The sequence below is a fragment of the Sinohyriopsis cumingii genome, chromosome 9 (assembly GCF_028554795.1).
Source record: "Sinohyriopsis cumingii isolate HCF-2022 chromosome 9, ASM2855479v2, whole genome shotgun sequence".
NCBI lineage: Eukaryota > Metazoa > Mollusca > Bivalvia > Unionida > Unionidae > Sinohyriopsis > Sinohyriopsis cumingii.
Window position 1 is genome coordinate 6,538,034 of NC_142969.1, and position 72,089 is coordinate 6,610,122.

Sequence of the window (72,089 nt, forward strand, 5' to 3'; positions counted from 1 at the left end):
TACGACCAAAAAGGAAATGCAGAACGATATACAAAGTAAATACAGAAACAGCTAAATTCGTTGTAGGTATTGCAAGATAAGGATTGTGTTAATCTAGAATATTACTGTATAGTTAGTTCCATCAGCTCCAAATAGCTCCATTAACATTCATTGCACAGACGTCATAGCAGCTGTGCGAAACACTTTGAACGAAAAGAGTGATTGCACCAAAGGCTTTAAACATGATGCAATAGTAACATCCGTCAAGGTTAAATGAGTAAATGAAAAATGTAATAGACGGCATGCCTGCAAATGGTAATACTATAATTAGTATCGATGCTGAATATTTGAAATTACAATTTAAATGTTAGGTTCATCGAAGTAAAATTTCCCAAACGCAAATTAATTTGCCCTAGATTCAATAGCTATAGAATCATACAGCAAGCAACTGAATTAATATTACTTTGCTGAGTTTTATATTCCAAAAATATATACATTTTCCTGGAGCAAATAGTCCCAAAAACTTTGTAATGGTTATCATTCGAGTATTTACCATTTAACAATGTTTTTCATAGAGACCTTATTTCATATAATCTATTTTTCATTAAAAGAAATGTAGAAACCTCAAGAAACTAACAGATATACAATTAAAAAGTATCAACGTAATAAATAAAAATGGTAATGTCATAGTTGTTTGTGTTGTAAATAAAAGATATGTTTTCCACTAAAATTAAACAAAATAAATTCAGAATTTTCAGAATTGCATCTCTTCCAGGTCAAAATGAACCTTTTAACTATGGGGAAAACAAAGTCTGAAATATGCATTATTAGATCAAACGATCAACAGTGAGCTTGTCCTCAACACTAACCATATCGTCAATCTGCTGCACTAAACATACTATTTTTATTGAAAAGTATTGATACTGAGAATAATTTGAAAACATTGAGGCCTATATGGAATAAATTGACAATATTTTATCTGTTATTGAATGGGGCTGAAAATAATAGCCAAATATCAAAGCTACAAACAAAAGTCGAACAAAACAAAGGCATACATGTTGTTGAAAAAGATATTCATCGTAATATTTGTTGCTTTTCAAAGCTACAAGCAGTAAGACAAAACACAATTGATTTGTGTAACGCCGGGCAACTTCTACAAGAAGCTTAAAAGGGATAAACCGGAGGTAGATATATTGAAGAATGAAATTGAGAAAATTTGATAAAATCTAGATACATAATACACTCTAAAATCTAAGTTTGAGATAATACACTCTACATCCTTAGTTTGAGATAATACACTCTACATCCTCAGTGTGAAAAAATACACTCTACACCCTCAGTGTGAGATAATAGACTCTACAATCTCAGTTTGAGATAATACACTCTACATTCTCAGTTTGAGATAACACACTGCATTCTCAGTGTGAGATAATGGACTACAATCTCAGTTTGAGATCACTCTACAATCTCAGTGTGAGATAATACACTCTAAAATCTCAGTTTGAGAAGTTAAAGAGATCATTAAGATAACACATCAAACAGAGCGGTCAAGAGATAACAATTACAAAAATGATTTCAACACACATATTACTGACCTGTATGAAAAGAGCATAGCTTTGATTTTAACCCTCGCATTACTGACTTAAATGACAAGACCATAGCTACGAGTTTAACACGCATTACTGATCTAAATGACCACACCATAGCTACGAGTTGAACACGCATTACTGACCTAAAGACAAGACCATAGCTATGAGTTTAACACACATTACTGACTTTGAATGACCAGACCATAGCTATGATTGTTAACACACATTACTGACCTAAATGACAGATCATAGCTATGAGTTTAACACACATTACTGACTTTGAATGACCAGACCATAGCTATGATTGTTAACACACATTACTGACCTAAATGACAAGACCATAGCTATAAGTTTAGCACACATTACTGACTTGAATGACAAGACCATAGCTATTAGTGTAACACGCATAACTGACCTAAATGACAAGACCATAGCTATGAGTTTAACACACATTACTGACCTAAATGACAAGACCATAGCTATGAGTTTAAAATGCATTACTGACCTAAATAACAAGACCATATCTATGAGTTTAACACACATTACTGATCGAAATGACAAGATCATAGCTATGAGTTTAACACACATAACTGACCTAAATGACAAGACCATAGCTATGAGTTTAACACACATTACTGACCGAAATGACAAGATCATAGCTATGAACTTAACACACATTACTGACTTGAATGACCAGATATTAGCTATGATTGCTAACACACATTACTGACCTGAATGACAAGGCCATAGCTAAGTTTTTAACACAGACACACACACAATACTGACCTAAATGAAAAGCCCATAGCTAAGTTTTTAACATGCACATACAATATTGACCTGAATGGCAAGGCCATTGCTAATACATGTATGCTGTTCAAATTATAGAAACAGTTAAAACAAATATACGTACAAAATGATACATAGAATATGCAAACAAAAACCACCAATTTAGTGTAAGTGAAACCGCGATTATATCAGTCAAGTCAGCGTATGATCTGGCAATAACGGTAGAATCAAGAAGATAAAATGAATTACACACTGATGTTGAAGAATCTTAAAAAACGCAACAGAGAATGTTGATCGAGAGGACGTCAGTCACGTATGTCAGGTACAAAAAGCAAAATAACGACACCGTCATGGAAACAATTGTTTTGGAGAAAATATTTACTATATCTACACATTACTTTAAAACAGAATCAGATCAAAGCAGTAGCATTGATAGAGCTAAAACTGAACCAGGGGCTAATAACTCTAAAATAAAAAGATACAGGCGCCTGTCAACACTGAAATAAAGGCAAATATACAATCGTGGAAAACCAAATGAATTTTGAAATGAGTGCAACATGACTTACTATTACATTATGATTTTACAATGGATTATTTAAAACTCAAAGTGTTGGATTATTTTTTATTTTGGACAATGAGACAAAACTTTAATGGGATTAATGAGCCTTTTTGAAATCTTAAATTGCTTTTCAAATTGTTTAAGTCTAAACCTACACTTCAGGCATTGCGTGGATCTAACTATTTTCCATTATGTTTTGCGAATAACATATTGCATACAATAGGCAATCGACCCCATTATGTCATTACAATACAAATGTTAGGTTTACACTACCATTTTCGACTTCAATGTTAAAGATCTGTTTAATCTTTCCAACGAAAGTGTTCTGTTTTAAACTGTGTCTGAGGTAAACAACCATCATGTTGGATACGTAAAAGAGTTGAACAAATGGAATGTAGCTCGACTTTACTGTCCACAAGAAATACTACATGATATATAGGATAGAACAATATATTAATCATTATGTATAAACATGAACATGGTAATAAGATAAACACCTGGATTAGTATTACATTATTTACTCTTCAATACAGCATAACAAACATCAGCTGTTAGAATAAATTCAATATGCTTTACAGGTAGGAATGAGCAGTAATCTTAAATAATCATTGAATTTCGAACACAAGTCCTAATTAGTAAAGTTTAGAAAAACTTTGGTGGTATTCTAAAATAAATCCAACGCTTGAAGTGTCAATGTGCGTGTGACGATATGTGTCTTAGTGATGTAATAGCAGTTTTGTTGTTGAATCGTATTATTACAATCCAAGAATATATCCTTTTTCTGAATTTCACCATAAGTTCAAGTCTATGTTTCAAAGAATGTTATATTTAGCACTTTATACATCCAGAGAAGTATAACGTTTCTTAAATAATTTGCACAAATAAGTTACAGCTCAAATGAAATACTGGACACAAAACTAAAACAACTGATTCTGCTCAGATCTTACAGCAGCAATGAATAATTTCTAGAAAGACAAGAACGTATATTCATAGCCCTGAGCTCAGGTCATAAATAACATTTTCTGAAAGAAACTAGTACGTAATGTAAAATTTAATTCAGGAATGTTCAAAATGTTCACAAGGTAAAATCTTAGTTATAATTAGAAGCTCTGTTACTTAAATTATAGACCACTCCGGTGGCCTAGTGGTTAGAGACTCCGCCTCGGATGCAGGAGGATGCGGGTTCGATCCCCGGCCGGTATAAAAAGACTTATAAAAACGGTACTAACAGCTGCCTTTCTTGGTCCTCAGCAATAAGAGGTTAGTGCTAGGACTGGTAGGCCTGGTGTCAGGATAAAGCGACTGGGTGGAACATCGTGCTAAATGTCAGAGGCATGATGCCCCAGTACTAGACATCACTATAAACTGTCACACTGCAAACATCGTAGCGATATGACTGAAATTGCTTTTCAAGCTACGTTAAAAATCCAAATTTCACAAGAATCATTGCAATCAATACATTCTGATGGATCCAAACTAGAAGCAAAAATAACCTTAACAAAAGCCTGATCAATACATGTGTCAGCTGAAATAATAATTTCCTGATCAACATCAGTCGCAAGAGCTTTCTTTGCCATAACTCTAGTAGCTGCACTCGTTTTCAATTCCATCGACTTTCTGATGCAAACAAATCTTGTCATTTACAAATGGATTAACCACAACCTTATGTCCAGCTAGGTCATTTTCTAGTAATAAATGCATACCCTCGATGGGTAACGACGAGACTGTTCCGACTTTTACAGATCCAAAGGCTAAGTCTTATTACAAATTTTCACAATGGAAGGAAACATTAACATATCATCACTCTACTCCGTGAATGAGAACACTCGCATTAGAAGGAGACTTCAGAGAAAAAGACAAGATGCTTCATAACAAAAGACTCTGTGAAGCTCATTCGTCCCTTAAACGTTTAATAGGGATAGGAGTGGCTGGATCACACATGAATGATATAGAACAGTTTTACATGAATGGTTCATAATTTTCCATATTAAAATCAGACTGGAGCTTGTTTGACCCAACACAATACATTGCTTCCAATATATGACCGTGATCTTGAAATACAAGCATTTGGAATAGGTCTGTCTTGATTATGTTGCTTATTTTTAATTTGTAGCAATCAAAAATAACGTGCCCTTTTCTCTTGCAATATGTACACGTTCGATGAGATAAGGATTTCCGATCAATCGTATGGGAAACTTTATTTATAAAAGTTATGTCAGACTGAGTTGTGGAGGTGCTTGTATTAGACTGGAATAGCTTTTTATCAAAAGACTCCTGAGTGAACGAATTTCTGACGAAAGAAGCTAAGGAATACTTGTCAGCTGTACGAGAAGCAGTTGCTAAGGTTTTGACCTTGCGTTCATCAATGGAAGTCTAAACGTAGATGTCAGGAACTTTGCAATCCAATGCATTTTATTATAACAGAGTACATACTCTATTGGCCATTTCCAATTTTCAGCGATTTTTACTAAAAAGAAGAAATTATTTATCTACTCCTTTTCACTAAAAGTCGGTACAAACTGATATTTTTAGTAACATCAAAACCTGAATTTGTGTGTTAAGTGGGTATGTGCATTTCACTGTCCAGTTCTAATTGTTTTCATATAAATTGAGAATCCCTTTCGTCCTTTCCTCTTTCTCTCTGCACTCTTTTTCTTTGTATATTCTTTCCCTCCGCATTTCTCTTTCTGTATCTTTCTTCTCTTTCTGCAACTGCATTTTCCTCTCTCTCTCTCTCTCTCTCTCTCTCTCTCTCTCTCCTTCCTATCTAAGTGCATTTGTCTTTCTTGACGCTCAAGCGTTCTTAACTCTATTTCATTTTTGTAATTCCATATTTTTTAAGTTAGAGCCAGATGGAAATTCACTAATGAAATCAAACCAAATTTATCTAAGAATTTCTTTTCCACCAAACATTTGACCACAATATTTATTACTGATTGCTTCGTTAAAGGGTTTACCCCTTAGAATAATCATTTTCTTGCAGGCTGGAGCAATTCATCATTTTCAAGGAATCTAACCTTTCCTGGGTTGGGTTTGAAACAAGCATCTCCACTTTAGATGACATTGTAGAAGATTTGTGGTTTCACTAAAGATTTCTCAAATGTGAAATTATACCTTGAACCTAGAATATGAAGTTCAATTTTAAAACCAAGTTTTCTGAAATATTTTAAGAAATTCGTATCCCAAGGACGAGCCTCCATTTTGCTTTTACGAACCTTTTGCCTTAAATTAAGTACCAGAAAGGAATAAAGGACCAGACAATTAGTCGAAATTCAACAAATAATTGACGTACCTACAATATAAAGTGACAAATGTAAAAAGAACGTACGGAAGTGCGAAACAAATCCCAAATAATCATCGAATTTCGAACACAATAAAGTTCTGAACAAGCTTAAGTGGTACAAACTAAATCCAACGCTGGAAGAGTTCATGCGCATGTGATGCCTGTGTCGTAGTGATGTGCCAGCAGCCTTTTCTCCAATCACAAATAATACAATCCAAGAATATATCCTTATTTATATTTCCAGAGAAGAAAAACCTAAATTGAATAATTTGAATAAATAAATTCCCGCCCTAACGAAATACCGGACAAACAATAATTCAACCGATGCTGCTCAGATCTTACAGCAGCAATGAGCTATTTCTTGAAAAACAAGATTATATAGTTCTCTACTTCACTTCAGGTCACAATTAACATTTTTGTTAAAGAAACTATTACTTAAATGGAACCTTTAATTCTGAAAGGTTCCAAATGTTTACAAGACGAAATCTAAATTATAATTAGACGGTCAATTACAAACATTATATTAAGGAATATGGTAATCATACTTTCCTTGTCTCTAACCAAGATAAATATGTTTACTTCTATTAATAATGATCTTAATATTGAACCCATATTCAAAGAGAAGATATTGGATATGTATTAGTTTTATACAGAATTAAAAACAAACATATATTTTGGTCAGGTACACAAAGAACGTGATTTTGGACAAGGTCAGCTACAAAATTATAATTTTACATAAGCCAGGGCAAATAATGAGAAAAAAGTAAACAAGAAACAGAATGCTAACTGACAAAAAAATGCAAATTAAATGCACAATACGTAAAAATTTCTTTTCAGCTTTCGTTATTTTTTCCCAAACTCAGACTGTTCCCGAGCTTCTCTTTCAAATTCATTAGAAGCATTTAGTATCAAAGTTGCATTTGGACCCAGTGTGACACAAAGTGGCACAATGTGACACAAATTCGGCATAATGTAACACCAATTCGCCAACAAAATAACTCTTTCTTTTACTTTCAATTTAAAACTGAATCGCAGTTAAAAAGTTAGGTTTCTACGATGTATCACAAATTTACCTTTTGTTTTATATATGTACATTCTATTTTGGCTTAGTTCATCTTGTACACTTGAAGTTATTTATAATCTTTTTTCTTTCTTTTATCAGTTCTTTTTCTTTTCCTTTTTTTTTGTACAGGAGACATACACTTTTGCAGGGTGTGGTGGTATCTTTAGATGGGTACCTGGAAATTAGCCGTATGTCATCAACACCTGGAAATTAACCCTATGCCATCAACACCTGGAAATTAACCCTATGCCATCAACACCTGGAAATTAACCCTATGTCATCAACACATGGACATCAACCCTTCGACATCTACACTTGGAATGTTTAACAAGTCGTCTCTAACCATTTAATTTATTCAACAAGAGTTTATTTGAATTTTCAGCTGCCTGTATCCTCTCACTGCCCACGAATATAAATTAGTTACATAAAGACATATGACATATACTCTTAACAGTGACCTTTCAAGGTCACTATCAGTTTTGATATTTTAATCCTCTTCAACATACAATTCGTTATTTTCTTTCGCTTATGTTTGTAATATCATGCTAATACCACCTCTAAGACCACTCTCAGTAATCAAAATTTGGCACAATCTGTCAAACGTTTAAGGCCTATGGCTGATATATGTAAAGTAACATATGCTACAACAGATCCATTATATAAGTGCGCTAGATCAAGTTTGTATTGTGCAATTCACAAAGTCTTGAGCAATAGTTTGTCCTTCTTGACGTAAGAGGTTATATGTCATGTTTTGTCATATGAGCATGCTGTGTGTATGTCTTGAAAATTTCTGTGTTTCTCAAAACTGCGATATTTTATGCTCGTTTTCTTATCAGGTTAAATACTGACTTGGGCTCAAATATATAAGTGCAATATTTTGATAAAATAAAGCTCCATCCATCAATCTTTGGCTTAGAAATCCATCCCAAATATGCACAGAGCAGGCAGTTATTAGCAATGTGATTTCGACTTTCTGCCTGTGCATTGTGCTGAATTAATATCATCCGCTTTAATTTATTGTGTGTCTGTCTGTCTGTTTGTGTTTGGCATCTCACAGCATCTGAATTAATGTATCAGCTATTTTTTGTTTGTTCATCTACCACTAGTGGCATTACCCGCTTTAATATGCAGGTAAATAGGTAGGTATAATTTATCAAATCTTATTGTTTGTCATGAGACTTTCAAGAAATGTATATGACCACGTGCCCTAATTACACTATAGTGTAAGGTTATATTACTGAGCAACAACGTTACGTATTTAGGGCAAGATATGTGTGTATATAGAGTTGGTACAATAATGAGGATAGCTCGAACTTTAATTATTATGTCAGTAAGTCAACCAGATCATAAAACATCCCCTTGTTCACAGTACACGGATCACCCCATTGTTTGGTTGAGAAAAGCGTTGTATGTGTCTCTTTGTTTGGATATTATTATTATTTGTATGCTCTAATAAAATGTATATTTCATTTTTCAGTTTGCCTGTTTAAATTTTGTATTTTATGTCGTTTTATTACGCCTGTGAAAAGCGTACACATGTTGTGAATGTACAACATGCAAGTATGTAATAATACGCTCTTTGATCTAGCCTAATCAAGCTGCTTACTAAATTATAGTATTTACATCGTTTGTACTAGTATCATTCCGTTCCTTCTCGACTGGTGAATCAAACATACCACAATCATAGCATTTTATCGACCCACATATAAGGTTGTATGTAATGTTTCAAACATCATATTAGTATAGAATATCTACGTTTTAATGTATAAGAAACGACAAGATGATGTAATAATATCGAGTACTTTGGCGGTAATTGCCAGTAATCAACAATTATGTTTCATTTTTCTTTTTGCTTTTCTGTGCATCGAATTTAGTACACAACGTCAAGATCAAGCTATTTGTTTACTTAAGTATTGTCCTACTATTGTCCCCGTATATAACCTACTTTGTGACTGATTAAATACCATAATATCACACGTGACTTTATTAATTATGTATGTTCAATGTCTTAAACCAAAAGTCGAAAACTCATACCATTTCCGTTTGCATTGTTAACATGACTCAAACTAATTGATATACTGATTACCATAAAGCTAGATCATGCCTAATATCAGATTAGAAAATAACGTCAATATTCATTGAGATATACCATAAATTGTATGACCTAAAGGTCGACACTTTTTCGCATCAAATTAAGTAATTTATTTCATTTCTTTTTTATGCTTGGCACTGCCATTGCGGGAAGTACATATAATGTCCGTAAACATCGGCATCTATTGCGCATCTGAAAGTTAAAATGTATATTTACTTCGATCAGGTGTAATAGGTATGCAATAAATCTGCGTATTAAATTGTGATAAATGATGCACTACCTGATAAATCGACCCGATTCATAACGAAACATGTGCATTCAGGCAACATTTTGTTTGCGTGTTCTAAGATGTCCCCATTCATAAAAATTTGTATTACGGGAAACAAAGTTGCTTTGTCCTCTGAATTTACCGTATATATGCCAATGTATCGGTACTTTATCTTCTGAATTTACCGTATATGTGTCAATGCTTCGGCACAACCCGGCGATGGAGTTAAAGTGTTCTAATTTTCTTTGTCATGTGTTTAATCTTCTACCTCAGATTATCCAAATATTTGAGAGGGAACCCATTTCCATTCATTCGTGACGTTCTGAGATTGACTTTGATTACTAGAAAACAAATTCAGGAATTGTACAATGGTCACTAGACTTGCACATTTACTTTGCTGGCAACTTATAAGGGATGGGAATATGTTAGAGTAAATATGGTTTCTACAATCTCTTTATCCTCTGATCGCGGAACCATTAAAAAACAATTTATCAAATTATGGCAAACTCATTGACGGAGATGTCCAATTTCGTTATGTATGTTTTCATTCATAAAACTGTAATTGTGAATGAAGCGGCACACATACTTTGCCCATGAAAGAATACTCGTTCCTTTAACAGAGTTTAGCTCATCTCCCGTTCGATGCCTTAAAACACCTGGCCAGTTGTCATTCAGTCTTATCATAAATAATATATGTTTGTTTTACGTAAATTCTATATAGTGAAAACATACGAAATTGGTGATATACCTTTTCATTTACACTACATGACATACATATACCAAAACAAGATGTATATAGGTTTGCTCGAGTTATTCCTCAAACATTATTTTGGCACAGCATATCACGGTCTTGGCCTTCGGAACAAAGAGAACCATCATTGACGTGGGATCCATCACAGTCTGTTAGGACTTAAGTACATGGTATGAAAGGCCTTCCATTAAAACATGATAAAGTACGTTGACCCGAATTATTCCATTGTGAACTAGAACTAATATGTTAAGCGAACTCAAAACAGAATTTGCATATGCCCATATTGCACTGAAAGCCTCATGCTGCCAATATAAAGACCGTGAACGATAATTAGTTTTCTTCATTCAACTTTGGTTAGAAAAATATCCACATAAAATATCAAATATGAATCATTTTCCGAATATTTCACCTACTTTCTTGAAAATGTTCTAAACCATTCTTGTGGCATTTCTTCAGTTGGAGTAACAAATATCAAAATACAAGTTTAAATACCCAGAGAATTACTTATATACGTCCCAAAGTCAATGGAACCCTAGCAGCTGTGGCGGCATACACCAATTAACTTTTCTTTCCTAAATCACAAAAACAATAATGTTAACAAAGACACTCAGCATAAGATAGTACGCGGAAAGCATAACATTTTAGCAGTGATTTGTAATTCATACCTCGGAATGAGTGCTCGCGGTTAACTGACTTGCCCTACGATACGTATTGTGTCCTTTACCCAATAAGAATTTTTGCAAATAAATTGCATGGTGATACAGTTCATTCGGACTGTTTATTTAATTGAGAATGATAACGGCGAGAGTCCCTGCATGGATGAGAAGTTCAATGTATGCCCACATCGTATTAAGATCTTCTTTGCCTACCACGATTACGTGCCACTATCTAAAACAGATCGAACAGCCAAATAGCATCTTTCTATTATCGATACAACGGGTGTTTCAAACAGATCGCGAGGGATTCGTTATTTCCCTTTTAAACAATGCTGTGATTTTGAATTCACAAAATGCGCATGCGAGTAGATTTAATAGAGCAATGAGAACTAGACTTAAAGGTCAGTTTGTTTACACACACACACACACACACATGTTTGCAAGAATCTGATAGCCGCTGATGTTTACATTGCAGAGATAGAAGAGAAATACAGATTAAATCTTTAATACACAAATTCTTATTTTTTCTCATGTAAACCTAACACTCAGTACGCAAGACCCGGTCTCAGCATAATTATTATCACAAGGGTTTCCTCGATTAGTCGCACCTTGGGACCAGCAAGAGGGTGCATCGTGTATATTTCCAGACCGCTCTGGGGTCTGGGGACTGAATGTGGCAGTCATTCTTCTGTGTCAAGTTTAATATCTGCCAACCGTATCTAATGCTGTTTACTGATGACACTGTTTCTTATTAATCCATCATCGAACAGGGCGATTCGACATTGCAATACTTTAACAAATAGGACATGTCGGAATTGTTAAAATGCAGCTGCGTTTTTTCACGAAACCAGAAAAAGTAGGCACATTCAGAAGACAAATTACTCTCAGTATATGATGTCAAGTAACATTATCTCATTATTATGCATGGTATGAAGTAGGTCGGCATTCATTAACACATATGCTGTCCCAATGCAATCATCATTGAAAAGTAATGCATCGTGGAACAAAAGCAAAAACTATACTTAACCAATACTGATGTTATTTGAAGGCAGCCTACTGAATACAGATTAAATCTACATCCTTTATAACTTGATGGTAGATGGTAGATTTGCATAGATGACAAGAAGCAAGAAGTATTCCTAGCTGTCATAAAAATATAAATAATCATCGCAATATAATATTAAGTTTATACCATACATACATACATATATGCATATATACATACATACACGCACGCACGCACGCACACACACACACAGACACATACATACATACATAGAAAGTAACCACACATAACATGATATTGTTTATATTTGCTATGCAATCTTCTCTTCTTCATGTGCAAAACTATAATTACGTGCTTTGATAATTTTAAGTTCATTCACAGTAGATGTTTGCTTATCAACATAAACTGATGCACCATGGGACAGTTTAGTCTATCTGATCTCTTTACTTGCTGAGAATGGTGATTTTCTACAAGAAAGAAGACATACAGAACACTTGCTCAAACAGCGGAAGCAGTTATTTTCATAAATGGAAATCATCAAAATGTCCATTACATAAATAAATGGTCACCATTGAAATCAGTCAGTAAAAAAGCAAGATATCCGTAACATTACCGTTATCTTTCAAACAGGGTAGAACTCTATGTATGTACAATCATATATGTATGTACAATCATGAACAATGGTTGTCCAGGTCGTTCATAAACTAACATTAAAAGTAAGGAATACAAAGCATACATAAATCAAGACGAAAAGTTAAGTATACTATAGTCAGTTAGCAAATGATATAGATGCAGCAAAAGTAATAGATAAAACTATTTTTAAAAAATAAAAAGCATTTTTTTTTGCGACAGCTTGAAGTCTAGATGTAGATTATGCATGTATTACACGATACGTCGTGAACCGATCGAGCACTGATAGACAGAAAAAGAACAAAATGATTTACATAGTATATATTTTTGTGTTGACGATATCGATCTGTACCGTTTCGTGCCTTAAAGTTACAAGCTTGGCAATCCTATATATTTTCAAAGCAGTACATCAACATTTGGCATTATATTCAGAACAGTGTTCAGAGATCAAAAAGAAACTTTCTATGGAAATTAATTTATAAAAAGCACAAATAGACGGGCATTAAGACGTATGAACTGAACTCTTAGTTGGCCAGAAAATCTTTCCATGATGATATTGCCAGTGAAATGGAAGAGATAAACTAAAAGAACCACGGTGCTTTTACACAAATAGTGGTATAGTCAGTCTTCTTCACTATGGAAAATAATCAGTTTTTGATATATATTCTTTGGTGACCTGGTACACATTGGAGTATCGCATACAAATATGTTTCGTGCATTAGAAAACTAGATGTTTTGCATTTCAATCATAAAAACTGTGGCTGTAAACCTGCGTTTTCTATCCATCAAGCAGTCCACATTCAACCATCTTTAATAGGTGAAGCCATTCAACATCTTTAATTGAAGAAACCATTTCATCACTGTAGCATTTCTTCTTGAGGAATTCGCCTAAAGTTTTGTTAGATTCAATGTGATCATGGCTTTCTTCATCCGGGCTACTGTTAGTTTCATAGGACCAGTGAACACTTCAAGGCAAAATGTTTTTTTTTTTCCTTCTCCCAAAATATCATTTTTGACCTCACTGATACGTGACCGCTCCGGTGGCGTAGTGGTCAGAGCGTCCGTCTTGGATGCGGGAGGTCATGAAGCAGCCGACTGTTTTGTATATAGCCATCTTAAGGTGTTAAATATTATAGAACTGACCATTAAACAAAGTCCAGCGATCGACTTGATTATGCTGGGTGTGTGTGTGTGTGATTTTTTCTGATCGTTTTAAATTATTGTCAGCTAATGTTAATTTGTTATATTAAATCGACGGTTACAACTTAAATGATGTTGGATGATTTGCCTTTAATTACTTTTTTGAAGTGGGGGGAAAGAACTTTCGGGGTTCATTTCTGCTCTCAGATGGCTTGGAAGATATATTCTTCGTCTGATTTTACAGCGAAAATGGTCACAACCCATAACAGCAATTACAGAAGTTGAAAACATTAAATTAGGCTGAGGTAAAAGGAAAATAATATTCCGGCTCGATAAAAAATTCAAGTCCCTACCCACTCAGATATAAATGTTTAGTCCCTTATCATATCTCTCGTTCAATCACATCGTTTTCCTTCTGTTGTTTAGCCGAAGCTTGTGTTAATTAGGGACTAATATGCGGACATTTTAGATTTTGAAGTATTGGACGCTGCGTCAGGGCTATCAACTTGAACCTGTTCCTTTTAACTGGGCGGTAAGAAACGAGCTCTCTGGTAACGAATCAATATTTAACTAGAAATGTTCAGTTTCGCAAGTTCTTCTTTTCAAGCCATCTGCATTTATGGGAGTGCCATCAGGATGCTATTTAACCACGGAATTATACGGCAGTTTCATGCCTACCCAGAGTACTTTTTTCTACCTACTTGTGTTTGTCATAGCCAGCCAATATTTTAGGAGAGAGTGGTTGACATAAGCCTCGAAAAGAGAATAACTGAGGTAGCAATCAATATTTTTCAAATCCAAAAACTAGCGTCAAAGATCGTGTATTTTCCGTAACATCCGAATTTATGTCTAATTTTGATAATACTGGGCTTGTATATTCTATAGCACTTGCTACCCCGGACACAAAGTGGCACATAGAGCAAAGAAACATTCATCCGAGCATAACCTAACGAACTGATCGTATAGTTGTGAGAAATCAAAACATTACATAAGGTACACCTTGACGTATCACGTTTAAGCTTGACGTGCTATCAAATTTATACACGAATTAAGATGATGGTACGCATTTGTTTATGCACTATCGTGAAAGTGTTTTGAAAAATGGTAAAAGTAAAATAAAAATATACAAATCAAGCTGCAGTTGGATGTACGCTGGAACTAATGTTAGACACGTGTTGAAAGATCGCATGACTTTAGGAAACGCTGTTATTCTCTGAACGAATGACTGAGCGAATCAATGAAACAGTCTCGAATCCTTCTTGTTGACGTTAGTCTCTGCTAGTATTTTCAACCTAAACCAGATATATACAAGTATAGAAACAAATACTTGATATGAGTGAGAATTGTCCATTTCACATAGTTCATTTTTGATGTATATTTAATATGAACATTTGTTGTCATTTTCTTAAATATTATAGGACCAATGCATTTGTATTTAGTAACTGATCTTGTCCAAAATAAAGTTCACTGAGTACGTGAGTAGGACGACTGATTTTGACAACACGTCTATCTTAATCTGAGTTTAGGACATTGTAATTCCCCATGGGAATTCCCCATGGAATTCCCCATGGAAATACCTAGTCAACGTGATGTTTCTTGTCGCTTGTATTCTAAATTTACTAATTCAACTTGTCTTGTTGACAAGTTAGAACGTTCTTGAATGGAAAATTCCATTAAGTGACAGAGTATTTTAAGAAAATGGTAATTGCGACCTAAATCAAGTAAAGTTGTTTATAATCATGTTTTCTTGAGAAATTACACATTCCTGCATTTAACATCTGATGAATAAATTGGACTTATTGTTGTATTTCATTTGGACGGAATTATTATTGGAACTATTATTCACTGGAAATACAAAGTGCTCATTTATACTATTGTTTTTGCTGGAACATTATTTTGGAATGATAGTGACTTCAAACAACAATATTTTGGGATTTTTTTGTGATATATCAACACACTTTTAGCACATCGACAAACAGAGAGCCACCGGACCATAAGCACATTCGATATTGGAACTTATTTAGAATACCACTGGAATTCAGTACTAACTTTACACACTTGGACTTGTGATAGATCTTTTAGGACTAACTGGGATTTAATTCACATTTACTAGATCTCTTTAAATGTTCGCTTTGTATCCTAACGAAATAATTTATTTGTTGACAAAAGCTTGTTTGTTTTCGCTCATTTCTATTCCTTTGGTTTAAACAATAGATTCGTAAAATTATCTAAATTTGTATCTGTATGTGCCATCGTTTAGTCGATTTTTTGTATTGTTTTTTTTTTACATTATCTTAATTAGCATAAATAGACTGACTGAAAGCAAATTTCTTGATTTCTATTCTTTACTGATGCTATTGCAGTAATTTGGATAATGAAGATGGCGACGACGACGATGGCAATGATAACGGTAGTAATGAAGAACATCATCATGCTTATTGTAAGCAGAAGGTGTATGAGCATTTGAACACACATTTGCGTCTTGTCCGAATTATTACCATATCGTGTAGGGAGTGATAAGAAAATAATATAGTCACACTTGATGTTATGTACATTTAATTTAATTGTTTGTCTGTTAGTTTTAATTTTTTTATATTTTCATTACAAGTTATTCTAATATAAGATTGTTTGCTGAACTTCAACGTGTCCAAAATTGAGTTCATTTCTGCTTGACCTGATTGACTTTTTTAATTTCATTTATGTAAACAACTAATAATAGCTTCATTTTAATGAGCTTATTATCAGTATTGTTCTTCAGGTAAATAAAGAAGCAGTAAATATGTTGATCAGGGTCAGGGTTTTGGAGATTTCTAAGTGAATTTTGTAGGCTATTATGTGGTAAATAAACAAGGCTCATTAGATCCTTATAGAAGGTTATGTTCCATTAGGTAATGGTTGCTTTTAGAAAACGCAAATTGTGAACTGACGTCAAGCAGAGAACTATATAATCTTGTGACCATGAGGACTGTACCAGCTGTGCTTTAACATCTAGCACTTTTAACTTGTATTATGTTGTGACCAGTTTTTCGCTAATTTGTTTCTTTCTTCAAGTTATTGAACTCAAGTAATTGTTTTCTCTGGAAATAAAAAAGTGCTCTGACAAAATTCTTGAATTTATAATGAATTCATACCTGGAATAATATTTATGTGATTCAACAAGAGACTGTTGACACATTAGCACTTCGCAGTCATAACAGACACGTCATCGCCTTCGATTTTGGATCTCATCGGGACTTGAACTGAGCTTTATTCAGGACCTTTTATTACTAGGACTTGTGTCTTTAATTCCTGGATTATTTTTGGATTTAACTCGCAATACCGTAAGTTCTATTTTTCTCTTTTCTTTTTACTTTGAATTCTAGGGAAATAAATTAATTGTTCAATTTTAGAAAGCTTGTTGTCTTCATTCTTTTATCCTACTTACTTTCAGAGAATAGACTCGTAACACCTGGAACTTTTGGAAGCTTGTTACCAAATCGTGTAGTGCTAAAAGAAGACCACAATTACACTCGTAAATTTCTACATTATTGCCATTTAATGTAAGGATTCGTGTTTTCCTCGATCACCCTTGTTAATTTCTTAATTACTGTCATCTAATGTCTATAAAAGTGTATAATAATAATAATAATAATAATAATAATAATAATAATAAAAGGACTTTGTATAGCGCCTAATCTTTAGAAGCTCTAAGCGCTTTACAACATTAGACAACACCTATAAGATATAAAAAACATATAATGATACGATTACAAAAACAAACACCATGATATTAGAAAACATTAAAAATTATGCTGAGAATATTTAAGGTAGGAAACATTATTATACCAAAAGCACAATTAGTAAATTTCTAATTTATTGCCATCTATTGTAGGGAACTGTGTATACCTCGAGTACACTCGTAAATTTCAAATTTATTGCCATCTATTGTATGGAACTGAGTATACCTCGAGCACACTCGTAAATTTCAAATTTATTGCCATCTATTGTATGGAACTGAGTATACCTCGAGCACACTCGTAAATTTCAAATTTATTGCCATCTATTGTATGGAACTGAGTATACCTCGAGCACACTCGTAAATTTCAAATTTATTGCCATCTATTGTATGGAACTGAGTATACCTCGAGCACACTCGTAAATTTCAAATTTATTGCCATCTATTGTATGGAACTGAGTATACCTCGAGCACACTCGTAAATTTCAAATTTATTGCCATCTATTGTATGGAACTGAGTATACCTCGAGCACACTCGTAAATTTCAAATTTATTGCCATCTATTGTATGGAACTGAGTATACCTCGAGCAAAGCTCGTAAATTTCAAATTTATTGCCATCTATTGTATGGAACTGAGTATACCTCGAGCACACTCGTAAATTTCAAATTTATTGCCATCTATTGTATGGAACTGAGTATACCTCGAGCACACTCGTAAATTTCAAATTTATTGCCATCTATTGTATGGAACTGAGTATACCTCGAGCACACTCGTAAATTTCAAATTTATTGCCATCTATTGTATGGAACTGAGTATACCTCGAGCAAAGCTCGTAAATTTCAAATTTATTGCCATCTATTGTATGGAACTGAGTATACCTCGAGCACACTCGTAAATTTCAAATTTATTGCCATCTATTGTATGGAACTGAGTATACCTCGAGCACACTCGTAAATTTCAAATTTATTGCCATCTATTGTATGGAACTGAGTATACCTCGAGCAAAGCTCGTAGGTTTCAAAATTATTACCATCTATTGTATGGAACTGAGTATACCTCGAGCACACTCGTAAATTTCAAATTTATTACCATCTATTGTATGGAACTGAGTATACCTCGAGCAAAGCTCGTAGGTTTCAAAATTATTACCATCTAACGTAAGGAAAAGTTTACTTCAAGCACACTCGTAAAAGAAAATGAATTTGTTCAGACTAGAAAACACTACTTTCTGAAAGTGCAATGAATGAATTACCAAGTATATAAAATGTAGAAAATGTTATCAGCTCTTCTTTTTCTATTTGCCTCTGAAATCCAGGAAGCGAAACTGACAAAGTGGAGCTAGTAGTTTTTTAAAAGTGCACGCCTTAAAAAAGGCCAAGTACTATACTATTTAACCAGATTATACCTATCATTCATACACCAAGATAAACGGAATTAAAAAAGTATTTTAACGACACCTAAAATACGCAAGGTCTTTATTAAATGCCTAGTATAGCTAGTAAAACTGAGGAAATTAATTTTTTTATATAGAAAATCTAACTATGCAAATCACTAAACTATAGAATGCCACATTAGTATCATCTGTAACGTGATTAACGCAATGAACGAGGAAGTGACGTTGGCTTTTGTGTTTTGGATTCAGCAACAACCATGCGGTCTTCTATTGAAAAATATGAAATGTATTAGTAAAATGTACATATCAATGGGCGACAATGTTGTATTACTTGTTGAGGGACACATGCAGTGAATACGATAAAACTAAACACATTTATTCGCGTCTGGTGAAATGCCGTTCTCATCGACTAAATAGTGTTTTTGTCTGCGTAAAACAGCACAAAGCAAGGTGCAATTTCGCATGGGAAATAAGCCGATCCAAAGTTTCGCTATATACGGTTGACTGACGCACACAAAACATAATTTTAAATGAAGGATTGGAAGGACAACGTCTATGACCTCCTGGAATGTAGAAAGATTTCCTCTGAGTCCCATAATTAGTCCTTTTAATTGATAGGGATCCTTGTGGCTGCCCCCGACAGTGTAATGCCTGGATCGATTTCCTAGCTAGTACTAACTATAGAGTCGACAAGAAGGCAAGTTATGCTGCGTCTAATGTTTCCTCATCAATAATACAAAGGAAGACTCGACAACGAAATGATGGCAAAAATTTCTCATTTTGGCAAGAAATAAACAAAAGGCGTCCTAGGAACTAGATCACTCAATGACACCTACCTTATCCTTCAACAATCCTTCTAAAACTTCATTTTGTTGGGTCGTACCTTTAACCGCCCGTTGCCTAATTCGATTCGTGTCATTCTTTGCTAATGTGTTATATTTTAATATATCAAATTTGCTAGAGTCAAAGCTCATCCTGTAAAACATCGCATTGTAAAATTTCTAGTAAATTTAATTTTGCTTTAAGTCCCAAGCGTTTCACCTGTTTGACTCAGAGAATTGTTTGTCCAAGTAAATATTCTGCCACTTCTAATACTCCAATCTAATAAACACACAATTTTCCTACATTAAACCTCATTCCAAAGGCACTGGCTGATCAGATATATTATGAAGACCCCGACGGACCTCATCATTGTCTACCGGACACAACACGCTGGTTGTTCAATACGGGTTGTGTGCAAGGATGGTAAAGCTTATGTTAAACAATTAGCCACATTACGGAGATTTCATTAGATTTCATCCAGGCCAGTTTTGTTTGCGGCGACGTTACATCTCTTTATGTGAATAACCGGTGTCTTGGGCTAAAATGTCATATCGCCAAACGTGACAGATACACCAGTCAATTTAGTTAGAGAATCATATAGGCACTCGCCTTCCGCATGAAATTTTCATCTGATATCAAAACATATAAAGTCTACTTTTCCTTGGAAAAACTATGCCAGTTTGGCCTAATTACATTATTGTCTTACTCCAAGTCAGTTGATACACATGTATAAATTACTTAATTATGTAAGTACATGATTATGTAATAAGTGATAATTTTGTCCAAGTCTACACTAGTTTGTTCTGATACTATCGCTGTCTAAAGAGCTACCACTGTGAAATGTGTCACAACGCCCAGTAGGCTCTCCATCACTACCGAGCCTATTTTTTTTTTTCCTTTTGGGTACATTAGTCTGCATGCGGCCATCATCTATACAAAGGTAACATATCTTGGCTTTGTTCCGCTAATTGTCATGAGTAAAGTATTTCCGTATGATTGGCGTAATAAACTCACCGCGTTGATCCTTGGCGTACGTCTTTCCCCGGGGTAAGATTAGTCAAGGACTCTAGTTTGTTGTTTATTTCGTCGAGCACGATAACAAACATTGGTTTCGTCCACCTCAACGATGTTGATTTGAAGAACAACTTTGTAACCTGTAGGGTTTCATCCGACATCTTGGTGTTATATTGAATTGTATCTATTCGCACAGGGTGTGAGCAGATTTCTGGCAAAATCCATCGCTTTATTCGTGTCGTAATTTTGGAGAACTTCGTAGTTCTTTTCGAGGTCGTTAACATAGCAAGCCAGATATTTTACTGTTCCATTATCTTGTCAAACAAATTTTGTTTATAGAACCACTTAGAGTGCAAGATTACGACAAGTGTTTGAACTTCTTGAAAAAAATCAAGATATTGTCCGTAAAGCTGATTCAGACAGGCGCAGATTTGGAGCAGTTGGAGGCATGTCAAAGTTATTTGTCCAAGAGTGAAATTTTCCTATCCAAGAGATATGATCCTCATTCGACAAGTCAGAGAATAATAAACTGGATAATAAAACACAAAAGTCCAAAAGTCATCATCTCCTCATGAGAAGGCAATTTGAACTCGTTTACTCTTGTTTTTTTGTGTGCCAATGTCAATTAAAGGATGCATATGCAAAACTATGTGCAGTTATATAAACCAGTGCGCAAACCTGTTTTTATACTTCATAAATAGTCCATTAGATTAATCTTGTTTGCATGGATGAGTACCCAGCTGTACTGACAGTAGTTAAGTAAACGTTTTCAACGATTCCTTATATGGTAAGGACATTCCCACCATCGATGAACTACAAGTAGTAATTTGGGCAAAGTGGGGGCCGACAAGCCTCTTAGGGGGTAATATGAAAAATCCTTTATAAATTTCTTCATCGACTAACATGCGGGGGGCTCAGGCCTCAAAACCGTGAAAGAGTAACAAGCGGCTCACCTCAACTGGGGGTGGCTTATTAACAGTGTTGCAGCTGACCTCAGTAAGTGCCACTTGGGAAAACAATGAAAAATATTCTGTGTTAAATTTCTCAATAGGGTTAACATGCACGTGGCACTATAGCATCAAATATGGTAATCCGGTATCAAAGGTTTATAGGGACAAAAGGTTTTGTGGTATAAAATGGAAGGGTAATGATGAAGGGTTTTAAGTTTGAGTTGAAAACATAGACATAACACAATCAAACAAACACAGACAGACAAGACGGAGACAAAGCACACGCACACAATTTATGGCACGAGTGGCAAAAATTAAAAGGTCTTAGGGGTTTGCTAACCAAATTCAGTTAAAATACTTCGCATCTGTCTAATTGCCTTCTTTTTCCTCAAACTTCATCTCACAACGGTACCGTAGAGCAAGACTCTCTTCAGGCAGCCTTGCCTCTCGACAAACGTTGCTTCTCCACAAGCCTTAACTCTCAACACAGCCTTGCTTCTCCATATAGCCTTGCATCTCCACACATCCTTGCCCCTCCACAAGAATTGCTTCTCCACATAGCCTTGCTTATCCACATAGCCTTGCCTCTCCACACAGCCTTGCCTCTCCACACAGCATTGCCTCTTCACAAGCCTTGCCTCTCCACACAGCCTTGCCCCTCCACAAGCCTTGCTTCTCCACATAGCCTTGCCTCTCCACACAGCATTGCCTCTCCACACAGCATTGCATCTCCACAAGCCTTGCCTCTCCACACAGCCTTGCCCCTCCAAACGCCTTGCTTATCCACATAGCCTTGCCTCTCCACACAGCCTTGCCTCTCCACACAGCATTGCCTCTCCACAAGCCTTGCCCCTCCACAAGAATTGCTTCTCCACATAGCCTTGCTTATCCACATAACCTTGCGTCTCCACACATCCTTGCCTCTCCACACAGCCTTGCCTCTCCACACAGCCTTGCCCATCCACAAGAATTGCTTCTCCACATAGCCTTGCTTATCCACATAACCTTGCGTCTCCACATAGCCATGCCTCTCCACACCGCATTGCCTCTCCACAAGCCTTGCCTCTCCACACAGCCTTGCTTCTCCACATAGCCTTGCCTCTCCACAGAGCCTTGCCTCTCCACACAGCATTGCCTCTCCACAAGCCTTGCCCCTCCACAAGAATTGCTTCTCCACATAGCCTTGCTTATCCACATAACCTTGCGTCTCCACACATCCTTGCCTCTCCACACAGCCTTGCCTCTCCACACAGCCTTGCCCATCCACAAGAATTGCTTCTCCACATAGCCTTGCTTATCCACATAACCTTGCGTCTCCACATAGCCATGCCTCTCCACACCGCATTGCCTCTCCACAAGCCTTGCCTCTCCACACAGCCTTGCTTCTCCACATAGCCTTGCCTCTCCACAGAGCCTTGCCTCTCCACAAGCCTTGCCTCTTCACATAGCCTTGCTTCTCCACATAGCCTTGCTTCTCCACATAACCTTGCCTGTCCATACAGTCTTGCCTCTCCACATAGCCTTGCTTCTCCACATAGCCTTGCTTCTCCACATAACCTTGCCTCTCCATACAGCCTTGATTATCCACATAGCTTTGCCTCTCCCCCCGATTTCTCGGATATAATTATTATTGTGTAAAATGTGACAAGGATATTGTATTCGAAACCAATACATTCATTCCAGAGAGAGATGCAGGGATTGTTTAGTGTCTAAAGCCTACATTCCCGAAGTAAAAGAACGAAATCATTGCTCTTTTTGCTAACGAATCTTGAGCAGTCCTACGTGTTACGAAACATCATCGTATGATGCAAAAAATGCTTGCCATTTATGGAGATTGTGCTCTAGTTATGGACATCCAATGTGTACCAATAATGCCAAGACATCGTTTATCCAGGGCTGATACGAAGACTTTTGCGTGACGAAATCGTTGAGGTTGAACAACAGTTCTACATCGAAAAATTCAACCATGAACCGGAGGATGAAAGGAACAAAAGGGTACAAGTAGATTGTATCTTTTTTTTCTTTCTCGAATATATGTAAGAGACCGGCATTCACATTCCCAATTTCTGCGTCGCTCATCGGACTTGCAAAAATGCATCAAAGTTTCTTTTCCTATTGTCCTCATTGTAGCAAGATTCCAGGAGGACATGAAAACACAAAAGAGGAGGAAAATAAAATGAACAAACAGGAAGACATCCACCATATTAATTAGAACAAGGTTCAGGAGTGACCGTGTGGTCTAAAGCGCTCACCGTTCCAGATCACTGCCATCTCACCTCTGTCTGCGTGGGTTCGAGTCCAAGGCTCGCCTAGCTTGGGTACGTGGGAAAGCCTGCCAGTAGCTTCTCGTGGGTCGGTGGTTCTTCCCTGGGTTTTCCAGGGTTCTTCCTCCACCAATTATACTGGCCGTCATGTATAGCCTATCTTGTGCTGAAAAATGGCGTTAATGCCTAGAACAACAACAACAAGGTTCAGGAAAATGTTAGGAAAATGGGTCATAAGGAATGAGAAGGAAATAAAAAGTGAAGATGATTAACTGGGTAAAGAGATGATGAAAGACCTGCAGGTCCGGAAGGAAATAGAAGAATCCCCAACGGTCCTTTTCAGGAGCATTTCTTTGCCGAGAAAATATATTAATTTCACAATTGCTACAATGTCTATTTTGTCTCCGTGTTGTGTGTCTGTGTTTATTTGTTTATGTCTTTGTTTTCAACTCAAACTTAAAATCTTCACCATTATCCTTCCCTTTGACCCCATAAACCCTTTTCAGGCATTAAACCATTTTGAGGCCCACGTACCATATCTGAGTCTGTCTGTCTGTCTCTCTCTCTCTATTTCACTCTCTCACTAGAGAGAGAGAGAGAGAGAGAGAGAGAGAGCCAGACTGACAGAGAGAGAGAGAGAGAGAGACAGACAGACAGACAGAGACAGAGACAAACAGACAGACAGACAGAAAATCTCATAATCTACTTGAATGTCTCATCTTTTATAATTCAATCATTGAGCCTGATGTTTCAAAATATCCCTCTCTCCAAATTAAACCACACAATAAATCAATGCGGAACGAATTTTAAAATTTAATAAAGGCATTGTATGTAAACGTCGGTATTGAACAGATAAATTGTCACAGCCGAATAACTAACCAATCCTTATTTGAAAAATAATAATTTCGTGAAAATCAAAGTAATAGGTCTTAGCGGTAAGCAATAGGTATTCGAGGAAATTGCATAAGTATTGTGTGAAAACTAAAGAAGCTGCATAAGTTTGAATTTGCACGTCAATTAATGTCATTCTGCTGCATGCTTGACGTCTGACGTGTTGCTTTACAATGCGTTAATCAGCTGTTGAATATAGCTGGATATAATACGTTTGAATTTATGAGATCATAACGTCTGTATGGGTGGCACAATTTTCGGTTACATATGTTATTTGAATAATATGTATGTACTTCCGGACAAGCTCTTCTAAAGCTAAATACAAGTTTCTTCATCTTCGTATTATTATTGTTCTTAATAAATAATAATAATAATAATAATAATAATAATAACAATAATAATAATAATAATAATAATAATAACTTAGAGGCAAAGAGAGAAAATCATCGATCACAAGATTTCTATTGGGCTGATATCTGTCAAATAAAACAAGTGACAGACATACCTAAACATTTCAAAATTATCGTTGGTGCTAAAGGCATTTTCTAAACTTGAAAAAAATTAATATGATGGCATATAAACCAAGGCTTACCATACATTTATAATAGTACGGAATACTTTCACCATTTAAATATGAAAACATTAGGCACAATAAGAAGAAAGAAAAACTACATCGGTTGTGTGTGTAGTCTCTGTAGATGAGTATTATGAAATAAAAACCTAAAACACCGAACACCAGGAAAATAAGGACAGATGGACCGATGACGGAAACCAATTTGAATATAGTGTTTTAAAAGAGGCAAAGCTTTAAAAAATATGCATGCATATAAGTAAGGAAAATAAAGACATATTGATAACCTTTAAAACCCAGTTCATCTTCCAAGACAATATAAGATCTGCGTTATTGAAATTTGACGGTGACATTAACTTGCAATGGTGCGTACAGGAAAATTAAAATTTAGAATAGAAAGATTATATTTTATCTATCTTGGCACAGATATAATCAACACTGGCACATCAAGCGACATTCCATACACATGGCTGTAACTTATTATGTCATGAATAAAACAGTCATTCAAGACTCACGGTACTAATGGTATGAAAAAATGGGAACCAGTCTGTGTTGAAGATAAAATTCATTATATATGGGTTTAACAGGCCAGAATTGGCTGATAATGAAATTTACATTTTTGTAAAAATAATCTTTTGAGAGCTTTTCTTAGTTGTAAATGGACAAAATATACATTGTTTTTCTGATGGAATTTCAGTCTTTTAACAGACTTGAGTTCGGGACACTCATCACTGAAATTAGCACCTGACTCTTTTTGGTGCGGAATTGAAAAAAAACACGTATCAAGCAAATGTAGATCCAGAAAATGCCGTGTCTCGTATGTTTTTTTTTCCTGCACAGAACCTGTTATCAAGGATGCATCCATGCTTATAAATATAGGTTTGATCATGAGCACTCAGAAATTAAAAGTTATTTAATTTTTAATATCATAAGCTGCATAGGTTTACTACGGGAACTGAATTAATACCGTGAGTCCTTCGCTAAGAGAGATAAATTTGATGATGCGTTAGAAAGGAACGTGGTACAAATGAAACAGCTAATGTCATTTGATTCAAATATTCTTCAATGAACTGAATAATTTTTCCAACCACTAGACACATATTAGGTTAGCAGTGAATGCAAAGCATCTGAAAAGATTTGTACACAGTCTAATACTGGAATGTATGCAGGAAGACAGATAATTCCAGGAAAACAGGTACTTACGGAAAACATGTAATTACACAAAAGTAGATAAGTAATGCCAGTGCAAATAACTGATATCTGAAAATGTTTATGTTTTTCTCTAGACACAAGGACTGAATGGTTTAAACCATTTAAATCAATTAAAACGAATAAAAGCCAATTAAAACGATTACTGGACTTTGAAATCTTCGTAGAATATTGTTTACCTACTTTTTTAATTTCTTACTTTAAATAGCACGGCATAAAAAAACCTCATCGATATATTCTTATATCACTGGGATTGCTACGCATTGCTAAATCTCATCGATATATTCTTACGCAATGGTATTGCTACGTATTGTTAAACCTCATCGATATATTCTTATAGAAATGGGATTGCTACTAAATGCTAAATCTCGTCGATATATTCTTATAGCAATGGTTTTTCTACGTATTGCTAAACCTCATAGATATATGCTAATATCAATGGGATTACTACATATTACTAAACTTCATCGATGTATTCTTATATGAATGGAATCACTACGTATAGCTAAACCTCGTCGATATATTCTTATAGCAATGGGATTGCTAATAATTGTTAAACCTAATCGATATATTCTTATAGCAATGGTATTGCTACTAATTGCAAAACTTCATCGATATATTTTTATAGAAATGGGTTCACTACGTATTGCTATACCTCATCGATATATTCTTATAACAATGGTATTTCTACGCATTGCTAAACCTCATCCATATATGCTTATAGCAATGGGATTACTACGTATTGCTAAACCTCATCGATATATTATTATATCAATGTGATTGCTACTAATTGTTAAACCTCATCGATATATTCTTATAGCAATGGGCTTACTACGTGTTGCTAAACCTCATCGAAATATTCTTATAGCACCATGATAGCTACGTATTTCTAAACCTCATCGATATATTCGTATAGCAATGGGATTGCTACGTATTGCTAAACCTCATCGATATATTCTTAAAGCAATGTGATGTTTACGTGTCATCTCCGCAAGAAACCTCATCGATTTAGTCTTATAGCAATGTGATTGCTAGGTATCATCTCCATAGGAAATCTCATCGATATATTCTTATAGCTATGTGATTGCTACGTATCATCTCCATAAGAAACCTCATCGATATAGTCTTATAGCAATGGGATTGATACGTATCACCTCAATGAGAAACCTCATCGATATATTCTTATAGCAAAGGGATTAATACGTATCATCTCCATAAGAAACCTCATCGATATATTCTTATAGCAATGGGATTGATACGTATCATCTCCATAAGAAACCTCATCGATATATTCTTATAGAAATGGGATTCCTACATATCAACCCACATAAGAGTTAATTTTAAGGAACAAGGTGTACTTCCAATAATACTATTCCCACCGTATTAAGAAAAAGGTATCAACTTTTTTCTCAAACTTTTGAAGATTGTATTTTCTTAAAATATAGGAACTATGTGCTGCATTAATTTGTCAAATTTCTAATTTCTCTATTAGTTGGTCATAGAACATAAGTCTTTTTAATATTGTTCAGGTGCAAAGCGACTGTGTAAACGAAGTTGAAAAGTTCAGAAAATATATGCGCATATGTTAGGTGGTGGTCTTCTTGCCAGTAGTGAATTGTTAAATATCCATTCATAATCTTGCACAAAAATATCACACGAACTCTCAGTATCTTGAGGATGTAAACTTAGCTGTATGGGACTCGCGAAATGTCGTTTTCCTGCCATCGTTCAGCTTGTTTTCTCTTAGCAACTTTGAAAACTAACGAAACGAAATTATTGACACAAAACAATAGCAGGTGTCCAAGAACTCGCCAGTTCTATACTAACTCAAATGGAAAGGTCATGCCTTTGAAATGAGCGTGATCATTCAAAATTTGGACTTTTAGTTTAAGGGATTTTAAATGTGTCGTGTTCCTTTCTGGGGATACCGAAACCTATTCAGTACGGTATAACTAAGAATGTGTTGACGTGCCTTTAAAGTCTATACGTGCATGCATACATTCTTTCTTTTCAAAGCTCACTCCTTCTGGTTTATCTGTCAAAATATTCTATAATTATTTGTGTAGATTGATTATAAATACCACTGGTTGTACATATCGATCCCATTCAAGGGTGTCAAAATATCCTGCTGGGTTGACACCTTCTCAATGAATGAACTTGTTAATTTAAACGTCACCATTCAACCCCCACCAGTTTTCCTTCGATTTTATACACAGAACAAAGTGTCAACAGAGATTAGTTGAGTTTGGTCAAGACGGAGAGATAACTATATGATCATATTTCGTTCTTTTTTCTACCCATTGACCCGCTAGCAAATTCATCTATTTCTGTATCAGGTCATTCAGATAACGTATAACCCCAGGAAAGCAATACTCTAATGAAGTTTACACTCTGGCTACTCAGTTATTTCATGACAGTTTCGCCAGGACATGGATTGAATGTTGGACGTGACTGGGCGCTTTGCCAAGTGACAATCCCATCAATGTGTTCTACAGAAAAGCCTTTTTGTTTTGCTAATTCTCTGTGTCAGATCGTAGTCCCCAAACTCTTGGCTAGCCGTAGTTCATTTCGCTTCAAGTGTACTTGAGATTAATGATCCAGACAGAGGCATAGATAGCAAATGGGTTTCGGCAATTTCTTTACACATTCGAGGTCTCGGGTCTGATACACGGCGCTTCCGTACCTATCAAAAGCTGTTGATTAATTCCTTATTTTTATCGAGCCTAGTGAACCTCGAAAATTTCCAGTTTCTAGGCGCAGATAAATGATTCGATAATCTCAAAAACAACGGGCTCTTTTACAAGCCAAAGGAGACTCGGGCGCCTGATTATTTTTCGTATTATTAATATTTTCTTACTATTATTATATGCAAAGTAATTTTTGCTTTGTTTTCTTAACCTGGTTACGACACCTACATTATGTATCTCCGTTCCAAAACGGGAATGGCATAGATGACGATCTCTTCATCAACGGTAATTTTGTTAGTTTGTTGTCTGTTCAGTATGGTACATCATAAGGGAGAGTTAGATCCCCTGAAGTTTATTTACAGATATATACAAAGAAATGTTTCATTATGAATACATTAAAATGTTTACGGGTAGTAGGGGTTAGATACAAAGTTTAATTAATGGTCGTCTCTCCTTGGCCTATATTTACGTCTGAAAATATAGGAAATATATGTGAAACAAATGTGTTATACATATTCATTCATACTTCAAAATACGAAGGAATGGGATATGAAATCAACAATACCTCCAGCTTTCTAAATAAGTATAACACACAAATATGTGTGTGTGTGTGTGTGTTTGTGTGTGTGTGTGTGTGTTATACTTATTTTGAAAGCTGGAGGTATTGTTGATTTCATATCCCATTCCTTCGTATAAATATATATATAGAGGAGTGGTCTAAGCCACAAGGCATGCGACTTTGCAATCATTGACGTCTCACGTCTGTCCTCCTGGAATCTAGATTCGGCTCGTGCAACGTCGTATTGAGAAAAATTTTGCCATTAGCTTCCCTTATGTCGGCTGGTTTTTTTTTCTCCCGTGTTTTCCCGTGTTCTTCCTACATAAAATAAGCAAGCTGCCATGTATAGCCTATCAAAGTTCATGTAAATAGCAGCAGAGGGGGTGAACAGACCTTTGCCTGAAAGGCGTCGAAACGTCGAAAATAAACCTTCCTACAAACGATTGAAAAATAAAAAGCGTCGACAGATTTAAAAAAAGCGTCGACACGTTACTGAGAAAAATCTCGGAATTTTTCTAATTAATATTACTCCATTGTCGTTGGTGATTTTTTCTAGTTTATTATGCATGCTGTTTACGCAATTACGCCTTCGCTGAGGTCATCACCTCCTCTGCTGCTATTAATTTATCCAAATATTTTATCAAGTCCAATACGATATCTAGGATCGTGTAAATTTATTGTTATAAACCCATGCGGAGTAGCTTGCGCCTGTGAAAAGAAATTTCTGAATTTAATTATATCCATGTCACCGCTGCACCAGGTTTGATGAATATTTCGCAACGTATGTGTGTCTACGCCATTAAACACAACTAAAATATTACAGTTATCTCTGATCACTTTTGGTATCTGTGTGTATCGTTGAGTAACATAAATAACGTCGGTATTTTTATGTCTACCTCGAGAAAAAATCCTGGCTGGGTTTGATTGTTTGTCCAGCATCACATCGTCGTATACAACTAAATTATTAATAAGTCCGTCTATGGAATCAACTGATGGTGCTTCATCAATATCGGTTATAAACTCGATAACGTCGTTAACGTTTTCATTAAAATCCTTAAGTACATTATAACATCGCTGATCATCAACTGACGGGGCTACCAAATATAATTTATCCCATTTTAACCATCTCATTATAAGATTAAGTAACAACTGTGTCTTTCCACTTCCAGATGGTCCTATTATTATCATTCTGATGGAATTTGGTAACGCAGGATGGTGCTTGACAGGTTCTTGTTTTCTTGTCGCTGAGAAATCAATTATACCCATGTTGTATAAAATATCTATGAATTTATATTGCTTACGCTGTAAAGTTAAAACTCCAACTACTGATTTAGCTACGGTTATAACAAAAAATAAAAAAATAGCATACGGTGGAAAATGTTCTATATGCGGTAGAAAGAAATTTTCGTTTTTACCTAATAGGCGCGGTGGTGATATTGCAAATTTGATGTCAAAGTTTCCAGGTGCTCCATGGGCTAACTACAGCGGAGAAAAACATCTACCAGGATATAATTATTGCGGTCCTGGTACTCGACTCGATATCAGGCTTGATAATCAGGATCAACCAAAACCAGGCGAGGAACCAGTAAACGATATTGATCGTGCTTGTCATGTTCATGATGTAGCTTATAAAAGTCAAAATCTACAAGATAGACATATTGCAGATGTGAAATTAATTCATGCATTAAATTCCATAAAAAATAAAAACGTACAAATGCGCGCTAACTGTTGTTGATGTTGCAAGTAGATATAAAGATGCAGAACCGTTAACGACTAAAACAGCAACTGAGGTAGCCGACGCGTTTAAACGAATTTATCAACGAGGTGGTGGATCACAAGGTGGTCTACGATGGCCACAGCTGCTACAGGTTGATCCTGGCAAGGAATTTCTTGGTCCAGTATCATCGTTGATGAAACAACATAATACCAAAATACGACGAGGACATACTGCAATTCATCGTGATCAGGCAATTGTTGAGCGATTTAATCGAACACTTGCTGAGCGGTTATTTGGATATCAGTACGCGAAGGAATTTATTCAGGATACGAGATCCCGTGAATGGGTGGCAAGATTACCAAATGTGATAGCTGCATTAAATAATGAGATCACACGAACAACCAACATGAAACCCACTAGCGCAATTACGAAAAAAAATATACCAACACAACGAAAAGATGTTGAAAAACAGAAAATATTGGGTGATGTCACAGTCAGGTATTTATATGAGCCTGGTGAACTTGAAGGCGGTAAAGCTAGAGCGACTGATCCTATTTGGAGTGTTACCACACACAAAATATCCACCGTGACAAGATCCTCAGGTAGACCTGCAATCTACAGATTAGATTCAGCTGCTCCTCGACGTGGATTTACACGTGAACAACTACAAATAATTCCCACGGATACACAACTACCACCGCGATCACTTAACTAGCACCCAAGGCACTAGCGCCTCTACGTCGATTACATTCAAGACAGGTCAACATTATATTTTCTCGTGTATGACCAAGATTGTTATTTTTTCTATCTACGGTAAATTGTCTTGGATCATTTTTCAGATACCGCCACAGCATTATACAATTACAACTTGCGCAACGATTATTCTGTTGTTGTTTCAGCGCATTAATAAAATCAACATCAAGATCAAAATTGCGCTTATTTTTTTTATCGCACTGTTCATAACCAGATAATTTTTTTCTTATTATATCGCTTTGACATTCGTCAATATCATCACTAATCACTGACGAGTCCATGACGATTCGTCTCAATTGAGATATTTTTCTAACTCGAGACACTGCGAGATAAACCAAGTTCGACCATTCGATGTGATCATCAACGATCCAAACAACTGTATCAGTAATAGTTAATCCCTGAGATGAATGAATCGTCATCGCGTATCCAAGAGTCCACGGGCATTTATCAGCACGTAGAGCATCTTCAACAACATCAACATCAACTGCAACAATATCATTCAATACAAGATTCTGTTTTCCTCTTGACTCTCCTGGTATATCAACGTCGATATTTTGCCGTCGCGTATCTGCTGGTCGATAACATAACGGAACTGACAACGTTGGAAACTTTTCTCGTTGTAACTGAAACAATTCCCTTTGAAGTTTATCACGAACTATCTTTCTGCTTGCAACTATCAAATCGTTTGGTCGCCACGTTTGCAGAAAGTCTTTCATGGGTGTTTCTGAAATTATTTCACGCATTATTTCACACTGAATTTTATTCGGTTGTAGTCTGATTAATTTTTTAAATTCCTTCAACGCTGCATCAAGTGCTCTATGATCATCAGATACTTCTTCAGCGTGGTCAACGAAATTTTTCAGCCAATCATGTGGAGATGGTCCAGCTACGGGTGGTGGTTGACCATGATCGCCGCACATTATCACGGCAGTATTTCTTGTTAACAACCAATCAAGAAATGTTTTTAATGTTTCTAGCGGTACAGTGCATATCTCATCCCATATTATGATCCTTGGAATGTATTTCTCTCCCATCCTTAAAGATGTCCATGCATCACCCTTCCATCGAAAAAAGCTATGATAAGTACAGGAATTAACACCGCGTTGTTTCATCTCTCTCGCTAGTCTATGTGTAGGTGTTAGTGCAATCATATCTGAATTCTGAAATAGTTCGATAGCTCGAGTGGTTTTACGAGAACCGCCAGGTCCGTTTAGATAAACTGTTTTGTGTCTGGTTATTGGATCGTATACCTATGGTAACAACGAAGTTGTCAACGTTTGACATTTTTTACAGTAAATATCTTTAACCGCAACATCAGCGGATTCGGAATAATCGAGCATATATTCATTCTTTATTCTCCACGAACCCCACGATGTGTTTAATCCTTCTAACAGTATTGAATGTTTTTTATTTATGTAAAACGAATCAGCAGCAACTCTGACGGCATGCGCAGAAACCTTATTTATCATCGATAATAGATTTATTGAAACATACGCGAGCATCGATGATCTTAAATGAGTATACTGAGGTGACTCACCGTCCATGTAGCTCACAACTGTACCTAATTTATTTCCATTTGACAAGAAAACTGTTTCTCGACTTATAAACGTCTTCTTGTTCGTTGTATCAACGATTATAAAATCTAACTCAGTATCGTCCATGATCAATCTTGCACAATGTCGTCTGTGATCATATGCTGCTCCTTGTGTAAACTTGCCAATTATTTTTCTACCAAGATCCTTCGAATCGGTTTCGTCCGAATGTGGTAACCAAACCTCGGTTTGTTTTCGATATGATATAATTGCTTCACTTACAATCAACCGTGTTAATATCGTATAATCAAGCATATACCGCAATAGTACTATTGGTGTCCACATTTTTTCTGAAAAATGTTTTCCAAACCAAACATAACAAATTGGATGAAGTCCTTTAGACATTTCGAATGACTCGATACGAGCGAATCCAGTTAGGTCAAAATCCGGTAATGGTCCATTTATTGATACTCGCGTCATTTCATGCGTCGGATGACCGAATCGCTCAAAATACACAGAACAATCTCCGTATCCAAGAAAACTTCCGGGATAACACGCAACCATATCAACTGAAATAACATCTCTGTGATCGTATTTAGTATTCCACAATCCGCAGTGTCCATATTCGACACAACTAGACACTATGTCATTGAGAAAATCAAACCGAGTTGGTTTCCACGAATTTTTCTTTCTAGCAAAATGAGCCGCAACTGACGGAATAGTAAAACAGCTACTCAATAATTCGTCAGCGTCATCAGTATATTGCAGTGCAAGATTTTTCATTTTCTCGTGAAGAAGATCTGTTCGATAAATAACGCCATTTGGTCTCACAAACTGATCAAATTTCATATCTGATTCGTCGTTAGAACTCTGAAATAACCATACTGACACAGGATCGTTTTTACTTATTTCGTTAATAAAATCAAACATACCTCCATCAGAATTATCTATGGAATAACATTTAACAGTTCGATTTCGTGGAAACACTGTTACTGCGTTAGTCCACGCGTGTGCGTTATGATCAATAATTGTAATTGAGGCTCCTTTTGATTTATATTTTGATTCATACAAAATCTCCCCTGTTATCGTCGCTACGGTTGTTGGAAATTTTAATATTTTTCCTAACCCAGCTACATCTTTGATAGACGCACCGGTATCTTTAACCATATCTCCCCACGTGTTTATTATTTTACGTCTTTTATCCGTTAGACCGCTTAAACGGGCCGCGTTTGTAAAATGTTCTGTTACTCGTTCAGCCACACAATTTATTTTTGAAAGTTTCATCGGTGATAGTTTATCAACGCTGGGTTTTTCATTTAACACATAGATTCCATAAATAACCGCGGTCACGGGATATGCTCGTTCATAATACGGTTTGTCAATGCCAGTCAATAGACCTGGTTTGGAATTTCTACTTAGTGCGACAGTTTTTTTATTGCCGTGGACAGGATCATATTTGTCACGGATAATCCAATCATCTGTTTCTGTCAACACGACGAATTTTATTCTGAAAAGATACTTGCGATTACCTTGATGAATATCAAAGAGGAAGTTAATGATAGTTGCCGCTCGTTTGTCGTTCATCATAGCGTTAACGATATTTTTGTTGCGTATAATCTTGAACGTTGACCAGACATGAGATGCACCATCTGTGTGAAATTCTTTCTTGCCGTCGTGAATTTTATTAATCAAACCCCTGTTTTTCGGATCAACCAAATATTTCATCGGTAAGTCAGAGGATATTCTGTCAAGATTAAATCTATTTCCACCTGAGGGTTTTATTCGGGATAATCTATCGAATTCGTTCATATATATCAAACAAATATTTAAATAAAGAATATATGTATACAATGTCTCAATGCAAATGGCTCATGGTGGGTTCAGTAAATCGATGCAATAAATCCTGTAGAGGTGAATTTTGTTGGATGCACTTACAGGGCATACGGCGGGGGAGTCTAGGACCAATACCATGTCTGCAGTGTGGTGTTGGAGTGCGAGGCAAAACAGAATTATGCGGAAAGTGCGGTGGTAAACGATACAGAGAGCTTAAAAGATATTATGACAAAAAAAATAATAATAGTGAAAATGCTATAAAATCCGTGGAGAATTATATATCAAGATTTCACACAAACAATGATTTAAACAAATAATATTATTATAATGGAGCAAAATATATTTATCCCACATCCTGTCATAACAAACTATGAATCAAATATTAATGGTGTCATCAGAAATTGCAGGTTGAAGAGACCAGTTGGTTATATTAATAATACTGGTTATCTAATGTTCACATGCGAGGGAGAAAAGAAACATTATTTATGTCATAGATTTACGTATGAATGTTTCTTCGGAGTGATCAAAGACGGTCTTGTGATCGATCACATTGACGGGAACACTCAAAACAATAATGTATCAAATTTACAAGCTATCTCTCACAGCGTGAACTGTGCACGTGCTAATACAGGAAGATGTAAGACAGTTTCTAGAAGGACGGTAAATTCCACAAACACAGAAACTGGCGAAGTAATTATATTTCGTTCGATGTGTGCTGCTGCGAAATATTTTGATATTAACCCGCATTCAGTACAAAAAGTAGCGTAAAATATATATAAAACAGCTTTATCGAAAAAATATAAACAGAAAATCACCTTTCAATATTGTTAACTATCATCACCACCTCGAATTAATTTTTTAAATTTATGTCATAGTATTTCCCCCATACACTACTTATTTTTTGACTCATGAAGGGAGGTAATTTTATGGTCATAATTATTTCGGTTTCTAACTTACAAAAATATGCAGTTCGTGTATTTTTCTGTTCTATTCGTGAAACATTTAGAACAACACAGCATATACATTACAGAAAACCGACATTTATATGCCAGCTTACTGAATGTAGAATCCAGCGTCTAGTCTGTATCGATCGTGGGGTTAAAATGTACAAGGATCCTGCGTGCATTTACTCGATTACAGAAATACATGTAGGAATTAAAAATCAGTCGCATTTTCCTTGTTCAGTGCAGAAATTATGTACGTGTGTGTGGTTCGAGTAACATTAGCAATGACCACGATACAGATTTATGAGTGGGAAATCTCGTAAATATATTTCTCCACTGAACAGTTATAGAGAGGACTGAAAATCTCGTATAGTCACAGGAAGGATGAAAATATCTAACAGTTAGATGGCGTGGTATAGTAAATAATCCAGCTTTTATAAATAATTTGTTTGGTGAAAACGTATTTCTTGAACTCAGAATTGTATTGGTTCCTTAGCTATATATTAACTTCCGAAACATATGTTCGTAACAAGGTTCGATAGCTCAGTCAGTATGGTATTGGACTGTGACGCTCGCGGTCCAGGATCGAATCCCATGACTGACAATTGGTCGGGTGGTTACGCATATTAGCGATTTTTATAATTAATTGGGGCACCGCCAGCCTCTCTCCGCGAGAAACACCACCCATATATCAACTGGTGGTTGATACATGTTTTGTACCACCCACGGGTTGATTATTTGGTGGGTTCTCAGCGGAGAAAATGGCCTCTTCATTCATTCATTTCATTATATATATTTCATTTCATTCATTGAACCTGCTAAAAGACTCGAATAGAGGTTCATATCCATTTCATTATATATTCATCATTGTATATATTCATTTCCTTAATTAAGTTATATGTTTATGCCGTCTGAGCTCGCTAATACACTCGATAGGGGCTCTTCATTCATAATCTGAGCTCGCTAATACACTCGATAGGAGCTCTTCATTCGAAACATCCCGACGAACTTGCTAAAGACTCGATAGGGGTTCTGGGATAATTTTTTTTTTATTTTAAAGATTTATATACTAAATAATGAACCATGAAAATATCAATGATGTAATTGTTGCTATCAAAATACTAGAGGAAAACGGAGTTAATATATCTAATGAACTAAATCCTGAAGAAATAGTTTCTGATTTTGAGATTTTACAAGAACGTAAAAACCAGGGAATACACACACTATCATCTGAATACAAGCTCATGAAACGGATTCAGGCGGCAATGTTTCAGTCGCTAGCTACCGTAGAAGATAATCAGGTGAAGGAATTCATTCCTCTCTCTGCCGCAGTAGAAAAAATTAGATCGTTGTTATCCCACAAGTACGAGGAAAAGAAAACAATTAGTACTCGCATAAGACTATTGAGAAAACGTATGCTAGCGAGTAACCTAGTTGTTGAAACGATCCAAAATGAAAATGAAAATGACTGGCCTGACCACGTGTAGATCATATTTATTCTGAATTATTATTTATTCTGAGATTATATTTATTCTGAATTATTATTTATTCTGAATTATTATTTATTCTCAAATTATATTTATTCTGAATTATTATTTATTCTGAATTATTATTTATTCTGAAATTATATTTATTCTGAAATTATATTTATTCTGAATTATTATTTATTCTGAATTATTATTTATTTTGCAATTTTGATGGGTTAGTTGGTACTTAGATTTATGTAAAATGATCGATTTTACAATTTTGATGGGTTAGTTGGTACTCAGATTTATGCAAATCAATCGATTTTGTAATTTTGATGGGTTAGTTGGTACTTAGATTTATGTAAAATGATCGATTTTACAATTTTGATGGGTTAGTTGGTACTTAGATTTATGCAAATCAATCAAATTTGCAATTTTGATAGGTTAGTTGGTACTTAGATTTATTATTTATTCTGAATCATTATTATTTATCCTGAATTATTATATTTATTTCTGAATCATTATTATTTTTTCTGAATTATTATATTTATTTCTGTATTATTATTATTTTTTCTGAATTATTATATTTATTTCTGAATTATTATATTTATTTCTGAATTATTATTTATTTTGCAATTTTGATGGGTTAGTTGGTACTCAGATTTATGCAAATCAATCAAATTTGTAATTTTGATGGGTTAGTTGGTACTCAGATTTATGTAAAATGATCGATTTTACAATTTTGATGGGTTAGTTGGTACTCAGATTTATGCAAATCAATCAATTTTACAATTTTGATGGGTTAGTTGATACTCAGATTTATGCAAATCAATCAAATTTGCAATTTTGATGGGTTAGTTGGTACTTAGATTTATTATTTTTTCTGAATTATTATTTATTTCTGAATTATTATTTATTTTTGAATTATTATTTATTCTGAATTATTATTTTTTTCTGAATTATTGTTTATTTCTGAATTATTATTTATTCTGAATTATTATTTTTTCTGAATTATTATTTATTTTGCAATTTTGATGGGTTAGTTGGTACTCAGATTTATGCAAATCAATCAAATTTGTAATTTTGATGGGTTAGTTGGTACTCAGATTTATGTAAAATGATCGATTTTACAATTTTGATGGGTTAGTTGGTACTCAGATTTATGCAAATCAATCAATTTTACAATTTTGATGGGTTAGTTGATACTCAGATTTATGCAAATCAATCAAATTTGCAATTTTGATGGGTTAGTTGGTACTTAGATTTATTATTTTTTCTGAATTATTATTTATTTCTGAATTATTATTTATTTTTGAATTATTATTTATTCTGAATTATTATTTTTTTCTGAATTATTGTTTATTTCTGAATTATTATTTATTCTGAATTATTATTTTTTCTGAATTATTATTTATTTTGCAATTTTGATGGGTTAGTTGGTACTCAGATTTATGCAAATCAATCAATTTTACAATTTTGATGGGTTAGTTGATACTCAGATTTATGCAAATCAATCGATTTTGTAATTTTGATGGGTTAGTTGATACTCAGATTTATGCAAACCAATAAATTTCATAATTTTGATGGGTTAGTTGGTACTCAGATTTATGCAAATCAATCAAATTTGCAATTTTGATGGGTTAGTTGGTACTTAGATTTATTATTTATTCTGAATTATTATTATTTATTCTGAATCATTATTATTTATTCTGAATTATTATTATTTTTTCTGAATTATTATTATCTATTCTGAATTATTATTATTTTTTCTGAATTATTATATTTATTTCTGAATTTGATGGGTTAGTTGGTACTTAGAATCGAAGATTCTTATTTATGCAAATCAATCAAATTTACAATTTTGATGGGTTAGTTGGTACTTAGATTTATGCAAATCAATCAATTTTACAATTTTGATGGGTTAGTTGGTACTCAGATTTATGCAAATCAATCAAATTTATAATTTTGATGGGTTAGTTGGTACTTAGATTTATGCAAATCAATCAATTTTACAATTTTGATGGGTTAGTTGGTACTTAGATTTATGCAAATCAATCAAATTTATAATTTTGATGGGTTAGTTGGTACTTAGATTTATGCAAATGAATCAAATTTGCAATTTTGATAGGTTAGTTGGTACTTAGATTTATTATTTATTCTGAATCATTATTATTTATTCTGAATTATTATTATTTATTCTGAATTATTATTATTTTTTCTGAATTATTATATTTATTTCTGAATTATTATTTGTTTTGCAATTTTGATGGGTTAGTTGGTACTCAGATTTATGCAAATCAATCAAATTTGTAATTTTGATGGGTTAGTTGGTACTCAGATTTATGCAAATCAATCAATTTTGCAATTTTGATGGGTTAGTTGGTACTTAGATTCATGCAAATCAATCAATTTTGCAATTTTGATGGGCTAGTTGGTACTTAGAATCGAAGATTCTTGATCAAAGATCTACGATTTCACATATAGATTTATCACAAGCTCTTCTCCACGTAGGTCAATTAAGCGATTAAGGTGGTCTGTGAGTTTGAAATTTATTCGTGACAAATACTGATTATGCGTGCGTAAATAAACAGGATTGGTTGGTACTTGCACGATCAAATCCCCAGGGGGAACTTGTGGTGTAAATGTATATAAAATATATCCCTGTTGAGCTTGATTTGATTTTCCAAGATCTATTTGATAACTGCCTTCTATTACGTCACAAACTAGATTAACCGCGATTGTCGATGTTATATTAACGATTCCCGGAGATACGTGTCTTCCACCGCCGAGTGGATCATTATTATATCTAAGAACAGTTGCTGGTGGGGCTATTTTTCTCCACGCATCGAGTATTCCAGAAAAAGTTTCCGTGATAAGATCATTGAGCGTTTTTCTTAATTCGTCGGTTTCAAATCCTGGTAGTGTAAAATCTAATAATTCAGCTTCAGTTATTTTATAACGATTAATATATGCTTGTTTGATACTATTTTTTTCCTCCTATACCTGTAAGATCATTAGCATTTACTATCTCAATAATGCTCTGATTAAGATATTTAAGATCTAATGCAATTTGATTTAAATGTTGTATCGTTGCAATGATCTGATGTTTTAGATCGTCATTAGGATACTCCAGGATATATTTTTTAAACAACTGTGCTAGTGTCGTTAATGTAGTTGTGTATTCAGTTCTAATTTTGTTAACACGAGATCTGAAATTTCCTTCATAAACGATAATAACTGAAGTTTCTGTAACACTAAAGATAGGAAACGGTATTAAAGGATATCTTTTATCCCCTATAAAAACGTATTTATTACCCACCCCCCATGGATACGAATCTCGGTATTCTGGAGTTGTTATAAAACTGGCTTCGTCAGTAAGAAATTCAATTAATTTTGGTTCTGGTGGTCCTTCATATACCGGGGGAACATCAGGCCAACCTAGTACGGATCTGATTGAAGATTGATAAATATCAACGGCATAATCAGGAGAATGTATCTCTATCGTCGAGGACAGCGTCGGCTCATGAATATTAATCGATATTTTTGCTTCCTTTCCTGTTATTGATTTTATTCAACGTTGAAATTCATCATTGATCTCCTCGATCTCATAACTACCAGTGGGTATTCCAACAACAACCTAGTCAGGTGTTCCATCGGGTTTGTTTTTATTAGCAAATACGAGCGAATTATTTGCTGGTGTACTATTAAATGATTTTGATCTGATATTTGGCCAGCTGTAATATACCTGTAATTGCGCTAGTGCAATTTCATTAGCGCGAATTGCAGTTGGAAAATTGATATTAAATTCAGGATTAATAGAGCTTACCGAGATCATCGTTGTCTTGTGCGGAGTTGTGTTAGTCACGATCTGCTGGAGTAATTCCGTCATTATTAATAATTGTATCTTTAATACCGATACCTTCGTCGTGTATTTTAGTCATCATTGAAAACTCGAAATCAGATATAATTCCATCACTGAGACTCGCTGATAACAACGAGGACAATTTCGAGTATGCTACCGTCGCTGTGTGTAATTTTATTATGAAATCGGATAATTTTTCATTCGTGCAAGTACATATTTTTTTTGCGATGATATTAAGCACACCTGCAATCGTTGTTGCTGCTGAAATACTAATAGTTACAGCTACTGGTGCCATCATTGTTACCGTGGATAATATTATTCCAGCTCCAGCAACAACCGCGGATACTGAATAAACAATCACGTCGACGATAATTAATCGTCGTCGGTATTTTTTTACTTTTACTGTATATTGTTCGACTTGATCTTTTAGCGCCGCCTGCCATTCACGCGCTTGATTGTACCTGTATTGTGGACCGTCCATATATTTTTATGCAGTAAACAATTGAGGTGTTTCAGCTACAAATTCCAAACACCACCAGTAAGATGTTGCGGTTAATTCCTTATCAGCTGCTTCCAGAATAAATATTTCTTCGGTTCCGTTATTTAATATAACAGATACAACCCCGGAAAACCTGTCGGTGGAATGACGCCATGGATACGTTGTAAATATGTAAACTTTTTCAGCACTGAACACAGACAACCTGTACACGCCAGTGACTGTTGCGGTATATTTGAAAGAATTATTCTGCTGCGACCATGTTGCAAATCCCGATGATACTGTGTATACGATGTTTGTGATATGTCCGGGAGTTATTCCGGCTGGGATTTTAATCAGACTGATTTTATTGACGACCTCAGGAATCCCCGCTACGATGTCTTGCTGTGTTTGTTTAATCGTGTCAATGTTGGTCTTGATATCTTGCTGTGTTTGTTTGATCGTGTCAATGTTGGTTTTGATATCTTGCTGTGTTTGTTTGATCGTGTCAATGTTGGTTTTGATATTAACGAGTTTTATGTCAACGACAAACGGAATGCCGAAGAATTCTTCTACGATTCTTTGATGGACTCTGCGAAATCTTCCAAAAGTGCCCACGTGAACATCATACTCGGCCTGTAACGTGGATAATTTACCGTCTACGGTGTCGACGTATTTTTTTGTCGCTGCGTCTTCGTCGGATGTTGGATCTCTTAAAACTACTATTTTATTTCCGTTCATGCTAAGTTCACCTGTCATTGTGTCACCGGTATTTTTTACGCGATTAGCAACACTTTTTGCAATTTCATCTCTGATGGTTGTAAATGATACACTTGAATCCCTAATTCTGCCGCTGTCAGTAAACACAGGAATATTATCCGTAGCTGCACCAAGTACTCGTCGGATTATATCATTCCATTTGATATTGCTTGTTTTTAGTTTACCATGTCGATCTTGAAAAATAACAACCTCATCTGGGTCAACTCCAGCCAGGTTCATAACGTCAGCGAGGTCATCTTTAGTTGCGTACTTTGACAAATCAACATCGCCGAATGCTCTCTTAACACGTGAGGATCTTCTTCCGTAAATATCAACCATTATAATAAGACCTGTTGTTTAAAACGCTTTACGCGCAACGAATCGGTTGCTTGTATAATCATGCACGATTTTATGTGGCGGTTTGGATGATTTTGATATAGCGTTAAGTACATTAATTACTTCACGGCCGCATATTGGCGGATCTGTCATTATTTGTGTGGGTAACGTTGAATACCAAACTCTGGTTGTTGCGTGGAGTGGTGCGACATACTTGATAAATTCAACTGGTGGAGCTAACCCGTATGAATCAAAATAAACGATTCCACGTGGATCAACCGCGTATGATACCCAGTGAGTACCAGGTCCAGAACGTTCATCGAGATTAATAATACCTGTTTCTAGTTTGTTTGGTTGTTTTGGTAATTGATCTCGCATGAAAACACCTCTAAAGTTTTTTATTTTCAATCGTTTAGCAGCATCAAGTAAATCAAAATTTGATGCTGGAGCGTCTAACGTGGAAGCCTCAGACCCTTTGCCCAACGAGATCCTGGCAATCTTAAGCCGCGTCCCTTTTTTTGTATCCTTGCCCTGTTGCTTTCTTTAGAGCCATTCCAGCAGCTGTTCCAACAGCACCTAACGCGGCTGCTTTTGCTACGGCTGGCGCGGCAGCAGCTATTAACGCTGGAATAGCCGCAAGAAGTGGAAATATTCCACCAGTTTTAACCATGTCTTTGATGGCGCTCGGGGAAAGATGAAATTGAACTCCAGTTTTTGATTCCAGGGCTTTATTGAAATGTTTAATCTGATTATTTGTCAACGATAATTTGTTTGGACCACCACCAATTTGATCTCGTTTTAGTGATATTTTAGTTCCACATTTGTTGGTGGTTTTTGATTGAAGTTTTTTGACCTGACCAGGAGTCAGAGTAACATTAACATGACCATACGACATTTTTATATAAAATATATTTTTCTAAATAATACGATTACAGATTTTCCACCGGTGCATCAACGACCCTCATTCGACCACTACCACCTTCAAGTAACATGGCTTTATCGCTAAGTATGACCGCGATTGCTCTGTAGAAGGCACCAGCACCTGGTGGATTAGTAACACGAGCTCGAAAGTGTATATCAACGACAGATTGTTTGGATAAATCAAGATGCTCCAGCGAAAAATAATAAATCGGATATAGACTTGTAAAATCTAATTGTGATATTTGCAAACCAGTAACTATATTTTGATCACGTCCCATGAATGACATTAAACGATGATATGCGCGCGCTACATGATTTTGATCAAAATTTAACAATATATCCTCGGCTGGTTCTTGATGTCCATTTATCCGTAAGAAAACTTCATTAACTCCAAGATTGTCAAATATCATATATGAATGTTCTTGATTATTCGTTCGGTTATTATTTTGCAGCGCAATAAAAATATGTCGTGGTGAAGAAACACCCTGTTGTGATGCTGTATGCCATGTAAATAAACCATTAACATTACTTTGAATAGCATCTGTGGTTACTGTTAACCATGATAGCAATGATTTACCACCTTGATCCATAAAAGAGAGTAATTTTTGTTCCTCAGTAATAGATGGAGTCATTACTGGCATCCACAGTGAAAGTTTTGATATATTTACTTTACCATCAGCAACACCAGCACCTCGCCAGATTGCATCATTATCATCACCTTTTCTTACGAGCACAATTGTGTGCTTAGCTCCAAAGATGACCTTTCTAACATTTCTGCAAAATCCAAAGATGTGAGATAATGGAATTGCACATGAAAAATTTCTATTATCTCCTGACAACGTTGCTCGGCGTGTTGCAAATCCTAGGTTGTAAGTCGCATTAACACTTCCTATAATATCAAAAACATCAGCTGGTCTGTCTGCGTGTTCAAAATCAACTGGTTGTGGATCAGCTGCAGTGGTTCGTGGTGTTCGTATTTTGGTATACTGAACATGATCAGCGTTGTTGGTAATATCCTTGGCAAACATCATTGTTGGACCGGCTGATCTTGTGTAATCATCAGAATATCTCGCTAGACCAATTATTGTTGTAGCAACATCAACATCCTTCTGAATCGATTCGATATTTTTTCCATCAATCATGTATGTGGCGCTATCAAACAACGCCATAATCCCGTTGTTGACAAAACCAACGCGCAAATTAGCAGCATATGGCGTATTAGCTACAACATTCGTTACAAGTCTACCTTCTACTTCAATAAACGCCTCAGCGGGCAAGAAATATCTACTTGTATCATGAACCTGTAATTCGATTCTCCCCCGCTGATTTGGTTGTATTGCGTCATAAGAATAAAACTGATAATCACGTATAGATTCATACTTAAGGACAGGTGCCTCCATATCAAATGCTGGGTCTGATTCGCGCCTGAACATTTTTATTATAATTACCATTTTTCCAAATGATGATCATCGTCGACGAAGCCCGCTTCCTGCTATTAAATTTGCTGTTATATTTTTTTCCGCTTCTTCAGATAATTCCGCTAGTTTTTGATTTGCAGCTTGATTTATTATTTTACTTACGTCTGCTGGCATCACCTCAGTACTTGCCAGTTTCACAGGTGGTTGTTGTTTTCGTCGCAATAATCGTGCTAGTCTTTCTTTGATCGCCGAGAATGCCTTACCAGCAACATTGATAATTGCACCAGGAGCTTTTTCACGAACAATATCAATAGCTTTCATCGATAATTATTTTGCAATAGGTGCTGCTTTTGGAGCTATCCTTGTAAATAATCCCCGAATAACATCACCAAGTCCATCTCCGTAAGTAGCTCTGTAGATTGGTAATCGTGAGTTCACCGCTCTGACCTGTACAGATTTACGATGATTATTATGTATGATCATCTTATTTTATTTACCATTTATCTAATCGCGATGACTAATCATCAACGAGCTCATCAATAAGCTCTCGGTAAACGCCAATATCCATGACACCACCTTGAAATAATCGCCGACAAATATCAGATGCTTCATTGGTTATTTCTGGTGAATTATTTCCGGCACGTTTTCCTCCTATGAGAACTTCTAACCGTGACACATCATTAATGATATTATCAGGACAAACTAAATTATTTTCTCCTGATGCAGTCAGAAAACCACTTCCTACAGCGCCAGGAGGATCATCGTCATCCTTTTCTGCCAACATATATTCTCTTTCTTTTTTAAACTTCTCAGTTGGTTCACTCAATATAGTACTTCGTCGGGTGTATGATCGCTGCATGGGTGAAGGTTTTTGCTGCGGTGAAGAAGATTGTTGTTGTTCCATCCGTTGCAGAGGTGAAGGAAGTTGATACTGAGAGAGTTGTTCCTGTTTTAGTTGTTTCATTCTCTCTTTATAAAGTCTTTTTACTTCTTCATGAAGACTTTCGTATTCTGGACCTCTAGCTTGTTTTTTGTTGTAATATACGCGATATATCCATTTAATAAAATTATCATCATTTACTTTTTCATGACTAGTTTTTAAAATATCAGATTTATTAAATATACCAAATAATATCATTTCAGGTAATTTTTCTTCTTCAGTACTTCTAATATCTTCAACAATTCCTTCGTTAAATCTTGCAATCAATTCTAAGTTTTCTCCTACTGGTTTGGATTCAGATGCATGTTTTTTTCTCACGTCGGCGACTTCAGTACGAAGTTTTCCAATACCTTCAAGTATTTCTTCACCGACATGTGGAGGTTGAGCTGCAGCTATTTCCCTGGCTATGTCAGGTGGAAGATCTCGTAAAATCTTCTTTGTTTTTTTATTTCTCGCTGCTATTTTTTCGGTTTGTTCTGCTGTTTGTTTTGATACTGGAAGAAGATCCTCTTTGATGACTGTTGTAACTTTCTCAGTAGCTGCAGTAACGGGCTTAAACAGTTTTTTAGTTTCTTCTTCGTACTCAACTTGTGCTTCTTGCTGCCCTTGGTGATTTTTTCTGAATGAATCTCTAACAGGAAGAAATTTTTTGATTGCTTCTAATCGTTCTCGAGCTATTCTTGCAGTATGAGATTCCGGATGTACCATTTTATTATAATATAATTATTTAATTATTATAGCAGCAGAGGGGGTGATGACCTCAGCGAAGGCGTAATTGCGTAAACAGCATGCATAATAAACTAGAAAAAATCACCAACGACAATGGAATAATATTAATTAGAAAAATTCCAAGATTTTTCTCAGTAAAGTGTCGACGCTTTTTTAAAATCTGTCGACGCTTTTTATTTTTCAATCGTTCGTAGGAAGGTTTATTTTCGACGTTTCGACGCCTTTCAGGCAAAGGTCTGTTCACCCCCTATGCTGCTTAAATTTAAGGGCTATTGGTTATGCAAAAATCAGTACAGGTGGGTAGGTGATGTTAGTAGTGTAGCTGGACAGCCTGGCGACAAAGTGAATTTAACATGGGGAAATTAAACACGGAGTGAATGGGGAATTGAACAAATAGACAAGGGATTGAGACGCCCTAGCTACAGTGGGGCTTTTATGTTAAAATATGGGGGATTGTACCCTGACGAAACGGGGGAATTTAAGATGGGGAAATTTTAAATGGAGAGAGTGGGGAATTGAACATAGCGACAAGGGATTGGGACACTTCAGCGTCACGGGGACTTTAACGTTAAAAAGGGGTATATCCACTTTGGCGACAATGGGACTTTAACGTTAAAAAGGGGTATATCCACTTTGACGACAATGGTACTTTAACGTTAAAAAATGTGTAAATGAAAACTGGCCATAATGGGACTTGCACGTTAAAAAATGGGTATATTAAAACTGGCGACAATGGGAATTGAACATGGGAATTTAATGGACCACTTTAACGACAATAACGACTTAACGTTAAAAATTGGTGTATCAAAATTGGCGACAATGGAATTTAACATGGCGAACTTTGGGCCTGTATAGGGATAACAAATATTGGACCACTTTAGCGATAAGGGAAATGGAACAGGGGTGACCTTATGGTACTGGACATTGGCAACAATGTCCGCCAGACATTATATAAAGTTATATGTCCCGTTCAGCCAGGTGTTATATAGTTATTTGTCCCACATCGCCAAACGTATCACGGCGATCCACGGACAATGGGAATTACCTTTACCAAACACCCTGGGACGATTCAAGGACAAGATTTATATGGACAAAAGGTTGGGCCTGTATAGCGAAAAAGAAAATATTGGGTCTGTATAGGGGCAATAGGAAGAGAATAGGTGAGGTGAGGTCACGGTACTGGACATTGGCAACAATGTGGCAAGGGGCTGACCTCAATCGGGCAAATAGTGACAGCGGAAAAAATCTATAACGCCTGGCTTGCATGGACATATAACTGTATAGACATAGAATCCTACCAAACAATCCCTAGTGATGAGAGTGCTAATCTAAAATAATTTTTTTTACAAAACAACACAGTCTAACAAAATCCACGTTATGTACTATCAATACGTTCTGGAGAAGGAAATATTCTATCTCAAAATACACCATTACCTATAGTCACCTCAGCAAAAGAGTTAACGGTCATAGTCACACTACTCCACATTTACACAGAACAAACACATTGCGCAGGAACAGAGGTTTTTATGTTGAGGAAAAAACAAACACTTTGTTTTAAGGGACAAGTTTTTGCTAAAGGAATAAAACAAACTCACACACACACACACACACACACACAAATATGCTCGCACACAAACACACGTAGCACACACGAACGTACGCGCGCACACACATACACATACACACACACAAACGAACGCATGCATACAAAACACATACACACACAAACACAAACGTACGCGCGCACACATACACACATACACACACACAAACGAACGCATGCATACAAAAAACACATACATACACAAATACAAACGTACGCGCGCACACATACACACACAAAATCTAACACACACACAAACACACATGTGGATTAAACATTTTGTGTAGCTTTATTGTCCCTACAATGTCCCTAAATGTATCCCTACAATGTCCCTTTTATATGTCCTATTATATGTCCCTATTTTTTGTTTTTATAGTGTCGCTAAGGTGTCGGTAAGTAAGACCAAGAGATCTGTTCGAGTGGTTCTGAGATTTTATCCCATAATTTAACGGAGACTAAACAAGTCGGAGAACATTAGGTTACATTGGTTTAGACTAAAATGGATAAAGCTAGTAACAATTTATAGCCTCAAATTGTGCGACGATCCTATTTATAAACCCTAGTATGTTTTTATAGCTACAACCTGTGGAAATACCTATAAAAAACACTATTTATTTATAGTCACAGCTTGTGGAAATTTCGTTTATTTAAATGATAGTATTTATGTATAGCTACAATTTGTGGAAATCCCTATGGAAAAACCCAAGCATATTTATAGCCTCAAAACACAAACCTTATATATAGAGATTCGGTTCGTCTAAACTTCAGTCATTTCAAGTTTGCAATCAAGATGAAACGAGCGCACGATTTCACTGAGAAAACAGATGAAGAAAGTAAGTGGCAGAGACGTGATATATCGCCTCGCACACGAGCTGATGTTTTGGCTCAAATCCATGTCAGCGATTTTGAAGATGACATGATTGAGCCACAATCCAGACTCAGAGAGTCTACGTCAAACCAAAGGTCACCACCAGTAACCCCTGAAAACTACTACCACATTCGAGAGACGGATAAATGTTCCTCAAGAAAATTAAGAACCACGCCCTACACGTACACGGTGGAATTTAAATATTTCAAGTCAGACGTACCGTTGGAGAAAGCAGAAGGGTTCATCACCGATGTTTGGGATTCTTTATTAGCCACACTGAAACGGCAATGCCGAGCTAACGAAGACGATAGCTTGGCACGTTCCATTTATAACGACAGTTTGAAGTCACTTGTTTAGATCGAGTTTAGCAGCCCATCAGAATTGACACCTTCCAAAGTCATCGACAACATTCAACACGTACAGAAATCCAACGACACGTTTCACATCACTGATGGAAAAGCGACACTGCACATGGTACACGTTTCTCTTCTCAAAGGTACCGGACACAAAAAGATGTTTTTTGATGACGACCTTCGTAGCACCAAAACGAGTCTCGTCCGAATTAACAACCCACAATACCAAATGTGTTTAGCCCGTGTCATTGTGGTAGGACTAACGTATGCCGACAAGAACGACACGGTAGAATGGAAAAGAGCTTGGAAAACGTTTCAATGATCGGACCGATCCAAACAACGCAGAGAAGCAGAACTCATGTTACAGCAAACTGGCCTATCCAAAGACACACCCTGTGGCATTTCTAAAATGCAAAACCTGCAAACGTCTTGACTTAACGCAAGACCTTGAAAGTACCCCATCAAGAAGTGCGCAGACCTCTGTTATTTCGAGGCAAACATTTCAAAGATGGAAAATACATTCACGTCTATCGTTATGATGAACATTTCGATTACATTACCATTATCACCGCATTCATGGGATACAAATAGTATTGTGAGAAACGTAACAATGGCTATAATAATCAAGAGCAATACAGGATTGAAATGTGACGGATGTTAGGCCTCTGAACCCTGCCTTGACAAAGAAAAACAACGGGTGCATTGGTCAGCTTATCAGCGCACTTTTGTGGGCCCTTCCTGTTACCAACATCTCAAGACGCAAGGATCAGAGTAGAAAAGTGCTTGCAAACTCCTAAATTGTGCCCTATTTGTGGACAAGTCATAAGCACCATTAATGCCAAGGCTCACGTATGTTAAGGAAAGATACCATGTCTGATTTATTACCAAATCGTGGACGTGGAACACGAGTGCTACATTCAAAACACCATTCCATACATCAAGAGGTAGATGACGAAAAGAATGGCAATTTCGTCTTTTTTATATCGAATGCATGCAAGAGAACGGTATTCACATTTCTAATTTCTGCGTGGCTCATCGAGCGTGCGAAAAGTGCATCCACGAACCTATCTTTAGTCATGGCCCCCACTTTAGCAAGATTCCTGGAGGACGTGAAGAAATCTTTCAAGGACCTAACACGCTGACCAATTTCGCCCAATGGATCTTTGACCCTACGAGACGAGTGGAGCCAAGATGACATCGAACGTTACTGAGATTGCCATCGCTATGCCACGGTGACGGATCACAATTTCTCAGGATACGATGGGCTATTTCTTCTTATTTCCCGCACTTGTTCAATACCGAAGCCAATCAACACGCTGTTCTACCCCCATTTGCCTGATCCTCATTACTCCGACCCCGACAACATGCGTACCGAACAACGAGACACTTGATACGCTTGGTACTACATTCACGCCTAGGACCCCTTTGACATTTAGGAAGAAATGTTAAAATATTGTCGTTCCGACGTAGACATTTTACGGCGTTGCTGTGGACAATTTCGAGAATTATTCATGGAGCATGGAGGGATAGATCCTTTGAAAGAAGCCAACACCATTGCCAAAGCATGTTCCTTAATGTACCGCCAACAATTCATGCCCCAAATCAACCTGCCTGTCATCCGCCCTCAAACAACGAACTTTGTCCAACGTCAATACTTGATCAAAGCCCAACGCTGTCTACAATACTTGTGCGAAAAAGACGACAAATGGATCCAACACTTCGGAAACGGAGGAGGCGAAAAGATCATTGGAAGGTATTCGGTGGATCGCTGGGACATAGAAAACCCTATGATTGTGTACGAGTTTAACGGGTGTTTATTTCACTGATGTCTGATCTGCTACCCTCAACGTGACAATAAAAATCAGTTTTTACAACGTACCAACGAAGCCTTGTACGAGGCCACTTGTAAGCGGCGATTGAAGTTAGAACACATCGACATGGACAACATTCGACAATGCGAAGGATTGATTAAATGCAAAGTCTAGCCTCACACGTCCTTGTACCATTCGGTTTTACCTAACCATTGCCAAAGAAAACTGCCGTACTTGTGCCGAAACGTGCAACCAAGACTAACCATGTCAGCACACCCAGGAAGAACGCGCCTTGACAAGAACGTGGGTCAGCGTGGAATTGCTTAAAGCTCTGGACCTGGGATACCAATTGTTAGAAGTGTACGAAATTTACCACTTTCCCAGGACAGAACAATACCACAAAAGTGACTTGAATCAGAAAAGCGTTCTCGCAGTCTACGTTGATGCCTTTTTAATATTGAAACAAGAAGTCAGCCGATATATCTTCTGATGCCACACATCTGAAGACGAAAATAAATTTAAAGTGAAATACTTGGAGCAGGAGGGCATCCCTTTATACCACATCGAGAAAAACGAAGGACGACGATTGTTTGCCAAAGTGTTGTTAAGACGGATTATTTGACAATACCTTCTCGATACTTCCAGATGATTCACAAAAACACCAAATGCATGAAACACGTGGACGTCATTCGTAACGACTTCATCCTCTTCATTACGAAGAAGAAATGGAGTTTGTAGAGGTCGACGAATTTAGAAATGACATTATTGCAGCCTACATGATAGCCCACGCTCGCTTAAAATTGTACGATGCTTTAGAACTGTTAGGAGATCAAGTACTGTATTTTGACACGGATAGTTGCATCTACATCGATCGCCTGGGCCACCGATACCCTGACATCAAAGGAGACCTTTTTGGAGACCTGACAGATGAACACTTCGACGACAAGATTCGAGGTGTTGCTAGTGGCGGTGCCAAAACATTAAGGTTACAAATACCGGGAAACACAAGGAGAAGTGCACACAGAGTACACAGTTATAGCACCAGTCAAGTGGTGAACGTTGGGGTATTGAAAGAAGACTTGCAGTCTGGAGAGGATCAACAATTTAAAGTGAACACAAGCCTTACAAGAATGTACGTTTGACCACACACCAAATGTCAGTCAACCATTGGAAAAACTGTATAAAATCGTGTACCACAAGTGAATGTGGGTTCCCAACCACTTCACTTTACCTCACGGACACATCGATATTGGTCAGCATATAAAAAAGGAAAACGTCCAAGACCGATAGTTCATTGTGACTACCATACTGTCATCGACATGGACATTCTGGAAAGATCATTTAGAAAGGGTTCCTTTGTGACTGTGCCAAGTGGTGTAGTGACTCTAAGAACATTACAAACTGTTTTTGGACACCACAGTTTTGTTACCAAACATGATGTACAGCGACTTGTTTATATTCCACTTTGATCGTTTTGATTCGTATTTTATCGATGTCCTTAACCTTTTGGTTTTTATGTATTTCTGTCTTTCGTGTTGCATTTCGAAAATTTAAAAAAAAATTGAACAAAACGTAATTTTGAAATAAACGTGTCCTGGAAAAATTATAAAAAAGTCATGTCTTGTCATTGTTCGTTTTAAAAGTGACATTTCCTGCACTATGACTACCTCTACTGTATCTGGTCCCTCTTCCTCCACTTTTAAAGTCATCGACAAAAACATTTATCGTCCCAGTTGCGGGGCATTGTATCTTCGTCATCCTTTTAACAAGTTAATTGCTGGGCCGAGCTGTTCAGGCCAAACCGAATTTGTCAAGAGTTTGATCGAACATAAAAAATCATTTGATCGATCGCCCACCTCAATGTATCGTAAGGTGTTGCAAAAAGTGACAATCAGCGTACAGCCTACTGCGATAAAGTCAAGGCGAATCCATCGTGTTTGTGGAAGGCATTCCTGGCGAAGACGACGGGATCGTGTCTGGCTCTAGTCAAACCCACCTGGTCATTTTCGACGACATGTTAGGAGAAGACGAAGAAAAAATTAAACTGCAGTTTTCACGCAGTGGGCATCAGCGTAATGCCAGTATCATTTACATCACCCAAAATTTTTTTCAACAAAGGAAAGCTAATCGCATAATCAGTCTCAATGCGCATTACGTGGTCTTGTTTAAAAGTCCTAGAGATAAATCGCAAGTGTTAGCCAAACATTTAGGAAGTTTTAAAAATAAACACTGTGGACATATGCTCTTTGACTTGCTATAGCGTCCCTACCCAAAAACCGTAGGGTTGTTTTCTATCGCGTCCGCGCTTGAACAATATAAAGCCTGGCAGTCTCCAGTCTGGCCATCCATTGTTGACTCGTCAACCTATGAAAATGACTTCAAGACTAGTTAACTGAATGAAGACTACGTGGATTTACATCGTGTTTGGCAGAGCCTGATACCTAAACCTAAAGAGATAGATAATGTCAGGATGTTAAACGTAGCCCAAGACCTGATAGAAGAAGCCTTCAAAGATGAAATTATGAAGTAACAAGAAGAAATGACCGAGAAGTACTGACTGCTGAAACAACAGAGAGAGCAGCAACAGCAGGAGACATACAGAGGCTTGTGGACTGCTGTGTGGACACGAAATAGTTCTCCTTCTTTTTCTGAAGAAGCGGACCGTATCCTGTGGGAAAGCCTGCAGCCAGAGGGGGACGCTATCTTGGACGATAAGAGATTGCCACAATCCCCAACAAAGCGGCCAATTGCAGGGCTACACCAACCATCTAGAAAAGAGATAATAGTCAAACTGCTAAACTCTTTGTCTGTCTTTGTGTTTGTCTGTAGGTAAAAAAAATAGAAGTTTGCCTATAAACACTTCGTTTCTCTTGCTTTGTAAAATAGTGTGTGTGTGTGTGTGTGTGTGTGTGTGTGTGTGTGTGTGTGTTAGAAGGAAAAAACTAGAAATGTGCCTATAAGCACTTCGTTTCCCTTGATTGTAAGATAATTTGTGTGTCTTTTGTTATGGATGAGTGATCATAAATTATGTTTGTAGGTAAAAAAGTGAACGTGAGTGTTTCTTTTATGCCCGCTCCTTCCATGCTTTGATGGTGATGTGGGTTTTATTAGTTTTTGTCTAAGGGGGTGGTTTTGTTTACCTCCACTCTTCAGGGATATAAAGCGGAGCTCCCAACAGTATGGCTTCCACCACGTTCACTCGTTAACTGAAAAAATATGAATAGATCGCAGAAAATAATGGAACTCCAGAAGCACCTGGAAAACGCTTGTCGCCTCATAGACATTCTAGCTATGGAGGATATGATATAAAAAGAAGAATTTGCTTTAGAGGAGGAGAAGTAGAAAGAAAATGATATAATTATTCTGGTGCATCCCCATTTCCAATGTGAAACCTGTGGAGAGGACACCCTTACAAAAGCCACCGAAAAAGTTTTCAGTACCTCAAAAAGACGATTGGAACGTAGAGCTACAAGAGGTAGAGCGGGAACTTCAGTGGCCACAGCAACAACCACAGACAGATCGCAAAGTAGCGAGGGAAAGAGAGTTCGGAATCCCTCGAACTGAAGATTGGGAGAGTGAAGTAAATCAACCATCTTCATCACTCCCCATTTTCACCATTTCGTGGGACAAAGCCTTTTCAGGGATAAACAGATCTTTAGAAAAGAGAGACAGATCAATTGTGCCAATTTGTATGAGTGTGGAGAAGTGTGACTATAAACACCCACTACTTTACTAATGTGTTTATGTGTATGTGTGTGTGTGTGTGTGTGTGTATGTTTTCGATGTCTGTGTCTATGTCTCTAACCCTGTCTCTAACCTAGAGTCATATAAATAAGAACATAGAGAATGGACATTATTGAGACACATTCAGGTACATTGTAGGGACATAAAGCTACGCAAAATTTTAATCCACATAGATATGACGTACCTAATCATATGTCCCTAAATGCATAAATATTCTAAAGCATAACGGATCACATAGACTATCTCAGCTGACTACTCAAATCTATAAATAATTAAGCTGAAGCTAGGAGAGTTTGTGAGTTTGAGTTTGTGTGTGTATGTGTGTTTGTTTTTGTGCATTTGTGCGCGGGTACGTTTGTGTTTGTTTTGTGTGTGTATGTGTGCGCGCGTACGTTTGTGTGTGCATGTGATTGTTTTTCCTTAACAAATACACTTGTCCGTAAACAAGAAAAAATAGCCTTTGTGTGTGTGTATTTTTGTTTGTGTGCGTGCGCTTATCTTTGTGTGTATGTGTGTTTATTTGTGTGTGTGTTTGAGTGCGCGCGTACGCTTGTGTGTATATGTCTGTATGTGTGTTTGTGTGTATATGTACTCACGTGTGTTCTTTTATCTTAACAAAAAACACTTATCCCTAAACTAAAAAAATAGTGTTTGTGTGTGTGCATTTTTGTTTGTGTGCGTGCGCGCACGTTCGTTGTGTGTGTGTGTGTGTGTGTGTGTGTGTGTGTGTGTATCGGTCTTTGTTTTTCCTGATAAATCTCCCTTTATTCCTATCCAATACATTTCACCGGGCTACAGTAACGCGTAATTAGGTCAGCCACTTGCAACAATGTTGCCTTTATTCCCCTAATGTCCAGTACAAGAAAGAAATTTCGATACTATAAATATATACTTTGGCCTTTCCATAGGACTTTCTGCAAGATGATGCTATAAATAGATACTATGATTTTTAAACAGGATCGTCACACAAGTTGAGATTATAAATATATACTGGATTTTTTCATAGGAATGTCCTACAAGTTGTGACTATAAAGACACAGTGAAAGAAAATCCATTCTGTGAGATTTTTTCTCCTTTTCGTACATTCTAAGCTGACAAAAGACGTTTGGTTTGTGTGTGTGTGTTTGTGTGCGCGCGTGCGTTTGTGTGTATGTGTGTGTGTTTGTATGAATGTGTATTTGTATGTGTTTGTGTGCATTAGCGTACGTTTGTATGTGCGTGTTAGTGTATATATGTGTTTGTTTTCTTCCCTTAGCACAAAATTTATCCCTTAACATAAAAGAGTTTGTATGTGTATGTATATGTGCTTGTATGTGTTTGTGTTCGTTCGCGTTTGTTTGTATGTGTTTGTTTGTGTTTATTTTCTTCCCTTAACAAAAGATGCATCCCTTAACAAAAAAGGTGTCTGTATGTGAGTGTGTGTTTGTATATGTGTGTTTGTATGTGCTTGTGTGCTTTAGCGTACCTTTGTATGTGTGTGTTTGTGTGTATATGTATTTGTTTTCTTCCCTTAGCAAAAAACTTATCCTTTAACATAAAAGAGTTTGTGCGTGTATGTGTATGTGCTTGTATGTGTTTGTGTTCATTCGCGTTTGTTTGTATGTGTGTGTTTGTGTGTTTATTTTCTTTCCTTAACAAAAAATATATCCCTTAACAAAAAAGGTGTTTGCATGTGTGTGTGTGTGTGTGTTTTCATGTGTTTGTGTCCTTTAGCGTACGTTTTTATGTGTGTGTTTGTGTGTATATATGTGTTTGATTTTTACCTTAGAAAAAAAACTTATCCCTTAAAATAAGTGTTTGTTTGTGTGTCTGTGTGTGTGTTTGCTTGCACTAGCGTATGTTTTTATGTGTGTGTATGTATTTGATTTCTTCACTTAGCAAACAACGTATCCCTTAACAAAAAGTGTTTGTATCTGTGTTTATTTATATGTGTTTGTGTGCATTAGTGTACGTTTGTAGGTGTGTGTGTTTCTGCCTATGTTTGTTTGTTTTCTTCCCTTATAAACAAAGTATCACTTAACAAACATTGTTTATATGTGTGTGTATTTGTACGTGTTTGTGTGCGTTCGCGTACGGGTGTATGTGTGTGTATGTCTCCTTGTTTTCTTCCCTTAGCAAAAGAAATGTCCCTTGACAAAAATGTGTTTTGTATACATGTGTGTGTATGTTTGTATGTGTTTGTACGTGTTTGTGTTCGTTGGCGTTCGTTTTTATGTGTGTTTGTATGTTTGTTTTCTTCCATTAACATAAAACTTATCCTTTAACAAAAAGGTCTTTGTATGTGTGTATGTATTTTATGTGGTTGTGTTTATTTGCGTACGTTGGTAAGTGTGTGTTTGTGTGTATATGTATTTGTTTTCTTCCCTTAGCAAGAAACTTATCCCTTAACATAAAAGTGTTTGTGTGTGTGTGTGTGTGTGTGTGTGTGTGTGTGTTTGTGTGTGCTTTAGAGTATGTTTGTATGTGTGTGTATGTGTTTCTTTTCTTCCCTTAGCAAAAGCCTTATCCCAGTACAAAAAAGTGTTTTTATGTGTGTGTGTGTGTGTGTTTGTATGCGTGTTTGTTTTCCTCCCTTAGCAAAAAATGTATCCCGTAACAAATATCTGTTTGTACGTATGAGTGTGTATGTTTGAATGTATTTGTGTGCGTTCGCGTACCTTTGTATGTGTGTGTGGGTTCGTGTGCATTAGCGTTCTCTTTGTATGTGTGTGCATGTGGTTTTGTTTTCTTCAATTAACAAAAAACTTATCTCTTAACAGAAAGGTGTTTGCATGTGTGTGTGTATTTGTATGTGATTGTGTGCATTTGCGTACGTTTTTATGTGTGTTTGTGTGTATGTGTATTATTTTCTTCCCATAGCAAAAAACATATCCCTTAATTAAAAGGTGTTCATATGTGTATTTGTGTGTGTTTGTATGTGTTTGTGAACGCTCGTGTACGTTTGTATGTGTGTATGTCTCTTTGTTTTCTTCTCTTAGCCAAAATACGTATCCCTTAACAAAACAAAGTGTTTGCATGCGTGTGTATGTGATTGTATGTGTTTGTGTTCGATCGAGTTCATTAATATGTGTGTGCATGTGTGTTTGCTTTCTTCCCTTAACAAAAAACTGTTCTCTTAACACAAAAGATGTTTATATGTGTGTGTGAATTTTTATGTCTTTGTGTGCATTAGCGTACGTTTGTAAGTGTGTGTTTGTGTGTATATGTGTTTGTTTTCTTCCCTTAGCAAAGAAACTATCCCTTAACATAAAAGTGTTTGTATGTGTGTGTGTTTGGGTGCATTAGCGTACGTTTGTATGAATGTGTGTTTTTGTGTGCATGTGTTTTTGTTTTCCTTCCTTATAAAAAAAAATCTTATCCCTTAACAAAAACGTGTTTATATGTGGGTGAGTTTGTATATGTTTGTGTGCGTTCGCGTACGTTTGTATATGTGTGTGTTTTTATGTGTGTTTGTGTTATTATTGTATGTGTTTGTGTGTTTGTTCTTTCCCTTAACAAAAATAAATAACTTGTCGCTGCTCAATGTGGTATTTTTTGAGAATGTGGAGAAGTGCGACCATAACCATTAGCTATCTTACTGAGGTTATAGTAGGTAATGATGTGTTTTGTAGATAAAAATATGTCCTTCTCCACAACATATTGATAGTAAATAACGTGTATTTTGTTAGAAGAGTGTGTTGTTTTGTATAAAAATTTATTTTAGGTTAGCACTCTCATCACTATGGATTATTTGGTAGGTGATTCTATATCTATAAAGTTATATGTCTCGCCCCGCCAGGCGTTATAGAACATATTTTGTCGCTATACAGGCTCAAGATTCTGTCCGTGATTCGTCCCAGGGTGTATTGCAATGGTAATTCCAATTGTATGTGAATCGCCGTTAAAAGATATAACGCTTGGCGGATATGGATATATAACTTTTATATAACGCTTGGCGGATATGGATATATAACTTTATATAACGCCCTGCGGAGTAGAACATGCCTTTATATAACGCATGGCGGACATTGTTGCCAATGTCCAGTACCATGACGTCACCCCTGTTCTATTTTCCTTGTCGCTAAAGTGGCCCAGTATTTTGTTGTCCCTATACAGGCCCAAAGTTCCCCATGTTAAATTCCATTGTCGCCAATTTTGATACACAGATTTTTAACGTTAAGTCGCCATTGTCGCTAAAGTGGTCCATTAAATTCCCATGTTCAATTCCCATTGTCACCAAAGTGGATATACCCCTTTTTTACGTTAAGGTCCCACTGTCGCCAAAGCGGATATACCCCTTTTTAACGTTAAAGTCCCATTATCGGCAATTTTGATATACCTATTTTTAACGTTAAAGTCCCCGTGACGCTGAAGTGTCCCAATCCCTTGTCGCTATGTTCAATTCCCCATTCACTCCATTTAAAATTTCCCTATCTTAAATTCCCCCGTTTCGCCAGGGTACAAACCCCCCACCCCCAATTTAACATAGAAGTCCCATTGTCGCTATGGTGTCCTACTACAATAATGATGCTATTCTGATTGTGAAGAAATGGCTAAAAGTTATGGAAAATATCGAAAATATCATTCATCATTTGGCAATGTGTTGTGTGAAATAATACCTCATAATGAAAAACAATTACAAAACTCTTTGTCCACATAATTTGATACAGCGATGTGTAATCTATAGGTGGTGAAGATGAAATGCTGCTGGCTCTTAAATTAAGAATATTCCATTTAGTTACAAGGACACGTGTATTTTGAACAAAACCTGGAGAAATTTAACATGAACTCTTTTTCTGCACGTGCTGTTTGCAAATCAGATATATTCTAGTTAGTCCCGTACAACATTGACAATAAAAATAACAGGTACGAAGGTAAACACAAACAAGATGGTATTTTTAATAATAATAATAATAATAATAATATACGTTTAGTCCTTAACATTAAGATGTTCCCCAAAATCAAGAGTCTGGACTATTCACATTCTCTACTCACATGTCTTTCTGTTCATGCTGAAAAGTCTATCATACTATATTTGGTACTTCAGTTTTCCAAACTTGATTAAATAATGACGTTTGAGCTAAAATCTCTAACCACATCTTTGGTAAAGATGGGTTCAAGGCCAACTGTACGAAATCTATAACTTTGATCTATTATTTTCCTTGTATGTAGACCTCCAGTCATATTAAACTGCATCATTGAATGCTGGATTCTAAAGCAGCCATCTCACTGTAAATGACTACACTGTGCAGCGACAAAATGTAACTTATATAGTTCAGTGTTCAACTGTCATACCAATCACAACACAAATAACTAGCGACAATAAATTACTACTAATATATGCATAACTAATTGTACATATAAGTGTAAAATGTGTTTTAAACGTGATGTATGGATAACTAATTGTACATATAAGTGTGAACTGTGTTCCATACACCGTACAATCTGATGTGCAAAAACACATGGATGTCTGCATAAATACATGTCATATTTACCGTCATTAAGCTTGTAGCACTTCTTAATTAGTGCGTGTGTGTGTGTATGTGTATGATTTTAATTTTTTAACGTAGCTGTAACAATTTTTCAGTCATATCGCTACAGTGTCTGCAGTGTGGCAGTTTATAGTGATGTCTAGCACTGGGGCCTCATGCCACAGACATGTAGCATGATGTCCCACCCAGTCACATTATCCTGACACCAGGCCGACCAGTCCTTACACTAACCTCTTAATGCTGAGCGCCAAGCGAGGCAATTGTTAGTATCATATTTGTAAGTCTTTGGTATAACTCGGCTGGGGATCGAACCAACGACCTCCCGCATCCAAGACGGACGCTCTAACCACTAGGCCACCGGAGCAGTCTCTTCTTAATTAATAACACTCGTTACAGCCACCATAATGAAAGGAAGAAACATCTTGTAAAGTATGCAACTCCTAATATATCTTACATGATCAGTTTGTAACTTTTTAAAAATTTGTCTCTTTCGTAAAATTAAAAATTTCATTTCGTATCCTATGATGCACTGCAGTTTGAGAGGGACTGGGTACTTACTGTCAGTGGCGTTGCCTTATTGCATACTATTTGTGACTGTGCGATGTTTTATTTTATTTTCAGAGGAAAGAGTAATTAAGAAAATCACGAGCCTTCTTTGAAATGGTGGTTGTTTCCACGTGCCCACTAGAGAACAATATAGATGGGGGTTGGGTAGGACCTACTTAAATGGCTTGTTAGTAGGTTATAATTTTTTCAATTTTAAAATCAGTTATATATCAATATCATGTGTTACATCTATCGCCATTTTATCAGACATTCAATATCTATGAATTCCACTTTGAAGAAAGGGAAGAAGAAATAATTTATGTATGTGTGATTGTTTATACCTAGTTTGCAGAAGCAATATTTTGCATATGCAAATACTAGTTATTCTAAAACAATAGATTGCAAGCAGATAAGTTTTAGCTTTGTTTTTTTGTTTGTTGTCGGGAACATGGAGCATGTAAAAGTCACTACGTACATGATGTCTTATGAAAAGAAACTATCTAGTGTGCCAGATATGGTCTCCTGTCAAAGGCAAGTGAAACTAATACATTTTGTGAATGAAAATGTTCATATATATCTTTACGTTCGCACCAATAGGTCTTATCATGAATGAACCAGACTAGATTGGCCATTCATCATTCGGGTCACTTCACTTCGATAACTATCGAGTCAGAATAAAATCTCCCTGGTAGCCTTTGTCTCGCCCTGACGTAATCGGATCTTCATGACGTGTTATCATGTGTCAAGTGTTTTCCTCAATGGACCTAGTGTATCGCCAACTCATAAGTAGTCATTAATTTTCTGTCCATGTCGACCAAGACACTTATGTCGCAGTTGGAAACATAGATAAAGCCCGGGTAAAGCACTTGACTGGTGAAAATCAAAGCCCCCAAAAATCCGTATATAAAAGGAAGAACGACACTAAAACAATGCTTATTGTTATGAAAAAAGACCCACTCTTGTGAACAAAAAACAAACTGTCTGAAAACCTTTACCTTTCATACGCTACTTGGAACACAGGTGTGGAATTGAACAAAGCTAGTCTTTTGTGCACTAAAATACTTTCTCTATCTTTACCTGCTTGTTTCCATCCACCTCCTTTCATGACATTATGTAATAAGTAGTGCATGAGCTCCCAGGTAATGAAAGTCAGTCCATGAATGTGCCAATATAAGTTGGGCTTATCTATGTTCCCAAATGTTTGAACACTTGAAGTGTGATTGAAGTTTGACAGTGACAGATGATACATCTTGCCTTATTACTCATTTTAGAACAAGGCCAAAGAGTTCCTTCAAATCTGGAAGTCGAAGCCTGTCAACTTAATTCTACCCATCTAAGAAAGCCATATTGTCCCGTCTGCAAAATACATTAAAAAAATCGTGACAAAAACCTACCTTGATATTACCTGTTGCCAAAGGTTGAGTTTTAACGTTTACAGCGATCAAGAAATATCGTATGCATTGAATGTACCGAAATGTTTGCTGTTAGCTGAGATCTATCAGACAACTTTAGGCCCCGTATTGTGCTTAAATAAGACTACATCCGTTTGCAAGATATGAAGAAGATTGGCAAGGTCATAGGAGTTTCATGACTTCTGGTCCATATTTTGAGGGCAGGACCTCACGTTCAGAATATGTCGCTGTGCTAAAGACGTTTTCTCAGATGTGACCTTAGTCCATTGCAATCCAAGTGAAACGGAGGAATAAAGAGCCAGAATGTGCATGATGGCTGAGTGTGAGTCATTGTAACGTCATATCTATCTATCCATCCATCCATCCATCCATCTGTCTGTCTGTCTGTCCGTCCGTCCGTCCTTCCTTCCCTCCCTCTCTCCACCTACCCACCAACCATCCATTCATTTTGCAAAAATGGTACTAACAGCTGCCTAGCATGGCGCTCAACATTAAGAGGTTAGTGTTAGACTGGTCGGTCTGGTGTCAGGATAATGTCACTGGGTGGGAGATCATGCTACAGGTCTGAGGCATGATGCCCCAATGCTAGACATCACTATAAACTGCCACATTGCAGACAGCGTAACGATATGACTGAAAAATTGTTAAAGCTACGTTAAAAATCCAAAATCACGTCACATCACACCACTCTCTGGCTCCCGCCATCCACCAACCCACCCTCCTACCAGTATGATAACTTACAAAGTCACGATTCATTTGCTTTTAAGTTTGTTCCGCTTAGCACGGATGAGTTTTACGTATAGTCATTTCATGTAAATAACAAATGAGATGGTGATTAAAATCCTGACAATGGAGACAACTAAAATGGACATCAGCCCAAAGCCGGCGTGTCTACTAAACATCATCCCCACTCCAACTCCCACCCCAACGTTGGCCCAAGGTTGAAATGACCAGTCTCCAACATCCCAACTCCATCTCTCACCACGTGATCGGCCTAAGGCTGACGTTGTAACAATACACTATCCCCCCACCACCATGATATCAGACGAAGGTTAACGTTGCCACTCTTCAACATCCCACGTCACAACTAGCACCATTAAGTTTAACCAAGATAAACTTTGCCACTCTCAACCATCCTGACCCCAACTATCATCCCGCTTTGCTAAAGCCATGGTTTATGACAAAGATATTTCACAATTTATACAAACGGTAGTTAGAATGCTAAAGATCCTTGATGACTCTTTCCGTAAACACATGTAAAAATATAATGAATTATCCATTGTAAATTTTCAAATTTCCCTTTAATCAGGATATATATATATATATATATATATATATATATATATATATATATATATATATATATATATATATATATATATATATATATATATATATATATTTTTTTTTTTTTTTTTTTTTTTCAGGGATAGTACATCGGAGTTCAATTCCTACATATCTTGCATATGAGGAGCTCGTTAAAGAGGAAATCTTTCGTTTGATTTCTGATTTGAGTGACCGAGAAAATTAAGCAATTGCGACTGAACCGGTGTAGATATGATACTTATTCTACCACTGGTATGCATATTTAATTTGTAATGTATGTTTGATATTGATCCGCAATAGAGGGTCTACCTGAATATTTTTTTTATTTTTTTTAAAATTATTGATAAGTTGCTTCTTGATAGCCGAGTTCCGGACTAGCTTTGATTATGACCTTAGAATGTTCTGGAAGCGAACAGTCTGATTTCTGATCTTACAGTTTGCTGTAATTTTCCATTAAGATGATTGAGGTTCTTTTTAAACTTTCGTAAGAAAATGATAGTACAACTTGGTCAAGTGGGGATGTATCAAAAGATAAAGGTGTCTGCACAGTCTAATCTTAATATCGGTATTTGGAAGTCAATGATCAAAGCTTTTACCTATATTCATATATAATTTCAGAAGAATTATTTGAATTGCAAAGTTCTTTTGGACTAAAACACTGCCTTGGGATTATTTATGTCTCATTGAAACACACTCTGGACTATGCCATTGTGATACGTCAAAACTATTGGCATATCAGCACATTCAAGACTTGTAATTCATTTGCAATGTTCTATACTTTTGTACTTGTGATAGAACATGTAGGATTATTTGGGGTTTGATTCACAATACTGTAAGTTATTATTAAAATTGTGCTTTATATTCTATGGAAATAAACTATTTATTAAATTTTACAAAACTTGTTGATTTCGCTTATTTATGTCACTTAGCTTACGACCACATCATTTTAACAACGATTCATGTACAATATTTACCTTTTAATGTGCCTGTACAAATTGATATGTTGTACTATTGTACTCTACTTGTACATGTGAACATATTCTAGTATTTTAATGTACCTGTACATGTATACCTATGCTACTATTTTACTGTACCCGTACGGTTGTCTATTTTACTCTACCTGTACAGGTGTACTTTATATTGCATTATTTGTTTGTACATGTACACCTGTGCCTATCGTACTGTTTAAAATCAATCTGTACTGTGACACCTATCGTAATGCTTGAACTGCACCTGTACAGTGCATATTATATTATTTTACTATACATATACAGGTATACTAGTGCATTAATTATACTACACCTGGACAGATGTTTCGAGTGTAATATTTTGCTGTACAGGTTTACCTATTAAAATGATTTTTGTACCTATGGAGGTGTACCTATTGTTCTGTTTCAACTGTACCTGTGCAGATGTGCATAATGTACTAATTTACTCTATCTGTTAAGGCTTACCTATGGTAATATTCACTGTTCCTTTTAATGAGTACCTATTGTAGTATTGTATTGTATCTGTACGTGTTTACCTATTGTACTGTTTTACTGTACCTCTGCAGATATATTTATTTTCACTATTTGTATTATGCATGCAATTATGTGCCTATTGTACTATTTTACCGTACATGTGCAAGTGTAGACAATGTACTTTTAAACTGCATCTGTACAGATGTGCCTATTGTACTATTTTACCGTACCTGTACAAGTGTAGACAACGCACTTTTAACCTGCATCTGTACAGATGTGCCTATTGTACTATTTTACCGTACCTGTACAAGTGTAGACAACGCACTTTTAAACTGCATCTGTACAGATGTGCCTATTGTACTATTTTACCGTACCTGTACAAGTGTAGACAATGTACTTTTAAACTGCATCTGTACAGATGTGCCTATTGTACTATTCGTACTGTACCTGTACAAGTGTAGACAATGTACTTTTAAACTGCATCTGTACAGATGTGCCTATTGTACTATTTTACCGTACCTGTACAAGTGTAGACAATGTACTTTTAAACTGCATCTGTACAGATGTGCCTATTGTACTATTTGTACCGTACCTGTACAAGTGTAGACAATGTACTTTTAAACTGCATCTGTACAGATGTGCCTATTGTACTATTTTACCGTACCTGTACAAGTGTAGACAATGTACTTTTAAACTGCATCTGTACAGATGTGCCTATTGTACTATTTGTACTGTACCTGTACAAGTGTAGACAATGTACTTTTAAACTGCATCTGTACAGATGTGGCTATTGTACTATTTGTACTGTACCTGTACAAGTGTAGAGAATGTACTTTTAAACTGCATCTGTACTGATGTGCCTATTGTACTATTTGTACTGTACCTGTACAAGTGTAGACAATGTACTTTTAAATTGCATCTGTACAGATGTGCCTATTGTACTATTTGTACCGTACCTGTACAAGTGTAGACAATGTACTTTTAAATTGCATCTGTACAGATGTGCCTATTGTACTATTTGTACTGTACCTGTACAAGTGTAGACAATGTACTTTTAAATTGCATCTGTACAAATGTGCCTATTGTACTATTTGTACCGTACCTGTACAAGTGTAGACAATGTACTTTTAAACTGCATCTGTACAGATGTGCCTATTGTACTATTTGTACCGTACCTGTACAAGTGTAGACAATGTACTTTTAAACTGCATCTGTACAGATGTGCCTATTGTACTATTTGTACTATACCTGTACAAGTGTAGACAATGTACTTTTAAATTGCATCTGTACAGATGTGCCTATTGTACTATTTTACCGTACCTGTACAAGTGTAGACAATGTACTTTTAAACTGCATCTGTACAGATATGCATATTGTACTATTTGTACTGTACCTGTACAAGTGTACACAATGTACTTTTAAACTGCATCTGTACAGATGTGCCTATTGTACTATTTGTACTGTACCTGTACAAGTGTGGACAATGTACTTTTAAATTGCATCTGTACAGATGTGCCTATTGTACTATTTGTACCGTACTTGTACAAGTGTAGAGAATGTACTTTTAAACTGCATCTGTTCTGATGTGCCTATTGTACTATTTGTACTGTACCTGTACAAGTGTAGACAATGTACTTTTAAACTGCATCTGTACAGATGTGCCTATTGTACTATTTGTACTGTACCTGTACAAGTGTAGACAATGTACTTTTAACCTGCATCTGTACAGATGTGCCTATTGTACTATTTGTACTGTACCTGTACAAGTGTAGACAATGTACTTTTAAATTGCATCTGTACAGATGTGCCTATTGTACTATTTGTACCGTACCTGTACAAGTGTAGACAATGTACTTTTAAATTGCATCTGTACAGATGTGCCTATTGTACTATTTGTACTGTACCTGTACAAGTGTAGACAATGTACTTTTAACTGCATCTGTACAGATGTGCCTATTGTACTATTTGTACTGTACCTGTACAAGTGTAGACAATGTACTTTTAAATTGCATCTGTACAGATGTGCCTATTGTACTATTTGTACCGTACCTGTACAAGTGTAGACAATGTACTTTTAACTGCATCTGTACAGATGTGCCTATTGTACTATTTGTACCGTACCTGTACAAGTGTAGAGAATGTACTTTTAAATTGCATCTGTACAGATGTGCCTATTGTACTATTTGTACTGTACCTGTACAAGTGTAGACAATGTACTTTTAAATTGCATCTGTACAGATGTGCCTATTGTACTATTTGTACCGTACCTGTACAAGTGTAGACAATGTACTTTTAAATTGCATCTGTACAGATGTACCTATTGTACTATTTGTACTGTACCTGTACAAGTGTAAACAATGTACTTTTAAATTGCATCTGTACAGATGTGCCTATTGTACTATTTGTACTGTACCTTTTCTGAGATGTGTACGAATAACCATATCTTCTGATATTTTCCGCTTTTTCCAAAGTAACGCAATCAGCATTAGAAGTTAGAACTGGTCTGAAGGGTCATTTGAATGGCAAGCATGCAACTTATCGACTCTTAACGCTCTGTGGTATGAATATGCATCTCTGATAGATTTGTGTACTGCCTTACAAACGAATGGCAATACCTCTTTTGCTGCTTGTTAACTTGTAAACTATGCATGAATTTTGTATCAGTTTCTAACGAGGATGAAACCAAGAATTAGGGGGCTATTAGATTGTAATGTAATCAGTCTTAGAACCTATTTAAGTACGTATGACGATTGTACGACTATATATATCGTATGATTTGTTTGCTGTTACACTGCCTTGTGTGGTAACAATAACAACATATAGGCCATGTAAATTGTAAACTGTAAGCTTGCATATGTATCCATTCATATCTGTACATCTTCAGTAAATAAAATTACAGAATTAGTACAAAAATACCTTGAGATCGATACAAAGAACCATAGCTCTTTTAATATGCTTGGCACTTTTTGAGTATCATGTGTGTTGGGCGTGAAGGCATCTGTCTTAGAACCTATATGTACACAGCCTCCATATAAGACTTACAAGCAGGCCAATTTCTTGAGACCTAGCGCACTATCGGTGTTGCCGTAAGTTTACAAAGAAGAGCAAATAAACTGATATTGATATGACTAACTTTGTTCTCATAGATTAAACAACAACTGGGAAATGGCAAGAAATGGCCGGTTGGTCTCAAAACCAGTTTTAGAACCATGTCATTTGCCTACTGATAACCGAGTTCTATGTCGTCTACGATATATAGAATCTTCGGCGGGGTTTGGACCGAGACAAGGGAATCCCATTCAAGGGCTTACATTATTTGTTTCCCAACGTGGCTTGCCGGGGGGGGGGGGGGAGACAAATAATGTAACCCCGCGACTGGAATTTCCTTGTATCGGTCTATAACCCAACGTAGATTCTTTTTTTCACCCAATAATTTCCTACAAAGTCAAAAAGAATCTCTCACTTTTGCAATGTAGTTAACGCGCAAATGTTTACATGCGGTGCATTAATACAAATATCTTTATGAGGATTGTGGCGTGACCGTGTCATCCGAAGTACCCAATGTGCATGCGTAAGCCATAAAAATAACATCATGAAACGTTGCATAGTACTGAGGTATTATCACATTTTATATATGGATGTTAAATGAAATTAACAAAAATAGTTAATATTTATTACAAGAAAATGTTTCATTTTCATGAGTTCCAATTTAGAAACTTATATTGTAAATATTGAAACGATATTGGGCCCACACCTCTGTTGTAGTTTTATAGGCTATTATTATAACCAAAAGTTACATGCAGAATGAATGTCCATGTTTGGGTTATTCACGGGTACTTAGTAATCTGTATCACTATCGTATATAACCCTCCTTTTCTTTGGAGGAGGTGAAACTGTTTGTGACATACTTGTGTTGTCCTTAATATTGATTGTAAAACTACCCTCGTGTATAAAGACCCTCCAAATACGGACCCTAGCGGATAACCATGTGTTAAACTTTCATGTTCACGGATTCTTTGAAAACTTATTTTTATGTCTTGGAAACATGGCAAGTGCTAACTGAAATTTGCTTATGGATTAATGTGTTGACGGATAAATGATTCCTTCTGGATGGTAAGTGCATTATTTGTCATTAAATATTGTAGGTATATTTTTGGTTCTACAGGGGCACAATGGAGCTGCTTAACAAAATTAGAATAAAGCATGTTTGACATAACACATTTCTGGATGTTACTAAGTTTCCCTTGTTGTTAAGAGCGTTAGAAGGCTTTGAAGTGCATAGGTCTATAGTCTATGTGCATGGATCAGTGTTGTCTGTCATAGTTCATTTCACATAGCATTGAGAATTGTATCCTATCTGTAGTACAGTAAATTTTCAGGTCAGCGTCATTAAATGTAGCTAACAGTACATACTTTGTTTCACACGAAGTATTTAAAACTAGTAAGGTAGCTTTAGCTATTTTTAATGACGCTGGCCTGAACATGTACTAAGCTAGGTCTGCATATAGGATAAAAATGACCATGCTTTTTGGAACGAGCTAGCATAATACCAAAAGCTCGACATCGTATGCATGTGTCATTGTCTCTCCCGAAATGTTTTTGTATGGTGTGTTCTCAGAGATGGATTGAGCTTAAGGTAATAAGTTTTTGTTATATATTTGTTGTTGTTATTTAATTTTAGAACAACTACATCAGGCACAGCAGAAGACAACAAGGGTTTTGTTTTTTAAAAGTAGTTTTGAGCGCGTGGACACCTTAACTGAGACGACTGGTCTGAGATGACTAGACTGAGATAAGAAAAGTAAGGTTAGCTAGACAGCTAGATTTCTCTGTCGCATGGGTGAGAAATGTTCATTACCGAAATACTTGTTGCATACCATTTAATATGCAAACAGTTCTTCTTAGTCTTTTTGTGCTATTATAACATGAAAATGAAACATATGTTATTCATCGGATACTACGGCCATGCTCAATGCATATATGTCATCTTGTCGAGACCTAGTACTGTAGGTTCGGCTCACTTAGTTTACAGGCGTTTTAACACTAGACCATGAGATTCGTATGAATAACCGTATATGTTATAATCCTAGGTTTTATAATAATTTGACTAGCTGTAAAAGTCAAGGACAGAAAAGCATGTTTCATAACCTTTGTATGTAAATACAAGTATTACTTGCAAGCACATTAGATACTGTAAGTTTTCCTGCAAAATGCATATGAAACGTATTTTAATCTTTCAGGGCTCCTTAAATATGAAAGAAGGAAAGTATGCCATCGAACCGATCTAAGAGGCCATGCCATGCAAGAATGCCAGTTTCTTGAAACCTTACCGGACGTGGAGTCCACCTCGTGGCAAGAATACAACGTTTTAGCTAGAACAGGATTTGTCCCTCTTAGGAGGCGTTGTCCAGTAAGGAAAACGTGAAGGCATCCAAGACCAGGTTTCAAAGGGGGAAAACTTGCAAGACCGTCACTTCATTACGACTACAAAACGCCAAGTTAGAAAGATGAACCATTCCACACAGCCAAAAGCGAGTTTGCAGATGAAGTTCAGTGAAAAACTAGAGTGATATGCTCTGCCTTGTGATCGCATCGATGACGTACCTTGCGATAAGCTCGATTTAACACGTCGTGTCGGATTCTCTACTACTACAACCATATAACTTGATGCCGGTTGTGTAACACCCTACGGATACGAAAGTGATACCGCCACTGTGGTAGGTGTGTTGTGGTTAGGGTAGGGTACTCCCAATATTATATTTAAATTATTATACAAGTCCCACGTAGGCTCGCTTGTGGTTGGAAGTGAAATTAGTGAGAGATAGATGTAAAGCTCCGAGTCCCCAATCAGCAATACCGACGGTTACATGATTGAATATGCAAAAAAGGTGAAATTTAACAAATAACAATTTAATGACAATTCAATAG